The 71,550-nt window shown below is 45.8% G+C and overlaps 4 protein-coding genes and 1 pseudogene across 4 annotated transcripts; 4 read left to right on the top strand and 1 right to left on the bottom strand.

The window, feature by feature from the left end:
- The first annotated feature begins 18,120 nt into the window (after positions 1-18,120).
- On the top strand, positions 18,121-25,228 carry LOC125526845 (probable phosphoribosylformylglycinamidine synthase, chloroplastic/mitochondrial). Its single transcript, XM_048691462.1, has 4 exons — positions 18,121-18,251; positions 19,179-19,273; positions 19,364-23,568; positions 24,790-25,228. Exons 2-3 carry the CDS (start codon positions 19,208-19,210, stop codon positions 23,561-23,563), a joined length of 4,266 nt encoding a protein of 1,421 aa, XP_048547419.1. The 5' UTR covers positions 18,121-18,251; positions 19,179-19,207; the 3' UTR covers positions 23,564-23,568; positions 24,790-25,228.
- A 2,663-nt stretch (positions 25,229-27,891) lies between these two features.
- Positions 27,892-28,511, top strand: LOC125526846 (histone H3.2-like). The gene has a single exon (XM_048691463.1). It carries the CDS (start codon positions 27,915-27,917, stop codon positions 28,323-28,325), a length of 411 nt encoding a protein of 136 aa, XP_048547420.1. The 5' UTR covers positions 27,892-27,914; the 3' UTR covers positions 28,326-28,511.
- Positions 28,512-30,309: 1,798 nt separating this feature from the next.
- Positions 30,310-30,832, top strand: LOC125526844 (histone H4). Its single transcript, XM_048691461.1, has one exon. It carries the CDS (start codon positions 30,387-30,389, stop codon positions 30,696-30,698), a length of 312 nt encoding a protein of 103 aa, XP_048547418.1. The 5' UTR covers positions 30,310-30,386; the 3' UTR covers positions 30,699-30,832.
- A 3,211-nt stretch (positions 30,833-34,043) lies between these two features.
- LOC125526843 lies at positions 34,044-37,980 on the bottom strand (annotated as a pseudogene).
- Positions 37,981-57,896: 19,916 nt separating this feature from the next.
- On the top strand, positions 57,897-58,917 carry LOC125526842 (protein SOSEKI 3-like). The gene is made up of 5 exons (XM_048691460.1): positions 57,897-57,905; positions 57,952-58,180; positions 58,265-58,334; positions 58,424-58,554; positions 58,625-58,917. The coding sequence occupies exons 1-5, from the start codon at positions 57,897-57,899 to the stop codon at positions 58,915-58,917; spliced, it is 732 nt and encodes a 243-aa protein (XP_048547417.1).
- Positions 58,918-71,550: the final 12,633 nt, after the last annotated feature.

The raw sequence follows: 71,550 nt of genomic DNA, 5'->3' as shown, positions 1-71,550 counted from the left end.
CTCAAACTTCACTTCCACGTATCACCATGGAGAACGCAAACCGATGCACCAAATGCAATGGCAAGGGCACACGGAGTGCCCAAGTCCTTCTCCCAAATCCCACCAAAGCAACTAATGCTAGGGAGGAAAATGAGAGGAAGAACGAAAGAAGAACATGAAGAACTCCAAGATCTAGATCCAAGGGGTTCCCCTCACCTAGAGGAGAAAGTGATTGGTGGAAACGTGGGTCTAGATCTCCTCTCTCTTTTCCCTCAAGAACTAGCAAGAATCATTGGAGGGATTGAGAGTTAGCAAGCTCGAAGAAGGTCAACAATGGGGGAAGAACATGAGCTAAAAAGGATAAGGTTCAATGGGGAAGAAGACCCCCTTTTATAGGTGGGGAAAAATCCAACTGTTATGCTCACAGCTCGCACTGAGCGGTACTACCGCTCCAAGGAGCGGTACTACCGCTAGGGCGGTAGTAGCCCTTTGAAACGCAACAACGAGGAGGCAAAAAAGCCAGAAGAACCATCGGAGCGGTAGTACCGCTTGACATCACGGTACTACCACTAGGGGTAGCGGTACTACCGCTAAGGGTAGCAGTACTACTGCTTGCGAGCGGTACTAAAAAATTACATCCGTGCCTACCACCGCTGGACTTGTGACGAGTTTTTGGTCCCGAGCGGAAGTAGCCACAGAAGTAGCCGAGGTAGTACCGCTCCCAATGGTGGTAGTAAAAAATTACTTCCGCTCCTACCCGCGGTAGTACCGCTGCAGCCTTTTCAGAACACCAAAACTACCACAACTTCTGCAAACGGACTCCGAATTTGATGAAACCAAGTTTGTTGGAAAGTTAGTTTCAAGGTCTAACACAATCTTGATAGAAATACCAATAATAAGCAAATTAGAAAAGGCCCAAAAGAAAATGGTGAGAATCCTTCCTCGGATAAGACCGGTAAAACCTCCAACATCGAAAACATCATAGAAGACGCATGCAAACTCCGTTTTCGATGAACTCAAGCTTGTCATCAAGATGACCATAAGCTCTAAGAATCACAAAGAGAACCAAACAAGAACCAAGAAACATGATGCAAGGATGCAATGGTTTGAGCTCTCTACGAACGATACGATCAAGCTACTCACTTGAGAGCCCCCCTTGATAGTACGGCTATCGATCCTATAACCCGGTCTCCCAACTACCACCATGAGACCGGTAAAATAGAAAACCTATCAAGGGAAAACCTTTGCCTTGCACATGATCCACTTGAGCTAGATGATGACGATCTTGTCCTCCTCAAGATGGACCACCTTTCTTGATTGCGTTGGGTCGATGGAGACTAGATGATTGCTCACCCATACTCCACTATGGGTGAGCCACTCTTCGGCACATCTTCACAAGTCCATTGACACCACAATGGATGGCAAGCTTCAAGCACTTGATCTCTTCATGATGCTCCACTTGAACTTGCACACGGAAATCTTGATGACAATCACCACTTGATGTCATCCTTTCCATGGGTTGTATGATATCTTCCTCTTGACACAAGCCCATGGACATGTACCTGACCCCACATAGACTCTCACATAGACCATGGGTTAGTACACAAAGTGCAATGGACAATGCTTACAATACCATGGGATCACTTGATCCCTCTCGGTACATCTTCTATGCTTTCTAAGTTGATCAACTTGATTCACTCTTGACTTAGTCTTGATCAACCTTGAATCTTTCCAACTCTGTTCATTTGGATGATGTCTTGAAGGTAAACATGAATGATCACACAATCTTCTTCTTCAAGACATGCTTGCAATAAGCTCAACACTCACATGACCAATCTTTGGATAATTCCTTAATAGCAAGGTCAACCCATAAACTCCTTGAAACCAACACATGGACTTTAAGAAATGCCTATGGAAAAATCCTTCAAATATAACTCAATGCAACCATTAGTCCATAGAGAATGTCATCAATTACCAAAACCACACATGGGGGCACCGCGTGTCCTTTCAACTGTGATGTAGGATGCATCTTGCATTGTCTTCTAGCTTGTACTGCTTCTAATTTCTTGAAATAGCTCTTACGACGAGACACTTTTTACCCGATAGAGTGATATTGGTTGCATGTTCATATGGTGCCTAGCTTTCATTTCTTCTAATTTTTTTGAAATGCCTTCCGCTTACTATTTTTTTCATACATATTCCATCCTCCTATCATACGTGTGAATATGAAACGTTGTCTTTTTTGTATATATTCCATCCTTCTATCATGCACTTGCCTTACATCAAAGTAGTGTTCGTCTGTATCATGCATCAACCAGTTATGCAGAGCTAATTTTATTCATCTTCTTGTGGTTTTGACTTCATAAGGCAATATCAGAAAATAGGAAGGAAAAGAGTAAGTTAGGGGATGTTGGTGGTCCTCCTCACCGACGCAAACAGAGACTCTCTAGATTTGCCACTGCTACTGCTAATGAAGTTGAAGTCCCAAGTCTACATGATGAGTTCATCTCCCGTACTCCACCATCGCAGGTGCTTGCTCTAAGTTGATAGTGTGATGATTGGTTTCATGTTGCATATGTTGTCTAGCCTGTATTTCTTCTATTTTGATTAAATTGCACCTGCTGAGTTTATATGTTATACATGTGCATATGACATGGCTTTCTGTGTCTAGAATACACTGCATCTATCTATCATACCATGTTCTTACATCAAAGTACTGCTGTTGTGTATCCTGCATCAGTCACTCATGATTGGACGCTTCTAACATGGCAGTTTGATAGTGGTTGCATCTTGCATTGATTGCTACGTTGTACTGCTTCTAATTTTTTGAATTGCCACTTATGACAAGACACTTTTAACTTGGCAGAGTAATATTGGTTGCATCTTTCATATGGTGTCTAGCTTGCATTACTTCTATTTTCTTGAAAATCCTTCTGCTTAGTTTGCACATTGTAGCTGTGAATATGTCTTGTCGTCCTGTTTTTCTTACATATTCCATCCTCATACGGTTGTCTTACATCAAAGTATTGCTTGTCTGTATCATGCATCAATGAGTTCTGAAGAGTGATTTTATTCTTTTGTGTTGTGGGTACAGCTTGACATGGCAAAGTCAAAAAAGAGTAAGGAAAATAATATAGTAGGGAGTGCTGTTACTCGTCGGGTGAATCGGAAAAGGTTCTGCCGTCGAGATTCTGCTGATACTTATAGTGCAGTAGAAGGTCCAAGTACACCGGCTAAATCTACAAACACAGTATCACCTGCTCCACCAGCTGCAGCATCCGCTTCAACTGTACCAGCATATCAACCAGTTACTCGTTCGTTTGCTCCGGAACTGGCCGATTCCCAAGCTGCCTTCACACCTAACACTACTTCCGAAGCACTGCTGACACAACAGGACTTGGCAAGATCAGATGAACCTCATGAGCATCAACACCAAGACGGTACCTGACCGAGTCAAGTTGCAGTTGCATGCTCCTTTATATGTACTCTCACAGTTTGATGTACACTAACACTTTCCATATTCATTGTTGAACTAGCACCATGGCGCAAGCGGAAACAGACATCAGGGATAATGCTTGACAGATTAACAAAATCTAAAGGAGGAAGAATGGAGATCCATTTTGAGGCAGGTTTAAAAAGGCCACATGATGCTACAGAGTCAGCCAAGTTAGTATCAGAGGCAGCCGTTGCCGTTAGGTGTCATGCACGTATCCTCCCAACGTGGATCCAGTACAGGAATGAGAAAGACAATACCCAGTTTAACACCTTCCTTGACCATTTATCCGTAAGTAATGTTATTCATCGCAATTAGTAATATTGTCTTGCTCTGTCCCATACTTTCTAGCTTCCTCCTAATAAGACTTACATTCTTTTTTCAATAGATGAGGTTCAAGTTGGATCCGAAAGATGATGCAACTAGACAAGCATGCACTCATGTTTTTCAGTCTGCTCTGCGACAGTATCGGTACCACCTTAGAAAATCTCACTTTGAAGGCAAGGCTAACAATGAAATCGCCCAAACATCTCCAGTGGAATATATTACAGATGAAGACTGGACAGCCCTCGTTAAACACTGGTCTGATCCAAAGTATCAGGTAGGCTGTATGTATTTGATCATACCACATATTGAACTCGTATTTATGTATGTGCCTTACAAGTGTATCTTCTTCTAGGCTAACTGTTTGAAGAACAAAACCAACCGTTCTAAAGTGAAATTCCAACATACCACAGGATCTCGTAGCTATATTGCACACTGCGAGGCTCTTGTAAATAGCTGCTACTTCCTTCTTTTTTTGTGCCATATTATCGTATCTATATTGACTTGTTCCAAATACAGAGGAAATCCTGTGCGGACCAAAAAGAACCTGAACCGAATGTAGTGCAAATCTTCAAGGATTGCCACACCAGCAAGATGAAGGGCATGAGCACACCAGTTCAAGCCGCTATTGTAAGTCCTTACTCCTCCTGCCTTGAATTGATTGGTACTGTGATGTGTTCATTTAACTACTTGGTTTGCAACCAATGTTAGTTACTATGTTCACTTTGTTGGGGAACGTAGCAGAAATTCAAAATTTTCCTACGTGTCACCAAGATCTATCTATGGAGAGACTAGCAACGAGGGGAAGGAGAGTGCATCTACATACCCTTGTAGATCGCTAAGCGGAAGCGTTCAAGTGAACGGGGTTGATGGAGTCGTACTCGTCGTGATCCAAATCACCGATGATCAAGTGCCGAACGCACGGCACCTCCGCATTCAACACACGTGCAGCCCGGTGACGTCTCCCACGCCTTGATCCAGCAAGGAGAGAGGGAGAGGTTGAGGAAGACTCCATCCAGCAGCAGCACAACGGCGTGGTGGTGATGGAGGAGCGTGGCAATCCTGCAGGGCTTCGCCAAGCACCACAGAAGAGGAGGGAGAGAGAGATGCAGGGCTGCACCAACGAGAGATCGAATCACGTGTGTTATGGGCAGCCCTAGGCCTCATATATATAGGGGAAGGGGAGGGGCTGCGCCCCCTCTAGGGTTCCCACCCCTGGGGGGGGCGGCAGCCCTAGATGGGGAGCAAGGGGGGCGGCCAAGAGGGGATGGGAGAGGGAGGCGCACCAATATGGGCCCTAAGGCCCATATCCCATTAGGGTTTGCCCCCTTCTCCATCTCTTAGGCGCATGGGCCTTAGTGGGGCTGGTGCCCTTGGCCCATGTAGACCAAGGAGCATTCCCTACAGCCCATGTGGCCCCCCGGGGCAGGTGGCCCCACTTGGTGGACCCCCGGGACCCTCCCGGTGGTCCCGGTACATTACCGATAAACCCCGAAACTCTTCCGGTAACCAAAACAGGACTTCCCATATATAAATCTTTACCTCCGGATCATTCCGGAACTCCTCATGACGTCCGGGATCTCATCCGGGACTCCGAACAACATTCAGTAACCACATACAAACTTCCTTTACGACCCTAGCGTCATCGAACCTTAAGTGTGTAGACCCTACGGGTTCGGGAGACATGCAGACATGACCGAGACGTTCTCCGGTCAATAACCAACAGCGGGATCTGGATACCCATGTTGGCTCCCACATGTTCCACGATGATCTCATCGGATGAACCACGATGTCAAGGACTTAATCAATCCCGTATTCAATTCCCTTTGTCTAGCGGTACGATACTTGCCCGAGATTCGATCGTCGGTATCCTGATACCTTGTTCAATCTCGTTACCGGCAAGTCTCTTTACTCGTTCCGTAATACATCATCCCGTGATCAACTCCTTGATCACATTGTGCACATTATGATGATGTCCTACCGAGTGGGCCCAGAGATACCTCTCCGTTTACACGGAGTGACAAATCTCAGTCTCGATTCGTGCCAACCCAACAGACACTTTCGGAGATACCTGTAGTGCACCTTTATAGTCACCCAGTTACGTTGTGACGTTTGATACACCCAAAGCACTCCTACGGTATCCGGGAGTTGCACAATCTCATGGTCTAAGGAAATGATACTTGACATTAGAAAAGCTTTAGCATACGAACTACACGATCTTTGTGCTATGCTTAGGATTGGGTCTTGTCCATCACATCATTCTCCTAATGATGTGATCCCGTTATCAACGACATCCAATGTCCATGGTTAGGAAACCATAACCATCTATTGATCAACGAGCTAGTCAACTAGAGGCTCACTAGGGACATGGTGTTGTCTATGTATCCACACATGTATCTGAGTTTCCTATCAATACAATTATAGCATGGATAATAAACGATTATCATGAACAAGGAAATATAATAATAATCAATTTATTATTGCCTCTAGGGCATATTTCCAACACACTTTTATTCACATTTGTCTTAACGTATCATTTCACCTTACATGGTTTAAAAGAGATGAAGGATATTCTTTTGGTCTTGACCTGTAATCTAGTTGTTATGTTCACGTGCGCACACAATGATAAAATAGCCTGTTTGTTTTATATCTGTTTGCCCATGATATGAATGATGTCATACTATGTTCATCCTACTTTAAACCATGTCTCTTTATCCTTAGATGTCAACGAATGTGAGGAAATAGACAATACAGTAGACATGCTACATGGACATATGTTCCGAAAGTGATTTTATTATGTAGTTGACACTACAATACATGCTAATGTATTACAGTAGTTCACCAAAATAAGTTATGCATAAACGTTTAACCTACTTTGTTTGTTTTTGTCTCATTAGTAACTTATCTGGTACACTAATCTACAAGTTCAAATTTTCAGGAAGCTATGGAACAAATGATTGAACAGCCACAACCACCTGAAGGTGACGAGGCTACTACAGGCACAATGTCACCTCTTGCTGCAGTGCGTCAGTATCTCTCCACTAACAATGCAAAAAGCACCTTCCTGCGTAATTCTGGGTTGGTTGTCAAGGTAACCTCGTCCAAATCACCTACTGAGCAAAATCTTCCTGCTAGACAGAGTGATATATCTGTGCTCCAGACACAAGTCCAATCCCTAGTGGACGTTGTTTTGGAAACAAGAATAGTGGTTGAGAAATGTCGTCAAGATATGAATGGTTTTGAAACTAGACTATCAGACATTCGCTTCGTTGTTCAAGAGCAATGGCGGAAAAAAAAGTGGAGATCGTGCTGCTCCATCAGATTCTACAGCCTGAAACATTAGCACTCAGGTCAAATGATATGTGCTTCTATACATCTGATGGTGCTTTTATCTGGAAGGACTGTAAACTTTATGCCAACAGGCCTTTTGTTGTATGGTTGGAATTTATTTTGTTGTGATACAACATTTATGATGTTGCCTCAGGCTGCAGTAATTACGACGCTATTTTTGTATAGTGTAGGTTTATCTTAGTAATGTATTCAACCTAAAGCTTCGTAGGAGCCCAACATGCCAACATTCGTCGGGCCCATTCCAATTGGGCTAAAAACGATTATGGGATGAAATTGGCATGTAGCCCACTAAAAATATCTGGGCCTAAATCAGCATAAGCTTTCATATTTTTCTGGTAGGCCTGTGTCCATGGTGGGCCTTTAATAGGCCTAAACATAATTTGGGCCCTTGGTAAAAATAGGCCGTTTACAGGTGTAAATATCTCGAGCCCATAAAATACATGGGCCTTTAATAGACCGAAAGTGAGATTGGGCCCTGATTGTGCCAAATAACCCACTGGACTTTAACAGGCCGAAATTCGGACGGGCCGTAAATGCGCTGACCTAATACACGGGCCTTTAACAGGCCGGAACTTCGGTCGGGCTAGATTATCGTCATTTTTATATGGGCCGTTAATGGGCCCGATATGACGTTGGGCCAGATACGGCCCATGGTTTACGTCCGGCATTAACAGGCCGAAAATGACAACAGGTCGAAAGTGGCCCAAAGCTATAGTGGGCCTCTAACAGGCCGAATGTCGGACATGGCCGAATATGACCCAAATCCTTCATGGTCGTTTATGGGCCGAAAGTTTTGATGGCCTGTAAATGGGCCCAAATGAAGCCGAACCTTTAACAGGCCGGAAATACACGGGCCGTAATTCGTCCCAATTACTTAGCGGACTGTTAACGGGCCAGAAGTGACCATGGGCCGCGTTGATGACAAGTTTAGGACACGCCGTTGACAGGCCGATTTGACAGAGAATGTTGGGCCTTTAGCTGGGCCGGCCCATTATGGTCGGCAGAATCTAGTGGGCCTTTAGCTGGGCCGGCCCATTGTGGTCCGCAAAATCTTGTGGGCCTTTAGCTGGGACGGCCCATTATGGTCTGCAAAATCGTGTGGGCCTTTAGCTGGGCCCGCCCATTATGGTCCGCTAAATTTTGTGGGCCTTTAGCTGGATCGGCCCATTATGGTCCGCTAAATCTTATGGGCCTTTAGTTGGTCTGGCCCATTTACTCTTTGTGGGCCACTTTTGGGCCGGTCCACGTGTCAACATATCATAGGCCCATCTCGACCGTTGGAGGAGTGACACCTGTGCCAACGCGGAGCTGACGCGTGGATCTGTCAGCCAATGAGAATTTTACACGTGGAAAATCGGCATTGGTTGTGGCTGTTAACATGTTATCGGATCCAAAATCCGACCCAATAGCTTAATGGCGTTCCGTTACGGTGGATGCGACGTGTCGGTCACCCTTGACGAAAGCACTTCTGTGACGCGCAATTTATCGTCATGGAAGTGGACACTTCCGTGATGATAATTTTGGCAATGTCATGGAACACTTCTACGACCGCACAGGTATGACTATCTTGATTCTGTCATAAATTTGTCATGGATGTACATGCATGACAGAAAATGCGACCTACTGTGACAAACACGTATCATCACGGAAGTGTATTTTTTTGTAGTGATCCCATCTCAGATTTCATGGCCTCAAGCCATTTCGCGGAATCTGGGCTCATCATCGCTTCTTCATAGTTCGTAGGTTCGTCATGGTCTAGTAACATGACTTCCAGAAAGGATTACCGTACCACTCTGGTGTGGACCATACTCTGGTTGACCTACGAGGTTCGGTAGTAACTTGATCTAAAGTTTCATGATCATCATCATTAGCTTCCTCACTAAGGCGTAGGAATCACTAGAACTGATTTATGTGATGAACTACTTTCCAATTCGGGAGAAGGTACAATTACCTCATCAAGTTCTACATTCCTCCCACTCACTTCTTTCGAGAGAAACTTTTTGTCTAGAAAGGATCCATTCTTAGCAACGAATATCTTGCCTTCGGATCTGTGATAGAAGGTGTACCCAACAGTTTCCTTTGGGTATCCTATGAAGACGCATTTCTCCGATCTGGGTTCGAGCTTATCAGGTTGAAACTTTTTCACATAAGCATCATAGCCCCAAACTTTAAGAAACGACAACTTAGGTTTCTTGCTAAACCATAGTTCATATGGTGTCGTCTCAACGGATTTAGATTGTGCCCTATTTAACGTGAATGCAGTTGTCTTTAATGCATAACCCCAAAACGATGGTGATAAATCGGTAAGAGACATCATAGATCGCACCATATCTAATAAAGTACGATTATGACGTTCGGACACACCATTACGCTGTGGTGTTCCAGGTGGCGTGAGTTGCGAAACTATTCCACGTCGTTTCAAATGAAGACCAAACTCATAACTCAAATATTCGTCTCCGTGATCAGATCGTAGAAACTTTATTTTCTTATTATGATGATTTTCCATTTCACTCTGAAATTCTTTGAACTTTTTAAATGTTTCAGACTTATGTTTCATCAAGTAGATATACCCATATATGCTCAAATCATCTGTGAAGGTCAGAAAATAACGATACCCACCGCGAGCCTCAACAATCATCGGATCGCATACATCAATATGTATTATTTCCAATAAGTCTGTTGCTCGCTCCATTGTTCGGGAGAACGGAGTCTTAGTCATCTTGCCCATGAGGCATGGTTCGCAAGCATCAAGTGATTCATAATCAAGTGATTCCAAAAGCCCATCAGCATGGAGTTTCTTCATGTGCTTTATACCAATATGACCTAAACGGCAGTGCCACAAGTATGTTGCACTATCATTATCAACTTTGCATCTTTTGGCATCAATATTATGTGTATCACTACGGTCAAGATTCAGTAAACCATTCACTTTGGGTGTATGACCTCAGAAGGTATTATTCATGTAAACAGAATAACAATTATTCTTTGACTTAAATGAATAACCTATTGCAAAAAAACATGATCCAATCATATTATGCTCAACGCAAACATCAAATAACATTTATTTTAGGTTCAAAACTAATCCTGAAGGTAAAGGGAGTGTGCGATGGTGATCTTATCAACCTTGGAATCACTTCCAACACACATCGTCACCTTGCCCTCAACTAGTCTTTGCTCATTTTGTAACTCCTGTTTCGAGTTACTAATCATAGCAACTGAACGAGTATCAAATACCCAGGGGATACTATGAACACTAGTAAAGTACACATCAATAACATGTATATCATATATACTTTTGTTCACTTTGCCATCCTTCTTATCCGCCAAGTATCTAGGGCAGTTCCACTTCCAGTGACAATTTCCTTTGGAGTAGAAGCACTCAGTTTCAGGCTTGGATCTAGCTTTAGGCTTCTTTAGGGGAGTGGCAATTTGCTTGCCATTATTCTTGAAGTTTCCTTTCTTTCCCTTGCCCTTTTACTTGAAACTAGTGGTATTGTCAACCATCAACACTTGATGCTTTTCTTGATTTCTACCTTCGCCAATTTCAACATCGCGAAGAGCTCGGGAATTACTTTCATCATCCCTTGCGCATTATAGTTCATCATGAAGTTCTAGTAACTTGGTGATAGTGACTAGAGAACTTTGTCAATTACTATCTTATCTGGAAGATTAACTCCCACTTGATTCAAGCAATTGTAGTACCCAGACAATCTGAGCACATGCTCACTGGTTGAGCCATTCTCCTCCATTTTGCAGGCAAAGTACTGTCAAAGGTCTCATACCTCTCGACACGGGCATGAGTATGAAATACCAATTTCAACTCTTGGAACATCTTATATGCTTCGTGGCGTTCAAAACATTTTTGAAGTCCCGGTTCTAAGCCGTAAAGAATGGTGCACTAAACTATCAAGTAGTCATCATACTGAGCTTTTGTCAAAACGTTCATAACGTCTGCATCTGCTCCTGCAATAGGTCTGTCACCTAGCAGTGCATCAAGGACATAATTCTTCTGTGCAGCAATGAGGAAAATCCTCAAATCACGGATCCAATCCGCATCATTGCCACTATCATCTTTCAACATAGTTTTCTCTAGAAACATATCATAAATAAAACATGGAAGCTATACGCGAGCAATTGATCTACAGCATAGATATGCAAATACTATCAGGACTAAGTTCATGATAAATTTAAGTTCAATTAATCATATTACTTAAGAAGTCACACTTAGATAGACATCCCTCTAGTCATCTAAATGATCACGTGATCCATATCAACTAAACCATGTCCGATCATCACGTGAGATGGAGAAGTTTTCAATGGTGAACATCACTATGTTGATCATATCTACTATATGATTCACGCTCGACCTTTTGGTCTCAGTGTTCCGAGGCCACATCTGCATATGCTAGGCTTGTCAAGTTTAACCAGAGTATTTTGCTTGTGCAAAACTGGCTTGCACCCGTTGTATGTGAACGTAGAGCTTATCACACCCGATCATCATGTGGTGTCTCAGCACGAAGAACTGTAGCAACGGTGCATACTCAGGGAGAACACTTGTACCTTGAAATTTAGTGAGAGATCATCTTATAATGCTACCGTCGAACTAAGAAAAATAAGATGCATAAAGATAAACATCACATGCAATCAAAATATGTGACATGATATGGCCATCATCATCTTGTGCCTTTGATCTCCATCTCCAAAGTACCGTCATGATCTTCATCATCACCGGCATGACACCATGATCTCCATCATCTTGATCTCTATCAACGTGTCGTCACATGGTCGTCTCGCCAACTATTGCTTTTGCAACTATTGCTATTGCATAGCGATAAAGTAAAGCAATTGTATGGCGCTTGCATATTATGCAATAAAGAGACAACCATAAGGCTTCTGCCAGTTGCCGATAACTTCGTTAAAAACATGATCATCTCATACAATAAAATTTAGCATCATGTCTTGACCATATCACATCACAACATGCTCTGCAAAAACAAGTTAGACACCCTCTACTTTGTTGTCGCAAGTTTTACGTGGCTGCTACGGGCTGAGCAAGAACCGTTCTTACCTATGCATCAAAAACCACAACGCGGTATAGTGATTGCTTTTTGATCTTCAGAAAGAACCCTTTTCATTGAATCCGATTCAACTAAAGTTGGAGAAATTGACACCCACCAGCCACCTGTGTGCGAAGCACGTCGGTAGAACCAGTCTCATGTAACCGTACGCGTAATGTCGGTCTGAGCCGCTTCATCCAACAATACCACCGAATCAAGAAACAACTAGTGACGGCAAGCAATATGTATATGCCCACACCCACAACTCCTTTCTGTTCTACTCGTGCATATAACATCTACGCATAGACCTGGCTCGGGTGCCACTGTTGGGAAACGTAGTAATTTCAAAAATTTCCTACGCACACGCAAGATCATGGTGATGCATAGCAACGAGACAGGAGAGTGTTGTCCACTTACCCTCGTAGACCGAAAGCGGAAGCGTTATGACAACTTGGTTGATGTAGTCGTACGTCTTCACGATCGACCGATCCTAGTACCGAACGTACGGCATCTCCGCGATCTGCACACGTTCAACTCGGTGATGTCCCACGAACTCATGATCCAGTAGAGTATCGAGGGAGAGCTTCGTCAGCACGACAACGTGATGACGGTGATGATGAAGCTACCGGCACAGGGCTTCGCCTAAGCACTACGATGATATGATCGAGGTGAATTATGGCGGAGGGGGCACCGCACACGGCTAAGAGGTCAATAATCAACTTGTGTGTCTATGGGGTGCCCCCTGGCCACTTATATAAAGGATGGAGGAAGGAGGAGGCCGGCCCTCATAGGGCGCTGCCAAGGTGTGGAGTCCTACTAGGACTCCTTAGTCCTAGTAGGATTCCACCTCCCATATGGAATAGGAAAAAGGGAAGGGAGAAGGAGAAGGAAGGAAGGGGGCGCCCCCTTTCCCTAGTCCAATTCGGACCAGTCCATGGGAAAGGGGTGCGGACACCCTTGAGGCCTTTCTCTCCTTTCTCGTATGGCCCATTAAGGCCCAATACGAATTCCCGTAACTCTCCGGTACTCCGGAAAATACCCGAATCACTCGGAACTTTTCCGATGCCCGAATATAGCCTTCCAATATATCGATCTTTACGTCTCGACCATTTCGAGACTCCTAGTCATGTCCCCGATCTCATCCGGGACTCCGAACAAACTTAGGTCATCAAATCACATAACTCATAATACAAATCATCACAAAACATTAAGCGTGCGAACCCTACGGGTTCGAGAACTATGTAGACATGACCAAGACTCATCTCCGGTCAATAACCAATAGCGGAACCTGGATACTCATATTGGTTCCTATATATTCTATGAAGATCTTTATCGATCAAACCGCATAACAACATACATTGTTCCCTTTGTCATTGATATGTTACTTGCCCGAGATTCGATCGTCGGTATCTCAATACCTAGTTCAATCTCGTTATCGGCAAGTATCTTTACTCGTTTCTTAATGCATCATCCCGCAACTAACTCATTAGTCACATTGCTTGGAAGGCTTACAGTGATGTGCATTACCGAGAGGGCCCAGAGATACCTCTCCGACAATCGGAGTGATAAATCATAATCTCGATCTATGCCAACTCAACAAGTACCATTGGAGACACTTGTAGAGCACCTTTATAATCATCCAGTTATGTTGTGATGTTTGGTAGCACATAAAGTGTTCCTCCGGTATCCGGGAGTTGCATAATCTCATAGTCATAGGAACATGTATAAGTCATGAAGAAAGCAATAACAATATACTAAACGATCAAGTGCTAAGCTAACGGATTGGGTCAAGTCAATCGCATCATTCTCTAATGATGTGATCCCGTTAATCAAATGACAACTCATGTCTATGGCTAGGAAACTTAACCATCTTTGATTCAACGAGCTAGTCAAGTAGAGCCGTACTAGTGACACTATGTTTGTCTATGTATCCACACATGTACTAAGTTTCCGGTTAATACAATTCTAGCATGAATAATAAACATTTATCATGAAATAAGGAAATAAATAATAACTTTATTATTGCCTCTAGGGCATATTTCCTTCAGGGGCGCCCTGGTGGGTTGTGCCCACCCAGGTGCCCCCCTCCAGTGGGTCTTGGCTCCAGAAATTTTCTTTATTTGTATAAATATTCCTCGCAAAGTTTCGTTCCATTCTTAGAACTTTTATTTCTGCACAAAAACAACACCATGGTAGTTTTGCTGAAAACATCGTCAGTCCGGGTTTAGTTTCATTCAAATCATGCAAATTAGAGTCCAAAACAAGAGGAAAATCGTTAGGAAAAGTAGATACGTTGGAGACATATCAAGGGGGCGCGCGCCACCCTCGTGGGCCGGCTTGCCTCCCTCCTATGGCCCATGTGGCCCATATCTTCCCCCCGGGGGGTTCCGGTAACCCCTCGGTACTCCGATACGTACCCGATACATTCCGAAACACTTCTGGTGTACGAATACTATTGTCCAATATATCAATATTTACCTCTCGACTATTTCGAGACTCCTCGTCATGTCCATGATCTCATCTGGGACTGCAGACAATCTTCGGTCACCAAAACACATAACTCATAATACAAAACATCACCAAACGTTAAATGTGCGGACCCGGGTTCGAGAACTATGTAGACATGACCGAGACACCTCTCCGGTCAATAACCAATAGCGGAACCTGGATGCTCATATTGGTTCCTACATATTATATGAAGATCTTTATCGGTCAAACCGTAATGACAACATACGTCATTCCCTTTGTCATTGGTATATTACTTGCCTGAGATTCGATCGTCGGCATCTTCATACGTAGTTCAATCTCGTTACCGGCAAGTCTCTTTACTCGTTCCGTAATGCATCATCCCGTAACTAACTCATTAGTCGCATTGATTGCAAGGCTTATCATGATGTGCATTGCCAAGAGGGCCTAGAGATACCTCTCCGATACTCGGAGTGACAAATCCTAATCTCGATCTATGCCAACTCAACAAACACCTTCGGAGACACCTGTAGAGCATCTTTATAATCACCCAGTTACATTGTGACGTTTGATAGCACACAAGGTATTCCTCCGGTATCCGGGAGTTGCATAATCTCATAGTCAGAGGAATATGTATAAGTCATGAAGAAAGCAATAGCAATAAAACTTAACGATCATTATGCTAAGCTAACGGATGGGTCTTGTCCATCACATCATTCTTCTAATGATGTGATCCCGTTCATCAAATGACAACACATGTCCATGGTTAGGGAACTTAACCATCTTTGATTAACGAGCTAGTCTAGTAGAGGCATACTAGGGACACTATGTTTTGTCTATGTATTCACACATGTATCAAGTTTCTGGTTAATACAATTCTAGCATGAATAATAAACATTTATCATGATATAAAGAAATATAAATAACAACTTTATTATTGCCTCTAGGGCATATTTCCTTCACCATGTTCCTTAAAAATATGTCCACATACCGCACACCAGTCAGGTAATCATTCATACTTAACCCTATAAATCTGCCTCTTATTATCCTTGATCATTGAGATATCATTCTTTAAAGGTTTACGAACATTGATCTTGGCCTTATCTCTGTAAAAGTTGCCAGTGAAGCCGTGAGAGATAGGCTCAGCACACACCAGCTCCCCCACTTTGGTCGCCAAGGGCTTCAACAGATGAGCAAATAGATCAGGGATATCGTGGATTTGTATCCATGTCCATAGGGTATCGAGGTTGACTGTTGATGGTTTTGAGATGCCATTGTAGGGGGCAATGACCACAACATCGCCACGGAAGTTCCACGGCCCGAAATCCATGACTCTCTCCCAAACTCCCAAGCAACCAAATTGCAGAGTATACAAATTCTCCTCGAGAGGTCGTGCCTTCACCACTTTGGCCAAGTTCCAAGCTGATCTCATATTTTTATAAAACCAAAACTGGCTATAGGTCTTAGCTGCGTGGACTCTTGCAATGGCCAACCATCGGGTGATCTCTTCCGGCGGCGCCTCCTCTTGCTCGAAGATAACATCATTGAGATCATCCTCCTGAAGATCGAGTTCTTCCATCATCTTCTCCACATCATCCGAGATCGCTTCCGGTCCAGATGCGTTTTAAGACACTGCGATCTGGCCCGCGTGAAGATCTTCAGGCTGGGGGGACCCTAGCTCTGCGGGTTACCACGAGCAGCGAGGCTCGAGGGCCGACGGTGGAGAAACAAGGGGCTCTACGTCGACGCCAGTGCCACCGAGAGAAGAAAAACCCTAGCTAAAGGGGATTTTACTTTTACCATCATAAATGGTATTGTATCGGGGGAATAAAAAAGGGTTCATTTTCTAAATTTTTTTGTCCCGCGCCTCCAAAATCTCAGGACCGCCTGCACACGTGCATCAGCGCTCGCGTGTGAGGAAACCCTTTTTTAGACAAGTGTGAGGAAATAGATGGGTCTTGAGGGAGGAGAGGGTGGGGAAAAGAAAACAGGTGGGTTGGGACGTGTGTCCGATTACAATGGTATAAGCCAGCAAATCAATTTTTTCCAGGCATACTCTATTTTACAGAGCAGAAATGACCAGCCAAGTTTTTTTTGAGGGGGAGAAACGACCAGCCAAGTTTTTTTAGGGGTAAATGACCAGCCAAGTGAGTATTCAGAATCCGAGAGCAACTAGTTAACGAGTGCTCCTTCGGGAGCCTCGCAACGATCAGCGCCACTTGGCACGCTCTCAGCCATTCGCCACGTGTCGCGCTCCCTTTGGATTTTTTTAAGTTTTTCGCACGCGTTTTCGGCTTTTTAAACAGTTTTTTTCGACGTTTTGGTTTATCACTGGTCTTCCTTAGCTTTTCGATCAATTTTTTGTTTTTTTTCATGAAAAAACTTGTTTTTTTCCTTCACGAGAGTCGTGGCCGTGCCTCTCGGAAACGAAAAAAAGACGCGTTTTTTGTTTTTTTTCTCTTTCACGAGAGTCACGGTTTTGCTTCCGCGAGAGGCACGGGTGTGCTTTCACGAGAGTCACGGTCATGCCTCTCGAAAACGAAAAAAAACATGTTTTTTTCCTTTCGCGAGAGTCACGGTTTTGCTTCCGCGAGAGGCACGGTTGTGCTTTAGCGAGAGTCACGGCTGTGCTTCTCGGAAACGGGAAAAAACGCGTTTTCTATTTTTTTCTTTCGCGAGAGTCACACTTTTGCTTCAGCGAGAGGCACGGTTGTGCTTCGCGAGAGTCACGGCCGTGCCTCTCGCAAACGGAAAAAAACACGTTTTCTGTTTTTCTTTCTTTCGCGAGAGTCACGGTTTTGCTTCTGCGAGAGGCACGGTTGTGCTTTCGCGCGAGTCACGGTCATGCCTCCTAGGAAACAAAAAAATGTTTTCTCTTCTTTTTTTTCTTCCGCGAGAGTTACGGTTTTGCTTCCGTGAGAGGCATGGTTGTGATTTCGTAAGAGGCGCTGGCGTGCCTTTTTTGGAAAGGGAAAAAACCCGTGCTTCCGGTTCGGTTATTTCGTCCGGTATTTTTCGTGAGAAAAAAGTTCGTCAAAACCTATCAACATGGGATCTAATTTTGAAGATCTTGACGCGAGGAATCAAACTGTGAAAGCGTTTTTTGGACGCATGGTTTGAGAGATAAAATGTTTTGAATAGACGGATCTACGAAAAAAGAGAAAACTCTCAGATTGTGACAAATGGCACGCTGCATGTGAGTCATTTGTTGCAGCATGAGAAGTTGGAGTGATCTTTGCAACGAGTACTCCTCCTCAACTAGTGATTTCGTGGGAATCCATCAATCCGGATTTTATTACCCGTGTGGTGTACAATGATACAGTGTTTTTTACAGGCGATTTGGGCTGCAAAACGATACAACCAACCAAGCGGCCGTAGGGACACGGGAAGCCCAGTTCAAGCCCATTCGTAAACCCTAAACAGCCAACGCACTCAATTCGTTCGGGCAAGCCCTAAAAAGAAAAGAAAAAACGTTCGGGCAGCAAACTGGACAGAGTATTCGCGGGCGACCGCACGAGCGCGCCGCCGCCGCCGCCGCGAGTCTTCTCTGCCGCCGCCGCCCGTCAGCCGTCGCCAGCGAGGTAAATCCTTCCCTTCCTAATCCCTGCTCTTCTCCGGTGGTCCTCCCGCACTTGCTTGCTTGCTTCTGGTGCCGTAATGCGTGCGTGCTGGTCGTGTGCTTGTCGCCGCTTGCGTGCGTGCTTGCTGTGTCTGTGTGCGTGCTCCTTGTGTACTTGTGTGCGTGCTTGTTGGCTGCTGCTGGGCGTTGGCCAGTGCCTTGTGCAAGTACCACGAGGATTGAGTAGATTGATGACCATTCAGTCATCGAGGATTGAGTAAATTGACGATCATCCAGTCACCGAGGAGATGGGGACTTGATGAAAAGAGGCATGGATGCAACAAATAGGGTAGTATTTTGATATAGTCTCACACATATAATTCATTGTCTTCATAACATGGCATTTTATTAATTATTTATATATACTCGCCGAATTGTAGTTTTTAGAAATCACTGTATCCCATGTCCCCATATCCGCATCGGTGTTTCGTAGCAAAAAACAGTTGAAGTATCTTGCATTTGATAGACCATCTTATGGTTTTATCCCAGTTTGTTCATTTCATACAAGAGAGCTCTCTGATTCAGTGAACGAACCGTGTGTATGTGAGTATGTGAATGCTGGAACTACCAAAAATTCATGAAAATTTGGATGAAATAAGCTAGTTTTTTGTCTGTGGGTGCACAATCTAAGGGGTTTAGTGTCCACTCTGTATTTTCATTCAACGTAATCTGCAATCCGGAACAATGAACAAACACATTGACCTTTGTCTTGAAGTGTGTCTGTGTGCACATTTATCTTTTTGCTTACATCGTAAAAATATAATGAAATAAACTCTGAATTCAACATTTGCTAATGACAAGAACCGATTTTGTAGTTTTTAATATTGTAGATTAAACTTTAGTTATGCTCAGTCGTTCAGTGCCTGATTTCCTATTCTGTGGTTCACAGGTTCTTGGAGTATCTTAGGTGTCGTCAATATGGCATCTCATGCTGAAATGACAGCAAGCAATATGCTACGTCTTCAAGGCTTTCCTAGTAATATGGTATGCACCTAGTTCTAGTTGAACTATCAACTAAATATGCTTCTCTTTTCGGCATGTAACCATTATCATGCGCTTCTCTTTTTGTACCAGGGAAAACAAAGGAGTAGTTTTATATCCACAAGACACCCACCTTCGAGAAGGTCACGAGTGGTTCGACATTGCCTGAACCTACGTCATCTTTGCCGTTTACCTAATCAAAGGGCTATTGTTCCAAATATCCGACCAATGCCTGCTCTCACTGCTGCAGTATCCAGCGGAGTTAATAGTCCATTGATAGAGGCATCTGGTGATGACATGGGATTAGTTTCAAGGATTATTCACTTTTATCGCAAACCATTTCTTCAAGAGAGTGAGGCCAAGGAGTTACTCAGGAAAGTGCAGGCAAAGGTTTCTTCTAATATTATTGATATAAAGACTGAGCAATGCTTCAATGTTGAGTTGGAGGATGCACTAGGTTCTACAAAGCTCGCAACACTTCAGTGGCTCCTAGCAGAAACTTATGAACCTGACAACCTACAAACAGGGAGCTTTCTGGAGGAGGAAGTTTCTAGGAGCTCTTATTGCTTCCTTGTTGAGGTTGGTCCCCGGATGACATTTTCGACAGCTTTCTCAACCAATGCTGTCTCGATTTGTAAAGCTCTATCATTAATGGAAGTAACTCGCCTGGAGAGGTCTAGAAGATATCTTTTGTGCCTTCAGCCTGGTAGTGACCCACTTGATGAAAGCCAACTCAACAGCTTTGCTGCTTTGATTCATGACAGGATGACAGAATGTGTTTATCCTAGCAAGCTCACATCATTTCGGTCGGATGTAGTTCCAGAACCTGTCAGTGTTATACCAGTCATGGAAAGGGGAAGGGAAGCACTGGAGGAAATAAATCTTAAAATGGGTCTGGCTTTTGATGAACAAGATATCAAGTACTACACTCACCTATTCAGAGATGACATCAAACGCAATCCAACTACCGTGGAACTTTTTGACATAGCGCAATCAAACAGTGAGCACAGCAGACATTGGTTTTTTAATGGAAAGCTTGAGATAGATGGAGAGACCATGCCAAGTACTCTGTTTCAGTTAGTAAAGAGCCCCTTGAAGGCTAACCCTAATAACTCTATTATTGGGTTCAAGGATAACTCGAGTGCAATAAAAGGGACTCTTGTAAATCACCTACGCCCAGCACTACCAGGTTCCACTTCACCGCTAACCCTGATGATGCGTGAACTAGGCATTCTGTTCACAGCAGAAACCCATAATTTTCCATGTGCCGTGGCACCCTACCCAGGAGCTGAAACAGGTGCAGGTGGCCGCATAAGGGACACACATGCCACTGGAAAGGGCTCATTTGTTGTTGCTTCAACTGCTGGTTATTGTGTTGGAAACCTTCAAATTGAAGAATCATATGCACCTTGGGAGGATTCATCTTTTGCATACCCATCAAACTTAGCTCCTCCATTGCAGATTCTTATTGATGCTAGCGACGGTGCTTCTGACTATGGGAACAAGTTTGGCGAGCCTTTAATTCAGGGATTTACAAGAAATTTTGGTTCTAGGTTGCCAAACGGGGAGCGTCGTGAATGGCTGAAGCCTATAATGTTCAGTGGGGCAATTGGGCAGATTGACCATGCACACATATCGAAAGGGGATCCAGAAATCGGCATGCTAGTTGTGAAGATTGGTGGTCCAGCATACAGAATTGGTATGGGTGGTGGTGCTGCCTCAAGTATGGTTAGTGGACAGAATGATGCAGAGCTCGATTTTAACGCAGTGCAGCGGGGAGATGCTGAGATGGCACAAAAGTTATATCGCGTGATCAGGGCATGTGTGGAAATGGGAGAGAAGAATCCAATCATCAGCATTCATGATCAGGGAGCTGGAGGAAACTGCAATGTCGTGAAAGAAATAATCTATCCTAAGGGTGCTGAAATTGATATCCGCTCAATTGTTGTTGGTGATCACACATTGTCTGTGTTGGAGATCTGGGGTGCTGAATACCAGGAACAAGATGCATTATTGGTGAAGCCTGAGAGCAGAAACCTGTTGCAATCACTTTGTGATAGAGAGAGAGTTTCAATGGCTGTCCTTGGTGAAATTGATGGTAGTGGAAAGATTGTTTTAATTGACAGTGCTGCTGTGGAGCATGCAATGTTGAGTGGCCTTCCTCCTCCACCGCCTGCTGTTGATCTTGAGCTTGAAAAGGTTTTAGGAGATATGCCTCAGAAGACCTTTGATTTCAAGCGAGTTCCTCGATCGAGTGAACCCTTAGACATAGCACCCGAGATTACACTGATGGATGTTCTTAAGCGAGTATTGAAGCTTCCCTCAGTATGTTCAAAGCGTTTCTTGACCACTAAGGTTGACAGATGTGTGACAGGTCTTGTGGCACAACAGCAGACGGTTGGCCCACTGCAACTACCACTTGCTGATGTTGCTGTAGTCGCACAGACATACACAGATCTTACTGGCGGTGCTTGTGCCATTGGAGAACAACCAATAAAGGGTTTACTTAATCCTGAGGCTATGGCAAGGCTTGCTGTTGGGGAGGCATTGACCAATCTGGTTTGGGCTAAAGTTACATCTCTTGCTGACGTCAAAGCAAGTGGCAATTGGATGTACGCTGCAAAGATTGATGGAGAGGGAGCAGATATGTATGATGCTGCTGTCGCAATGGCTGACTGCATGATTCAACTTGGTATTGCAATTGATGGAGGAAAGGATAGTCTTTCTATGGCAGCTCAATGTGATGGCGAGCTAGTCAAAGCTCCAGGAAATCTTGTTATCAGTGCTTATGTGACATGTCCTGATATAACCTTAACGGTTACTCCAGATCTAAAGCTTGTGAAGGACGGGGTTCTGTTGCATGTTGACCTGGCTAAAGGAAAGCGACGACTTGGTTGTTCTGCTCTCGCACAAGCGTTTGATCAAATTGGAAATGACTGCCCAGACATAGAAGATGTCCCTTACTTGAAAAAGGTCTTTGAGGTTGTTCAAGAATTGCTCAGCGAACGCCTGATTTCTGCTGGTCATGACATTAGTGATGGTGGGCTTATTGTCACCATTCTTGAGATGGCATTTGCTGGGAACTGTGGTGTTAACCTCAACATGGAATTAAAAGATAATGACCTTCTTCAAACACTTTTTGCGGAGGAGCTTGGTCTTGTAGTTGAAGTGCATTTGGATGACCTTGATGTAGTGAAGCAAAAACTTCATGCAGCAGGGGTTTCTGCTAATGTGATAGGAAAAGTAACTGCAGCACCAGAAATAGAGCTGTGTGTTGATGGTGAGGTGCGTTTGAAAGAAAGAACTTCAGATCTCAGAGATTTGTGGGAGGAAACAAGCTTTCAGCTTGAGGAGCTACAGCGGCTGAAATCTTGTGTCAAGCTTGAGAAAGAAGGCCTAAAAAGCCGAACATCGCCCTCATGGCATTTGTCTTTTACGCCCAAATTCACGGACAAGAAACTACTGTCTGCATCCTCGAAACCGAAGGTTGCCATCATTCGGGAAGAAGGGAGCAACAGTGATAGGGAAATGTCTGCTGCATTCCATGCTGCTGGTTTTGAACCGTGGGATATCACAATGTCGGATCTCTTGAACCAAAAGGCTTCTCTAACGGAATTCCGTGGGATTGCATTTGTTGGTGGATTTAGCTATGCAGATGTTCTTGACTCAGCAAAAGGTTGGGCTGCATCTATCAGGTTCAACCAGCCCCTCATACAGCAGTTCCAGGAGTTCTACAATAGGCCAGACACATTCAGCCTTGGGGTGTGCAATGGGTGTCAGCTCATGGCTCTTCTTGGTTGGGTACCAGGACCTGATATTGGAGGCTCGCTTGGTGCAGGTGGAGACATGTCCCAGCCAAGGTTCACTCACAATGAATCTGGCCGTTTTGAATGTCGGTTTATCAGTGTGGCCATAGGGGATTCTCCTTCTATAATGTTCAAAGGTATGGAAGGCTCTACTTTGGGCATTTGGAGTGCTCATGGTGAAGGGAGAGCCTTCTTCCCAGATGAAAATGTCTTGTCTGATGTTGTCAATTCAAATCTGGCCCCTCTGAGGTACTGCGATGATGCTAATAATGTCACAGAGGTTTATCCTTTCAACCCTAATGGCTCTCCGCTTGGTATTGCGGCCCTTTGCTCCCCTAATGGAAGACACCTTGCTCTGATGCCACACCCGGAGCGTTCCTTTATGATGTGGCAGTACCCATGGTATCCCAAGGAGTGGCAGGTTGAGAAGGGTGGTCCCAGTCCTTGGTTGCGCATGTTCCAGAATGCAAGAGAGTGGTGTTCATAGAGAAGGTAAATCAGACTCCTGAAACATTTTCACCTTTTTTTTGGCTCCCTGTAGTTTTTTTTTTACTTTTGGTTCCCTATATAGTTAAGATCTCTGACTAGCCCGTTAACTGAACACAGTTTGTTGCTCTCGTCTACATCTGAACCGCTCATTCTGTAAAGAGAGAAGTGCATTTTTCAACCCCGAACTCTTGCCCTAGTCTAATTTACAACCCCGAACTTCAATACCATCTAAATTACAACCCTCAACTCTCAAAACCGGTCAGAATTCAACCCTCCCCTCCTTGTTCACCGGTTTTGACTAGGGGTGACCAGTTTTGACCAGTCAACAGGTCCAATCAGCATGCCACGTCGGAAAAAAATTCAAAATTTCAAGAAAAATATAAATAAAAATCTGTAAGATCGAGAAAAAATCAGGAAAAAAACCAAATTTCCGAAAAAAAGTTTGCGAAAAAAATTCGGAAACTTTTTCCGTGATTTTCGGGGAAAAAAATTTCAAAAATTGAACTTTTTTGGAAATTACTTTTTCTAGATTTTTTTTCTATTTTACAGTTTTTATATAATTTTCTTGGGAATTTGAATTTTTTTTCCCTTGGATTTTTTTATTTTAAGTATTTTTTGGTTTTTCATGGAAATATCGATATTTTTGTTTTTCAGAAATTCGATTTTATTTATTTTCCCTGATTTTTTCCTGGAAATTTGATTTTTTTATTTCTTTTCCTGGATTTTTTTATTTTACAGCTTTTTAAAAATAATGCTGATGTGCCATGCTGATGGGACCCATTGACCGGTCAAAACCGGTCAACAAAGAGGGGAGGGTTGAATCCTAGCCGGTTTTGAGAGTTAGGGGTTGTAATTTAGACGGTATTGGAGTTCGGGGTTGTAAATTAGACCAGGACAAGAGTTCGGGGTTGAAATATGCACTTCTCTGTTATGTAAATAGCATTCTTGTTGTTTTATGTTTCTGCTAACTCTCCTCTTAGCTTGATCTTTATTGTAGTACTGTGTTAGCTTGAACACCGCTTTGTGCTTGAATTTTGTTATTTAATGCAGTGATAATTATTAGGCATCCAGTGTCTCTCATGTTCTATCCCAGTGCTTCACTGCAATAGAAAGAATCAAAAACATAGTGCTAGGGATTGTATTTTGTTGTTCTGTTCATGAGGTCTCGTACAATACTGCCATGAAACAACTACTTGCTTACCCTTCCTTTCCTGGAACTTACAGGGACTAAATTGGTGGCTCGTATGTCTGCTTAGAGCTTGGGCATTCTGCTGTCGAACTGAACATGATGTGGCCATGGATCAACTCAATACCATGTCTGAAATTATCGCGTTGGAAGAACTCAAGCGACTGACAGCAGCTCTCAGTTCTTGAATATTTCTGCTACTTATTCTCAATGGACAGTGCCTGTATAGGTGCTGCGTGCGAGCATAGTTATGTCTCGCTAGCTGAATTGAGCTATATGCTTCTTCTGCAATTATTCACCTATATCCAGTGATACTATGCTCTAGCTGTCCGGCAACATAAATAATATCCTGTCAGCTTTCTTTCTGCTAAGCATATTATCCATTTTGTAGTTACACAGGAATGTACCATGTCGCCCGTTACATATTCGGGATTGTATTTTCAGTTTGGCGTAACCTCAAGAGGGTAATAACACTTAGACAGGGTGGACAGCAGATTTTTTTTTTTACAGCAGATAGAACTCCTGGATTCATGGAATTGAGGAAGAAGGTCTTAAACAAGCTACAATATGGCTGGTTCCAGACTCGTATCATTTGATTTTATGAACACCCATCAAGACAGACATTGACAACCTAGCTGCTATCTTACAAGGCTTTGGTGACGTGACGAGCCTCTGCAACAACTTCCAAAAAAGCTTGGTCGTGCCAATCCGTTGCAACCATCTTGACCTCGAGCACATCCTCCGGAATATGCCGATGATCCGCCCTTCCTTCTTGGTGAAATACCTAGACTTACCTCTTTAGGTTTGGCAGCTAAAGACGATGGATTTCCAATATCTGGTCGGCAAGGCGGCCGGATAATTAATCACTTGGGATGGGCAAAACATCATTGCTATCGGACGCACAACTCTCGTCAAGTCGGTCATCTCCTCTCAAGCGGTCTTCTCTATCACGCCTCTCATAGTGCCGCCGGGCATTCTAGATACACTTAATAAGATTGAGAGGGCCTTCTTTTGGTCGGGTGCGGAAAAGACCACGGGAGCCAAATGCAAGGTCAATTGGAATTTGGTGTGCAGACCAAAAGATTACGGTGGTCTTGGGGTGCTCAATACCGACAAGTTTGCACGGGCGTTGCGGCTTCGTTGGCTATGGTAGGAAGGGAGGGAGCCCCGTAGACTATGGGTGGGCTCTGGCAACCCCTGCACTGAAGAGGACCTCCAGTTCTTCTATGCATCTACGACTATCACTGTCGGTGACGGCGTCAAACACCTTTCTGGGACTCCCTTTGGCTCCTGGGGCGCAAGCCCAAGGACATTGCATCGCTAATCTATGAGGGCTTGGCGAGGAAGAATTGGAAGGCGCGTGAGGCTTTGAATGGGAACGATTGGATCCTCAAAATCAAGCATGACACCGCCATCTCCGTCAACCACATTTCCGAGTTCTTTAACCTTTGGATGCTTGTGCATGACTTCCACCTTGATGAGCAAACCGAAGACGATATCATTTGGAAGCATGCGAACGATGGGGTATACACGGCGAGCACTGCCTACAAAGCTCAATTTCTCGGCCTGACCTTGTCCCCCTGAAGCGCATGGACGCATGGTCTGGAAGGCTTGGGCACCTTCAAAGGTCAAATTCTTTACTTGGTTGGCTCCACAAGATAGGGTTTGGACCGCCGATCGCTTGGAGAAGCGTGGTTGGCCAAACTGTGGCCCTTGCCCGCTTTGCAAAAGGGAACAAGAACACAAGGATACACCTCTTCGTCAAGTGTCGCTGCACGCTTAGACTCTGGAGATCAATCATTGAGAAGCTTGGGCTCGCGCACATGGACACCTCCGAATGGCAGTTAGATGAAACCGTCATTGAGTGGTGGCAGAAAGGAACCGACGACAGCAACCCTCACCGCCATGCAATGGCTTCCCTTACCATGTTCGTTTCTTGGACCATTTGGAATGAGAGAAACATCCGAGTACTCCGTCGGAAAAGTGCGCCACCGCCGGTCCTCCTAACCAACATTTTAGAAGACGCTAAACTTTGGGTTACTGTCGGCGCAAGGAAACTAGGGAACATCATATTATATGAGTAATTGTCATGCCGTGATTTGTGAGTGCGTTGTAAAACTCTACTCTCCCTTATTTAATTGAAGAGGCAAATCTTTTACATTCGTTTCAACTTTCAAGATAAAAAATCTAGCGAGCGCTCACGAGTGATTACGAGCTTCAAATGAACATAATCGAGCATAGTTTTTTTGCCTCGTTGAGTTTACCGAGTTTAGTGGTCACAAGCTTAACGAGCCAAGCAACTCATTAATTCATCTGTAAGAATGCTTCTTGAAATGGAAGAAAACAATTGAACATCAGAATTTTAGAATATGGCCCTGTTTGGTTGGGATTTTTTTTCATGGCTTCCACTGCTGAAAAGCCGACCAAATGAGCAGATTCCCAAACATGCTTGTCACGAATCCATTGAAAATAACTTGAACTAGGGACTTACAGAAACATCAGTAGTTCGGCGTGTGTGCTACAGCAGTCAAAACTGAAAAGAAATTATTGTTCTAAAATGGCCATTTTTCTAAAACAGTTTACAGATCAGTGTTTATGATGAATTAGCACATAATAATTTACCAGGGCTTTAGGGCATTACAGATAGCACATAAATAATTTACCAGGGCTTCAGGGCATTACAGATAATTCTTATACTAGTAAGTAAACAAATTGTTCTAGCACTCACTGAAACTCTTCTAAAAAAAGAAGCAGTATTTTTGTCAATTATCGTTTGGGCTGAGATTTTCGTCTGGGACGTTGGCGGCAAAGAGCAAAATACGGTCGCGCCTCGTCGGAGTCCATTTTCGTTTCATCTGCTTCTCCACGATCCGGCTGACTCCTCTTCGACCAATCAGAGCACGCGAAACCACCTCCCACGGATCACCCCCTCGACACCAGATCGCAACCGTCCACGCACGACGCATCCAACGGTCCACGCCCCACCATCCCTCCCGAAAAACTAAAACCAACGCGCGGCTCCCCGCTCCAATCCCCCGCCCGCTCGGCGCTCCCCTCCTTCCCTATTTAACGCCGCCCATTCCCCTTCTTCCTCCTCACTCCAATCCCCCAACCCTCCCAGCGCTCCCCCCTCCTCAACAACCTCCCGGCGCATCTCCGCTCCATGGCCCGCACCAAGCAGACGGCGAGGAAGTCCACCGGCGGCAAGGCGCCGAGGAAGCAGCTGGCCACCAAGGCGGCCCGCAAGTCCGCCCCGGCCACCGGCGGCGTCAAGAAGCCCCACCGCTTCCGCCCCGGCACCGTCGCGCTCCGGGAGATCCGCAAGTACCAGAAGAGCACCGAGCTGCTCATCCGCAAGCTCCCCTTCCAGCGCCTGGTGAGGGAGATCGCCCAGGACTTCAAGACCGACCTCCGCTTCCAGTCCTCCGCCGTCTCCGCCCTGCAGGAGGCCGCCGAGTCCTACCTGGTGGGGCTCTTCGAGGACACCAACCTCTGCGCCATCCACGCCAAGCGCGTCACCATCATGCCCAAGGACATCCAGCTCGCCCGCCGCATCCGTGGAGAGAGGGCCTAGGCTGCAGTCTGCAATCCATGCGTCGTCTGTTAGATCCCTGTTAGCCTGAGTTCGTCGGTGGAAGTGTGTGTGTGCTAGCAGTAGGGTTTCAGACTGTGCCCGTGTTGTTCTTGTCATGGTAGATGTGGTATGCCTAATGTGATGGTACCATCTTGTTGCCATTAGCAATGGAAATGAAAAATGTTTCTCATTCATCTGTGTTTGAATGCCTGTTCCCAACTTGCCAAATTTCTTGCCTGTTTTGCTCTGAATCTGAGCTTGAATTATCGTTCGACTGTCATCTGGCTAGCTGTCTCTGAACCCGAACGAACGAGCAGTTGAGATTGCTTGTCTGATAGTGTGCTCGTCTTCAGTTCCGTCCAGTGCCGGTATGTTTGATGTTCAGTGCACATATTCTGTTGAAACCATCCCTACTTTGCCTAGTTATGTTGCAATCACGCAACAAGTTACTTGGTGTCTTGTCTTCAGATTTTACAGGTTCAGAAAATGCTGCAGGCTTCCACACTGTTCCCGCAATATTATTGGTTGCATCACCCACAATTCCTAAATAACACACCAAAACATCGAGCAAGCGCTGGCCACTATTGGTCAGAATCTCATGCCGTTCCTGGTTCTTGGACATTGCTTGGATAGTATCCTGAATATGTGAAATGACCTGCCAGTTTTAGCTACTGTGTTCTTAATTGCTTCGATTTTGTACCTTATAATAGTACTAGTACTGTGTCAAAATTCTTCGAAATAACCATTCCGGTTGGTTGCCTCTGAACCTGAATGAACAGATGTAATACGCTCGTTCAGTTCAGTTCTGTGTAGTACACATAAACATCGCTTTCCTGATGATAACATCGGTGCTGAAAGTGTCTCAACCCTGCTTCTGTGCTGTATAGTCTCAAAACTACAAACACAGTTACAATACAGGTTACAAGGATGCCTCCAACTACAGTTTTTCTTGATTAAATGTTTATCATGAGGCACACCGCTACTTCTTAAGAGAATAACTGCTCCCACAGTAATACCAACGCCAATTTCTTGGTACCTATTCTCCAATCGCACACACTTAACGCGAAACACGGTTCATTCTGGGCAGTTTACAACAGTGCTGCTGTGGGGTCCGAATGTTTTCTGGTGGTAGGCTGATGTTAGAACAGTCAAGCATCTCGGAATTTAATTTTGTAGGAAGAGAGGCAGTATTATGTTTATGAACTGTACAGTTCATTTTAAATTATGAAATTTATTACTGATGCACGATGCAAGTCTCTATGACGGGAGAAGATTTGTAATGGCACTCTGTCGTGTGGCTCAAAATGAATGCAGAGCTTCTAGGACCAATTACCTGATCGCTAAGTTATTATATGTAATATTGTAAAGTGTTATTTGAATCCTTGAATTTGAAAAAAGTGAACTCCAGTAAGTGATGAAAAATGAGAATAGCAGTGATGCATTGCGTTCGAGCCAGTTTCTTGTAGATTATCTTCAGATCTCCAAAATAGTTCGGATGAAGGAATAAGAATCTGTCATTGGATGGGGACATGCTACAGCAACGCAGCAAGTATATCAAGTTGAATTGATATTCACAGTGAATTAGTGACTTATCTTGTTTTTGGGTTTGGTATACACCCATAAAAAAGTCAGTTCCTTGCAGACTAACCGAAGACAACCATTCTCATTTCGATAGAGAAAATCCCACAGACCCATAAAAATATTTTCAATACATTCTGCCTTTGATACCTACGGGTTTAATCTGAACACGACACGGCAGTTCTGGACCCGGCCCCGCCCACAGCCCAAAAATTTCGGGCTGCCGCCACAGCTCTGACCCAGCCCGCCAATCCACCGGTCCAAGCTTTCGGCCACGTCACCAGTCCGCGGCATCCCTCACCCGGATCGCCATCTCGACCGTCCACTCCATCCGCATCCAACGGCAGGCAGACGCCTCCTCCACCCTCTCGTCCCCGTTAAAACGCCCCTCGCCCCTCCACGCAAATCACATCACCAGGCACCAGCAGCCACCACCGTTCCTCCGATTCCACCACATCCGCTCGCAGCTCGAGATCGTGAGCCATGTCCGGGCGCGGCAAGGGAGGCAAGGGGCTGGGCAAGGGCGGCGCCAAGCGCCACCGGAAGGTGCTGCGCGACAACATCCAGGGCATCACCAAGCCGGCGATCCGGCGGCTGGCGCGGAGGGGCGGCGTGAAGCGCATCTCGGGGCTCATCTACGAGGAGACCCGCGGCGTGCTCAAGATCTTCCTCGAGAACGTCATCCGCGACGCCGTCACCTACACCGAGCATGCCCGCCGCAAGACCGTCACCGCCATGGACGTCGTCTACGCGCTCAAGCGCCAGGGCCGCACCCTCTACGGATTCGGCGGCTAGGTTCTTTGCCGCCGCCTGCAGATTCCAAAATCTTGATGGAACCCCGACTTGTTTAGCTCGCTGTTTACTCTGGCTCTGTAGTTCGAACTGAATCGTGGAACAAAGTTATTTCATATCTGTTGTTGGAAATGAAACCTGTCTTTGTGCAAATGCCGTCTTTCTGATTTTTATCTCTCTGTTGGGTACGATATTGAGGTGGCGATGAGTTGATTTGCCATAATTTTACCGGTATGAATCGTACCGTATTTGTTTGCAGGCTAATGTGTAATCTGAAAAAAACGCCACAGGGACTGAACACTTGTGTATCTCAATTCAGGAACATCATTTGCTTTGTTTCTGCTATTTGATCTGATGCATTTATACTGGACACCACTGATGTTACTTCTGTGGTGCAATGTGTTTAATGGACTGGGATTAGTCTGCATTTCATACTTTGAGTTCTAGATTCAGTCGCTATCCTTGACCAGAGGTCTGGGTGTACACATTTGCTCTGACTTGTAATGTGAAACTAGCCCACAGTGACCAATTCATGATGTAGCTCGTGCTAACTGCTAGTATAAGTTAATCAGGATCATCATTTGTGCCACAATAACCTTTTAATTGCTTGAATTGTGCTTCCAACTGCGGATTTGCAAATACAGATACACGATGCCCTCTTGGCAGTGACAGCAACTTCATCCTTCAGTTGAATTGATCAAGAGGTGCAATGATGTATTGGATCTGCTATGAATTATATTCAGATATCCAAAGCAGCTCCGATAAATGAATACTAATCTCTCCTGGGAAGACATGCTACGGGATACAACCATCATTCCGTCAGAACGACAATGGAACAAGCATACCAAGTTAGATGGATACTGGTATTCACGGCATATTAGCGGTCATTCTTGTCGTTTGGCTTTGAAGTATACTTATATAGTATGAAAGATGTCTGCTCATTAGAAAATAAACCAATATTTTTTTATAGATTATGCTCAATAGGCAGATTACAGTCTTCTCTATTTGATGCCAACAGCTTTGTCACAACCCCACCTGACAAACTTCAGGAACGCCTTTATGAAACTGAACGCCTGATACAAGGATTAGACTAACACACACTCCGAAGACACAAACACACAGGAACTTTAAACAACAAAAGACTTACATTTTGTACTATTAACACAAGCAAAATTTGGCACTCCCGTTAAAAATATACATGTACACCGATGTATAGAACAGAAATGAAAAATCGCTATCAAGTATGGGCAGCGAGGTGACTAAAGCAGCACAGAGATGGCAAGTTCCCCTGAAAAGCTCCGAGCAGCATCAAGCTGTTGGTGCTGCATTTACCGACTCACAGCATCCCAGTCCGGCACAGATTAGAGCAACCATGCTTTTCAAGGCACATGATACAGCAGTTCAGGTTGCTGTCATGGAGCGAAGGGAATACCAGAGTCGTCGGATGAGAACACGATTGCTCTGCCGCAAGTGCAGTGGCTGTAATTCCCAACAGTGGCAATATCGGTAACGCTTATGAGGGCTCTATCGGATTATTCTTGATACAATGGGGAAGCACGACCCGCGTGCTACAGGCGCGTGCATCGGGTCGGCTGGCTTGCGCTTGAGGGAGTCAGTTTTAGAGCTGCCAGTTATAGAAAATATGACAAGTTGTTTTCAGCTATGACATCAGAGTGCCTTTTTTCTGATTTTCATACTTATGGCAATGAGTTGTGCAGATTGATAATGGTCAAAATATAATAGGCTAAATCTGTTATCACTAAATAAGTAGATTTATGTGTTCCATTGTGCACAACATAATATTTAGAGTAATATGCATGGAACAACGTCTATACGTACTCGGTCAACCAGTAGTCTGCACTAGAAGCTCTGAAAAAAGTATGTGAGCAAACTTAAGTAGTAACCTTATATTTGTATCCATATCACGAAGCAGGCTTTCACCCCTTTATAGATAAGGGCATAAACAACCAAACCGATACAGTGTCACATGATACAAGGCATTGAGGAAATCCTCAAAAGCTGATCTAAAAGATATATGATCTTTTTCTCGAACTTGTAAATGATCTTAGCTACCTCCAGTTTCAGAATGGTCACATATTGCTATTACTGGGAATGCTTTTGCTCTTGCAGGTTCAACTTACTCTCCACTTCTGTTTTGCATGGAATTGACTCGCCTCTTGATAAATTTCTAGTATTCTGAATTTCTCTTCCTGTTGCCACAGAAATATTTTTTTTCTTTGGCAAATCAGTGTAGAAATCCATGGTTTCTATGTAGCAATAGGCATGCATTGGTCTCTGTTTTCGAGCTGATTCTTCCATTTCTTTCTTGCTGGGCTTGGATAACTGAGTATTCTAATATGAAATTCTTCTGACTTTGTATGTAGCTCACTTGCATGGGAGGTTTATTCCAGCACGCGTTGAACATGAAGTATATCACATACGGTGGGTGATGATGTCTCATAACAAAAAGTAAGCCACATGAACTTAGTAACTCAGAATTTACCATTCCGTGATGAATAAATTCTGATTGGTATATGCTAGACTTCTAATTTTGTTAATAATAAGCTTCATTTTTATCTGGAGCAAAAACATCGATTCACGTTGCTACCTACATGGCTACATGTCATGTTGAATGCTTAAAAGAATTCTGAAAAGAGCAACATGTATCGATTGGTTTCAGAAAAATTGACGATGAATTGTGTTTTCTAAAAAGGCATCCATGTATATGGATAGGGAATTGGTAATCTTGGATTGACATGCCATGTAAGACTTAATTTTCCTGGCACATACATGAAACTTTATCAGCTAATAAAGAAAATTTGTTTGTTGTCATTTGGTAAGCATAAGAGTTCATTATTTTGGTGTGCAAATAAAATTAACCTAGATATATCACCTCTACTGGGTATCTTATTTTAACCTTATTGTTTTACTACAGAACGGCCCGTGCGTTGCAACGGGAGAAAAAAAAACCATAATCTCCAATGGCCATGACCATATTTTCCTGCATCACCGAGATACACTACCACTCTCATTTTCGTGAATTCGTGAACAATTTTTGAAAATCATAAACATTTTTTTAAACTCCTGAACATATCTGAAAACATGAACATTTTCTACATTCAGGGAAAAATTGAATTCATGAACATTGTGTACTATTCACAAATATTTTAATTTTTTTTGAACATTTTCCAAAACATTGTCCTTGAATAGGCGAACATTTCTAGAATCGGCGACCATTTTTGGAAATTGGTGGAACAATTTTTTAAATAATTCACGAACATTTTTTTTATCTAATGAACATTTTTTGAAATGCATGGTCATTGTTTGAACCAGTGAACATTTTATGAATCAATAAACCATTTTGTAAGTCACGAACAACTTTTGAATTTTTAGGATATTCTCAGTTTTTAGGATATTTTCAGACGAGGCAACACATCCGTCATGGCAAGAACAAACACTAGCACGCATACATTTCCAACGCTGGACAAAGGCTAAGATGTCCTTGGGAATGATGGTGACGCGCTTGGCATGGATGGCGCAGAGGTTGGTGTCCTCGAACAGCCCCAACAGATATGCCTCGGCGGCCTCCTGCAGCGCGGAGACGGCGGAGCTCTGGAAGTGGAGGTCGGCCTTGAAGTCCTGGGCGATCTCCCGGACGAGACGCTGGAAGGGGGGGTTGGGTATGAGCAACTCGGTGATCTGCCAAAGTCGACGGTGCTAGGGTGGAAGCGGCAGGGCTTCTTGACGTTGCCGGTGGCCGGGGCGCACCGCCTTAGCCTGCGATGAAAATGGATCACTGATCGAATTAATGGTTTTTAAAAATAAAATAGTTTAGAAATTGAATTTAGTAATTAATGAGATGATGTCACCATGTTGTGGGAGATTTGGCTTCATGCATGCACGTGCTCTCTTCACAAGAGGTAGATGGCATTAAAAGTTGGTACTACCCAAGGACATATCCATGGACTTTTTTCATCCATCAATCAATGATCGACAAGTCTTTTCGGTCAGTCAATGCATACATGTGCTCTTTTCATAAGGGAAAAATCATACGAGAAGGCATACTATGCTTCATAGATTTTTCTCATCACGTCAATGCATGAAGACTAAGCAATCTATTTTGACTTTTTATTGGTTTGCCAATTATTGTACTATAGAGGCATTAATGACGAATGGCCTCGTCTGTCAACGGATAAAATTTAAACAACCACTCTTTACTTACTCTTTTTTTAAAAGAGAAGTTGTTGCTAAAGCTACACTATTTACTTATCCTTGGTATGTAAGTTTGACACCGGTGATAGACTACTTTTGAAACTGGATCATTTCATGTTAAACTCGTAATCGTGATTACAGGAGGAGATGATTTATGTGAGCCATATTCGGCAGTTAACGTGTACATAATAACATAGGGGAGTCATGCACCACACGACTTCGTCGCTGCAGGACCCGTTGCAGGCATGAGACACAAGGCACTGCATAATGCAAATGGTGCCTTGCATGGTGAGGGCCCTTGTGCTAGTTATATATTAGTGATACTAATATCCAGCATTAACCCCTCGCAAAAAAATCCAACATTAACCACTAATCTTGCTTAGTCTTTGGTGACTTGGTCTATTCTTCTTCTAGTTGTGTGCTGCAGGAAGAAAGGGAAAAGGGTGGATGAAAAAAGCAGCTAGTGCAAATGCAACAAAGATAAAAGGGTGGATGTGGGATCTGTTATTCGAGGCGAAACTTAGTACGCGTACCCTAACCGTTTTCCTCCTCCTCACAACGTCTCCCATGCGGCCAGGGTTTCTCCGCCTCTCACTGGCGCCAATGCTGGTCTGTCTTGTTTATTATTGAAAGGATCGATATGGTTGACTAGAGGGGGGGGGGGGTGAATAGGCAACTACCAATTTTTAGCTTTTCTTTACCAAATTAAAGTTTGCATCAAAGTAGGTTGTCTAGATGTGCAACTAGGTGAGCAACCTATATGATGCAATAACAACAAGCATACAAGCAAGCAAGGGGAGAAACATTAAAGAGCTTGCACAAGTAAAGGTAAGAGATAACCAAGAGTGGATCCGGTGAAGACGAGGATGTGTTACCGAAGTTCCTTCCTTTTGAGGGGAAGTACGTCTCCGTTGGAGCGATGTGGAGGCACAATGCTCCCCAAAAAGCCACTAGGGCCACCGTATTCTCCTCACGCCCTCACACAATGCGAGATGCCGTGATTCCACTATTGGTGCCCTTAAAGGCGGCGACCGAACCTTTGCAAACAAGGTTGGGGCAATCTCCACAACTTAATAGGAGGCTCCCAACAAGACCACGAAGCTTCACCACAATGGAATATGGCTCCGAGGTGACCTCAACCGTCTAGGGTGCTCAAACACCCAAGAGTAACAAGATCTGCTAGGGATGAGTGGGGGAATCGAAAATCCCTTGGTGGAAGTGTAGATCGGAGCCTTCTTAACCACTCCCGAGCAAATCAACAAATTTGATTGGCTAGAGAGATAGATCGGGCGGAAATGAAGCTTGGAGTATTTAATGGAGCTTGAGCAATAAATGGAGCTTGGGGGAGGAAGAGGTAGGTGAGAAGGAAGAAGGGGACTCCTTTTTATAGTGGGGGCAACAATCCCGTTGCCCCCCACCAACCAGCCCCGCACAGGGCGGTACTACCGCTGAGAGGGGGCGGTACTACCGCCAGGACAGCGGTACTGCCGTGCTGAGGAGACTAGTAGGGAACAGATCCAACTGCGATACTACCGCGGTGGTAGGGCGGTACTACCGCTCCAGGAACGGTACTACCGCCACTACAACCGTGACTAGTGCCGCAAAACCTGACACGAGAAAAAGACCTCTCGAATCGAGGCGGTAGGAGCCAGACTGCCCAACGGTACTACGGCAGTGGGGTCAAGGGCGGTAGTACCGCTGTGGAGCGGTACTGCCGCTTGTGACCCTTCGGCCGTAGTACCGCAGGCAGTGCGGTACTACCGCTAGGGAGAGAGAGAGAGGGAGAAGGGATCTCTCAAAGAAGCTGAGGACCAGGCGGAGGTGCCAGGCCCCCAGCGGTACTACTGCTGTGGAGCCACGGCGGTACTACCGCTGCGGAGCGGTACTGCCGCTTGTGGCTTCTCAGCGGTACTATCGCTGGGTGCGCGGTACTGTCGCTTAGACCTAGACAGAACAAGGAAGAGAGGAGAGATCTCTTCAATGGACAGGAAAAGCTCGGAGGGTGAGAAGCTGATGTGTACGTGATGATTCCACCCATGCAAAACCCCAGCGGACCCCCTCTTGATAGTACGGTGCCCTCTATGCAACTAGTCCACCGAGAAAAAAATGAAAGAGCTACACCGTCTTGAAATACACTCCGAGGGGAAGAAGGCGTCTCGTGCCAGGGGAGAATCTGTGAATTATTCAAAGCACAAGATTAGTCCGCAAACATATTGTCATCAATCACCAAAACTACCTTGAGAGAGATATGCCGTAACAATCTCCCCCTTTTTGGTGGATTGATGACAACTAGGGATTTGCGCAAGGAAAAGAAATGAAACGAAGAAAACTAAGAACTACAAAATATAGACGGGCTCCCCCAGAATGTGTGCACCTAGAGATGGCACGACACACACATTCGGATCAACACTCCCCCTATATTTTATAATCTAACAATACTAAGCACAATATATATGAGAGAAGTGAGTAAACAGGACAAGCATGCATCTCACAATAAACTATAGTACTCTGAAATGACATAAGTAATAAGGTAGCGATAGGGAGCATATGTCTTACACCATATGACTAGAACTTAGGTCTCACACCAAACCAAACCAAAGAAGGAACACACAAGAAAACACAAGACGACTCAAAGCACGACACAAGAAGCAGATCCCTACACTCTCTCCCCCTTTGGCAGCGAGACACCAAAAAAGGGCATAGAGTGACACTACGACTCCAGGTGATGGGAGGAGGAAGATCTCGAACATCACATCTCTGCATCTTCATCATGGGTCGAAAACTGCTCGGCATCGGAGTCGGTCCAGTGGCAATTCTGATGAATCCAGTCCTCCTCTTCAGTGATCTGACCCTCAGACCCACTGGCAACTGTTGCTCCCATCTGATGCATGAGCTCCTTGTGGCGCGTCCTGGCATGCTTCTCCGCCACATGAGTCATGTACTGACCATGGGACTCCATGCAGAAAAGCTTCTTTATCTTGCGCTTAAGCTTCTGTGCCCACGACGGTTCTGCAGTAGAGGGTCCAAAGTCCTCCTCATGAGCATCAGTAGTAGCCTCACCCTCGGTCCCCATGGCAGCAGCAGCAGCAGACGGGCCCCCTGTGGCAGCAGTAGCAGATGGACCCCCTGTGTGAGGCGCTGTCCAGTTGTCCTTCTTCCTCAGACGCTTGATCTCATGAGAAACCAAGTCTCCAGTCTCTAGCAGCACTCTGGGATAAGTCTATGCCCAGGCCCTCTCAATGAGCCTCATGATGAATGGACCATAGATAGGACACTTGCGCTCAGACACGGCAGATAGAAGTTCAGACCACATGACATGAGAGATATCCAGGCTCTCTCCAGTGCTTGCTTCCTTCTCATGCTGACAGAAAAGGAGCATGTCCACGAGGTAAGAGTGTACCATATCCAGATTCCCGATCCGAGGGAAGAGAGTCTCACGGAATATGCGATGAAGAATGTCCAGATACGGAGACAACTCATAGGTTTTCTTCTCAGTTACTGGGTGAACCTTCGCAGTGCAGTAGGGCCAAAGGGCTTGCTTGTGGGTGGATGTAGCATTGCAGTGAGGACGGAAACCGACAGGAGTCTCAAGCCCGGTATCCACCACATCAAGTAACTTCATGAAAGCCTTCCACTTGACAGAAAGCAGCTTGCCATTGGTCATTCATGTCAGAGTCCTGTCGACATCCGTCCCAAGATGGACGGTGGCATAGAATTGAGCCACCAAATCCGCATCGAAATCCTTGTTGAATTGCATGATCCTGAGAATGTTCAGCTGAGTGCACATCTGAAGAGCTTTGCCAAAGTACTCCGGGTCCTTCTCCATAGCATCAGTGTCAATGGAGCGAACATCAACAAAAAGATTCTTCTTGGCCTTGATCACATCAAAGTAGATGGCAAACTGAAAACTATTCCAGAACGGGCGGTTGACCAAAGTGGGTTCTTGGTCCACCGCATAGGGGTTGCGGCGACACTTCTCTCAAAACTCCTTGTTGGTCATCTCAGTCACAGTCTTCCCTTTTGGCTTGTTGGAGGCTCGCTTCGATTGCTGAGGAGGTGGAGGAACACTTGCAGATGCACTTGTTGGAGGCGGTTGGGTGCTCGAGGAACCACCGGCTGGCTCTGAGGTGCGGTAGCGTTTTGATGTGGCACGCCGGGGTTGATACGGCGACCTTGCTGCTCGGAAGGATCATCACCTGGAGCCAAACACAAGAACACGCAAAACAACTAGAAAGAACGAGCATAAGCCAACAAACTCAACAAAAGATCAAGGTAAGGCAGGAAAATGATGAAATTGGCATTCAGCGGTAGTACCGTGACCTGTCCGCGGTAGTACCGCCCCAAGCGGTAGTACCGCCCCAAAGGGAGTGGTAGTACCGCTCTAGGTCAAGCGGTAGTACCGCTCCAAGAGGAGCGGTAGTACTGCTTGAGGCAGAGAAACATCAGTTTCATATAGCACGAGGCGGTGAAACAGCGGGTTCTTACTACCGCAGTCAGATCCGGCACTACCGGCCTACCAAATTCAAAAATAATCCTACCAAACTCTAATCGAGATAGTCTAGTTGCCTTCTCCAACCAACTCAAGCCTATATGTAGCCAAAAATCTAGATATGCAACCACCATTGCCCCTAAGAAACAAGAACTGAAAAAGAGACAAAATGAAAGAAGGAACGGGGGCAATACCGGCATCCATGGCAAGAGGACGAGGTGGGGATCGACTCCACCAAAGGAAATGGAGAGGGACGCCCCGGAGACGGAGATCCGCCGGAGCCCTCCCGCGGCGAGAGGAGGCTGGAGAGAGGAAGAGAAAAGAGGGGCGAAGTGAATGGGTATGGGGGAGAAGAAACCTCCCCTGCCCCCGACTTAACCCCCTGTTCTCGTCCCCCAGCGGTAGTACCATGCTGGGGGGCGGTAGTACCGCTTACGAGCGGTAGTACCGCGCACCACCAGCGGTAGTACCGCCCAGCACGCCACAGCAACTAAACAGACACGGCTTTAGCTCGACGAAACGACAAAAACGGCAAACACACCAGCAAACGACCAAGACACACCTCTTCACAAGAGGGCGGTGGCCGGGGCCACCTATGTTTGAGTCAAAAAGTATGGCACCGCGAAGATTTTAACCTTGGGCCCATGACCAAAACTCGTCTTTTAAGCATAAGTGCCATCAACAATGGCTAAAGTGAAAGACTTGATCAATTTATGCATAATGGGGGGAGGGAGAGTTCATTGAGAGAACAACACTCCCCCTATGTCCATGCCTACACCTAAACTAGACAACAAATTGAGCGAGGTAGGGTGTGCACGGGTTCAAGCCACATTGCTCGAATCAATGATATTTAGCTCATGCCTTAACTCGCGAAATCTTGCTTCATCCAAGGGCTTCGTGAAAATATCTGCAAGGTTGTCATGAGTGTTGACATAGTTGAGCTCAATCTCTCCTCGCCTAATGTGATCCCGGATGAAGTGATACCGAATCTCAATATGCTTTGTCTTGAAGTGTTGCACTGGGTTGAGAGAAATCTTGATGGCACTTTCATTGTCACACCAAAGAGGCACTTTGTCACAAGTGACACCGTAATCCTTTAAAGTTTGCCTCATCCATAGAAGTTGTGCACAACAACTACCGACGGCAACATACTCCGCCTCAGTGGACGAGAGAGACACACAACTTTGCTTTTTGGAAGACCAACTTACCAAAGAGCAACCAAGGAATTGGCACCCTTCAGAAGTGGACTTCCTATCCACTTTGTCTCCCGCCCAATCAGAATCCGAGTACCCTACAAGCTTGAAGTTTGATCCTCTTGGGTACCATAAGCCAAAGTTTGGGGTATGAGCCAAATATCGAAAGATTCATTTGACTGCCACAAAGTGACTTTCCTTAGGTGCGGCTTGAAACCGTGCACAAATTCCCACACTCAACATGATGTCCGGTCTAGATGCACAAAGGTAAAGCAAGGATCCAATCATGGAACGATATACCTTTTGATCCACCACTTTACCATTGGGATCTAAGTCGAGTTGGCACTTGGTGGGCATTGGAGTAGAGGCCGGCTTGACACTTAGCTTGAATCTCTTGAGCATGTCTTGAGTGTATTTGGATTGATTGATGAAGGTTCCTTCTCTTCTTTGCTTCACTTCGACCCTAGAAAGAACTTCAACTCTCCCATGGAGGACATCTCGAACTTTGAGGTCATGAGAGCGGCAAATTCCTCATTGAAAGCTTTGTTAGGAGAACCAAAGATAATATCATCAACATATAATTGGCACACAAACAACTTGAAGGAAATATGCCCTTAGAGGCAATAAATGAAGTTATTATTTTATTTCCTTATTTCATGATAAATGTTTATTATTCATTGCTAGAATTGTATTAAACCGAAACATAATACATGTGTACACAGACAAACAGAGTGTCACTAGTATGCCTCTACTAGACTAGCTCGTTAATCAAAGATGGTTATGTTTCCTAACCATAGACAAAGGAGTTGTTATTTGATTAACGAGGTCACATCATTAGTTGAATGATCTGATTGACATGACCCATTCCATTAGCTTAGCACCCGATCGTTTAGTATGTTGCTATTGCTTTTCTTCATGACTTATACATGTTCCTATAACTATGAGATTATGCAACTCCCGTTTGCCGGAGGAACACTTTGGGTGCTACCAAACGTCACAACGTAACTGGGTGATTATAAAGGAGCATTACAGGTCTCCAAAGGTAGATGTTGGGTTGGCGTATTTCAAGATTAGGATTTGTCACTCCGATTGTCGGAGAGGTATCTCTGGGCCCTCTCGGTAATACACATCACATAAGCCTTGCAAGCATTACAACTAATATGTTAGTTGTGAGATGATGTATTACGGAACGAGTAAAGAGACTTGCCGGTAACGAGATTGAACTAGGTATTGGATACCGACGATCGAATCTCGGGCAAGTAACATACCGATGACAAAGGGAACAACGTATGTTGTTATGCGGTCTGACCGATAAAGATCTTCGTAGAATATGTAGGAGCCAATATAGGCATCCAGGTCCCTCTATTGGTTATTGACCGGAGACGTGTCTCAGTCATGTCTACATTGTTCTCGAACCTGTAGGGTCCGCACGCTTAAGGTTACGATGACAGTTATATTATGAGTTTATGCATTTTGATGTACCGAAGGTTGTTCGGAGTCCCGGATGTGATCACGGACATGACGAGGAGTCTCGAAATGGTCGAGACATAAAGATTGATATATTGGAAGCCTATGTTTGGATATCGGAAGTGTTCCCGGTGAAATCGGGATTTTACCGGAATACTGGGAGGGTTACCGGAACCCCCCGGGAGCTATATGGGCCATAGTGGGCCTTAATGGAAAAGAGAAGGGGCTGCCCTAGATGGGCTGCGCGCCTCCCCCTTCCCCTAGTCCTATTAGGACTAGGAGAGGTGGCCGGCCCCCCCCTCCTCTTTTCCCCCCCCGCGAATCCTATTCCAACTAGGATTTGGGGGGGGGGGGAAATCCTACTCCCAGAGGGAGTAGGACTCTCCTGGCGCGCCTAGCTTGGCCGGCCAGCCTCCCCCTCTACTCCTTTATATACTGAGGTAGAGGCACCCCGAAAACACACAAGTTGATCCACGTGATCTATTCCTTAGCCGTGTGCGGTGCCCCCTGCCACCATATTCCTCGATAATACTGTAGCGGAGTTTAGGCGAAGCCCTGCTGCTGTAGTTCATCAAGATCGTCACCACGCCGTCGTGCTGACGGAACTCTTCCCCGACACTTTGCTGGATCGGAGTCCGGGGATCATCATCGAGCTGAACGTGTGCTCGAACTCGGAGGTGCTGTAGTTTCGGTGCTTGATCGGTTGGATCGTGAAGACGTACGACTACTTCCTCTACGTCGTGTCAGCGCTTTCGCAGTCGGTCTGCATTGGGTACGTAGACAACACTCTCCCCTCTCGTTGCTATGCATCACATGATCTTGCGTGTGCGTAGGACTTTTTTTGAAATTACTACGAAACCCAACAGTGGCATCCGAGCCTAGGTTATTTATGTTGATGTTATATGCACGAGTAGAACACAAGTGAGTTGTGGACGATACAAGTCATACTGCCTACCAGCATGTCATACTTTGGTTCGGCGGTATTGTTGGACGAGACGACCCGGACCAACCTTACGCGTACGCTTACGCGAGACCAGTTCCCTCGACGTGCTTTGCACATAGATGGCTTGCGGGCGACTGTCTCTCCAACTTTAGTTGAACCAAGTATGGCTACGCCCGGTCCTTGCGAAGGTTAAAACGGAGTCTATTTGACAAACTATCGTTGTGGTTTTGATGCGTAGGTGAGATTGGTTCTTGCTTAAAGCCCGTAGCAGCCACGTAAAACTTGCAACAACAAAGTAGAGGACGTCTAACTTGTTTTTGCAGGGCATGTTGTGATGTGATATGGTCAAGGCATGATTTTTATTGTATGAGACGATCATGTTTTGTAACCGAGTTATCGGCAACTGGCAGGAGCCATATGGTTGTCGCTTTATTGTATGCAATGCAATCGCGATGTAATGCTTTACTTTATTACTAAACGGTAGTGATAGTCGTGGAAGCATAAGATTGGCGAGATGACAACGATGCTACGATGGAGATTAAGGTGTCACGCTGGTGACGATGGTGATCATGACGGTGCTTCGGAGATGGAGATCACAAGCACAAGATGATGATGGCCATATCATATCACTTATATTGATTGCATGTGATGTTTATCTTTTTATACATCTTATCTTGCTTTGATTGACGGTAGCATTATAAGATGATCTCTCACTAAATTATCAAGAAGTGTTCTCCCTGAGTATGCACCGTTGCCAAAGTTCGTCGTGCCCAGACACCACGTGATGATCGGGTGTGATAAGCTCTACGTCCATCTACAACGGGTGCAAGCCAGTTTTGCACACGCAGAATACTCAGGTTAAACTTGACGAGCCTAGCATATGCAGATATGGCCTCGGAACACGGAGACCGAAAGGTCGAGCGTGAATCATATAGTAGATATGATCAACATAACGATGTTCACCATTGAAAACTAATCCATCTCACGTGATGATCGGTTATGGTTTAGTTGATTTGGATCATGTAATCACTTAGAAGATTAGAGGGATGTCTATCTAAGTGGGAGTTCTTAAGTAATATGATTAAATTGAACTTAAATTTATCATGAACTTAGTCCTGGTAGTATTTTGCAAATTATGTTGTAGATCAATAGCTCGCGTTGTTGCTTCCCTGTGTTTATTTTGATATGTTCCTAGAGAAAATTGTGTTGAAAGATGTTAGTAGCAATGATGCGGATTGGATCCTGATCTGAGGTTTATCCTCATTGCTGCACAGAAGAATTATGTCCTTGATGCACCGCTAAGTGACAGACCTATTGCAGGAGCAGATGCAGACGTTATGAACGTTTGGCTAGCTCAATATGATGACTACTTGATAGTTTAGTGCACCATGCTTAACGGCTTAGAATCGGGACTTCAAAGACGTTTTGAATGTCATGGACCATATGAGATGTTCCAGGAATTGAAGTTAATATTTCAAGAAAATACCCGAGTTGAGAGATATGAAGTCTCCAACAAGTTCTATAGCTAAAAGATGGAGGAGAATTGCTCAACTAGTGAGCATGTGCCCAGATTGTCTGAGTACAACAATCGCTTGAATCAAATGGGAGTTAATCTTCCAGATAAGATAGTGATTGACAGAATTCTCTAGTCACCATCATCAAGTTAGTAGAACTTCGTGATGAACTATGATATGCAAGGGATAACGGAAACGATTCCCAAGCTCTTCGCAATGCGGAAATTGACGAAGGTAGAAATCAAGAAAAACATCAAGTGTTGATGGTAGACAAAGACCACCAGTTTCAAGAAAAGGGCAGAGGGAAGAAGGGGAACTTCAAGAAGAACAGCAAGCAAGTTGCTGCTCAAGTGAAGAAGCCCAAGTCTGGTCCTAAGCCTGAGACTAAGTGTTTCTACTGCAAAGGGACTGATCACTGGAAGCGGCACTACCCCAAGTGATTGGCAGATAAGAAGGATGGCAAAGTAAACATAAGTATATTTGATATACATGTTATTGATGTGTACTTTACTAGTGTTTATAGCAACCCCTCAGTATTTGATACTAGTTCAGTTGCTAAAGATTAGTAACTCGAAACGGGAGTTGCAGAATAAACAGAGACTAGTTAAGGGTGAAGTGACGATGTGTGTTGGAAATAGTTCCAAGATTGATATGATCATCATCGCGCACTCCCTATACTTTCGAGATTAGTGTTGAACCTGAATAAGTGTTATTTGGTGTTTGCGTTGAACATGAATATGATTTGATCATGTTTATTGTAATACGGTTATTCATTTAAGTAAAAGAATAAATTGTTGTTCTGTTTACATGAATAAAACCTTACATGGTTACACACCCAATGAAAATAGTTCGTTGGATCTCGATCATAGTAATACACATAATCATAATATTGAAACCAAAAGATGCAAAGTTAATAATGATAGTGCAACTTATTTGTGGCACTGATGTTTAGGTCATATTGGTGTAAAGCGCATGAAGAAACTCCATGCTGATGGGCTTTTGGAATCACTTGATCATGAATCAGTTGATGCTTGCGAACCATGCCTCATGGGCAAGATGACTAAGACTCTGTTCTTCGGAACAATGGAGCGAGCAACAGATTTGTTGGAAATCATACATACTGATGTATGTGGTCCGATGAATATTGAGGCTCGCGACAAGTATCATTATTTTCTGATCTTCACAGATGATTTGAGCAGATATGAGTATATCTACTTGATGAAACATAAATCTGAAACATTTGAAAAGTTCAAAGAATTTCAGAGTGAAGCGAAAAATCATCATAACAAGAAAATAAAGTTTCTACGATCTGATCATAGAGAAGAGTATTTGAGTTACGAGTTTGGCCTTCAGTTAAAAACAATGTGAAATAGTTTCACTACTCATGCCACCTGGAACACCACAATATAATGGTGTGTCCGAACGTCATAACCGTACTTCATTGGATATAGTGCAATCTATGATGTATCTTACCGATCTACCACTATCGTTTTGGGGTTATGCATTAGAGACAGCTGCATTCACGTTAAATAGGGCACCATCAAAATCCGTTGAGACGACGCCTTATGAGCTATGGTTTGGCAGGAAACCAAAGTTGTCGTTTCTTAAAGTTTGGGGCTGCGATGCTTATGTGAAAAAGCTTCAACCTGATAAGCTCGAACCCAAATCGGAGAAATGTGTCTTCATAGGATACCCAAAGGAGACTGTTGGGTACACCTTCTATCACAAATCCGAAGGCCAGACTTTTGTTGCTAAATTCGGAGTTTTTCTAGAGAAGGACTTTCTCTCAAAAGAAGTGAGTGGGAGGAAAGTAAAAACTTGATAAGGTAATTGTACCTTCTCCCTTATTGGAAAGTAGTTCATCACAGAAATCTGTTCCTGTGACTACTACACCAATTAGTGAGGAAGCTAATGATGATGATCATGTAACTTCAGATCAAGTTACTACCGAATCTCGCAGGTAAACCAGAGTGAGATCCGCACCAGAGTGGTACGGTAATCCTGCTCTGGAAGTCATGTTACTAGACCATGACGAACTTGCGAACTATGAGGAAGCGATGATGAGCCCAGATTCCGCAAAATGGCTTGAGGCCATGAAATCTGAGATGGGATCCATGTATGAGAACAAAGTATGGACTTTGGTTGACTTGCCCAATGATCGACAAGCAATTGAGAATAAATGGATCTTCAAGAGGAAGACGGACGCTGATAGTAGTGTTACTATCTACAAAGCTAGAATTGTCGCAAAAGGTTTTCGACAAGTTCAAGGTGTTGAATACGATGAGAGTTTCTCACTCGTATCTATGCTTAAGTCTGTCCGAATCATGTTAGCAATTGCCGCATTTTATGAAATCTGGCAAATGGATAAACAAAACTGCATTCCTTAATAGATTTATTAAAGAAGAGTTGTATATGATACAACCAGAAGGTTTTGTCAATCCTAAAGGTGCTAACAAAATATGCAAGCTCCAGCGATCCATCTATGGACTGGTGCAAGCATCTTGGAGTTGGAATATACGCTTTGATAAGTTGATCAAAACATATAGTTTTATACAGACCTGGTGAAGCCTGTATTTACAAGAAAGTGAGTGGGAGCACTACAGCATTTCTGATAAGTATATGTGTATGACATATTGTTGATCGGAAATAATGTAGAATTATTCTGTAAAGCATAAAGGAGTGTTTGAAAGGAGTTTTTCAAAGAAAGACTTCGGTGAAGCTGCTTACATATTGAGCATCAAGATCTATAGAGATAGATCAAGACGCTTGATAAGTTTTTTCAATAAGTACATACCTTGACAAGATTTTGAAGTAGTTCAAAATGGAGCAGTCAGAGAAAGAGTTCTTGCCTGTATTACAAGGTGTGAAGTTGAGTAAGACTCAAAGCCCGACCACGACAGAAGATAGAAAGAGAATGAAAGTCATTCCCTATGCCTTGGCCATAGGTTCTATAAAGTATGTCATGCTGTATACCAGATCTATTGTGTACCCTGCACTGATTTGGCAAGGGAGTACAATAGTGATCTAGGAGTAGATCACTGGACAGCGGTCAGAATTATCCTTAGTGAAATAAGGATATGTTTCTCGATTATGGACGTGATAAAAAGGTTCGCCGTAAAGGGTTACGTCGATGCAAGTTTTGACACTGATCTAGATGACTCTAAGTCTCGATCTAGATACATATTGAAAGTGGGAGCAATAAGCTAGAGTAGCTCCGTGCAGAGCATTGTTGACATAGAAATTCGCAAAATACTTACGGATCTGAATGTGACAGACCCGTTGACTAAAATTATCTCACAAGCAAAACATGATCACACCTTAGTACTCTTTGGGTGTTAATCACATAGCGATGTGAACTAGATTACTGACTCTAGTAAACCCTTTGGGTGTTGATCACATATCGATGTGAACTATGGGTGTTAATCACATGGTGATGTGAACTATTGCTGTTAAATCACATGGCGATGTGAACTAGATTATTGACTCTAGTGCAAGTGGGAGACTGAAGGAAATATGGCCTAGAGGCAATAATGAAGTTATTATTTATTTCCTTATTTCATGATAAATGTTTATTATTCATGCTAGAATTGTATTAACCGGAAACATAATACATGGTGTGAATACATAGACAAACAGAGTGTCACTAGTATGCCTCTACTTGACTAGCTCGTTAATCAAAGATGGTTATGTTTCCTAACCATGGACAAAGAGTTGTTATTTGATTAACGGGATCACATCATTAGTTGAATGATCTGATTGACATGACCCATTCCATTAGCTTAGCACCCGATCGTTTAGTATGTTGCTATGCTTTCTTCATGACTTATACATGTTCCTATGACTATGAGATTATGCAACTCCCGTTTGCCGGAGGAACACTTTTTGTGCTACCAAACGTCACAACGTAACTGGGTGATTATAAAGGAGCACTACAGGTGTCTCCAAAGGTAGATGTTGGGTTGGCGTATTTCGAGAATATGATTTGTCACTCCGATTGTCGGAGAGGTATCTCTGGGCCCTCTCGGTAATGCACATCACATAAGCCTTGCAAGCATTGTAACTAATGAGTTAGTTGCGAGATAATGTATTACAGAACGACTAAAGAGACTTGCCGGTAACGAGATTGAACTAGGTATTGGATACCGACGATCGAATCTCGGGCAAGTAACATACCGATGACAAAGGGAACAACGTATGTTGTTATGCGGTCTGACCGATAAAGATCTTCGTAGAATATGTAGGAGCCAATATGGGCATCCAGGTCCCGCTATTGGTTATTGACCGGAGATATGTCTCAGTCATGTCTACATTGTTCTCGAACCGTAGGGTCCGCACGCTTAACGTTACGATTACAGTTATTATGAGTTTATGCATTTTGATGTACCGAAGTTAGTTCGGAGTCCCGGATGTGATCACGGACATGACGAGGAGTCTCGAAATGGTCAAGACATAAAGATTTATATATTGGATGACTATATTCGGACACCGGAAGGGTTCCGGAGATGTATCGGATAAAACCGGAGCACCGGGGGGTTACCGGAACCCCCCGGGGGGTTAATGGGCCTTATGGGCCTAATGTGGAGAAGAGGAAGGGGCTGCCAGGGCAGGCCGCGCGCCCCCTCTCCCCCTAGTCCGAATTGGACAAGGAGGGAGGGGCGGCGCCCCCCCTTTCCTATTCTCCCTCCACCTCTCCTAGTTGGACAAGGAACGAGAGGGGAGTCCTACTCCCGGTAGGAGTAGGACTCCTCCTACGTGCCTCCATAGGGCCGGCCACTCCCACCCTTGGATCCTTTATATACAGGGGCAGGGGGCACCTCTAGACACACAAGTTGATCTTCGTGATCGTTCCTTACCCGTGTGCGGTGCCCCCTTCCACGATATTACACCTCGGTCATATTGTAGCGGTGCTTAGGCGAAGCCCTGCAACGGTTGAACATCAAGATCGTCACCACGCCGTCGTGCTGACGGAACTCCTCCCCGAAGGTTTGCTGGATCGGAGCCCGGGGAGCGTCATCGAGCTGAACGTGTGCCAAGAACTCGGAGGTGCCGGAGTAACGGTGCTTGGATCGGTTGGACCGGGAAGACGTACGACTACTTCCTCTACGTTGTGTCAACGCTTTCGCTGTTGATCTACAAGGGGACGTAGATCACACTCTCCCCTCTCGTTGCTATGCATCACCATGATCTTGCGTGTGCGTAGGAAAGTTTTTGAAATTACTACGAAACCCAACAAATGCATGCGTCACCTTGCTGCAAATTTCATGAAGAAATTCAAAGGAAAGGTGTATACCGACAATTTATGGCCAGCATCTTTGACATGCAGTGTGAAGAAGCACAACTACCACTTGAGGCAGTTATACATGATCCCAAAGTGAAAGAATACTTGGAAACACACCACTCCAAGTTATGGGCCAGAAGCCAATTCAGTGAAGTGAGCAAAGTTGACTATGTGCACAATAATCTAGCAGAGTCTTTCAACTCAACGATCCGGAAACTAAAGGGTCATTATGTGGTGGATTTGCTTGACAGGATAAGGATAGAATACATGCAGAAATTTCATTATCGTGCAGGAATAGCCGAGGCAAAATTCATGGGCCACATTATCATCCCTGCCGTGATGAATGAACTGAAACAGAAGACAACAGGCTTGGAAATGAACATGACTCTTTGCTCGGGTACCACAGCAGAGATATCATATTTGGATAAAGAGAAGAGGAATGGAGATATCCAGTGGATTTAGAAGCTAGAACTTGCAGTTGTAGGCAATGGCAGATAACTGGGTTGCCATGCATTCATGCCTTGTTTTTCATCACTTCTCTCCCAGGTCCAGCAGGGAACATACAACAGTATGTGCATGATTACTACTCTGTTGCAAGGTTCAAAGCCACATATGCTTATGCGTTGCCTGCTATGGAGGGAAAACAACAATGGGACATGGTGGACCCTGGATTCAAGCTTTGCGCTCCAATTCTGAAGAGAGCAGCAGGTAGACCAAGGAAGAGTCGAATCAGACCTCGCAGCGAAGGAGCTGGACTTGGAGCGAGGAAGCGTAAGTGCACAAGGTGTGGTGGGTCTGGTCATTTTGGTAAGTATTGTGATAACACAGTAGATCCAGCGTTCGGAGAGAGTTTCGATGAAGGCTTCGATGAAAATGTTGGTCAGCAGCCGGTTGCCTCAACAGATGATGAAAATGATGGTCAACAGCCGGTTGCATCAGATGAGGATTTTGACGAGGTTCCAAATGATGATGGTCAACAACCGCATGATTTTGATGATGATCCAAAATATCCTCCAAATAATGATTCAAGTGAGGCTCCAAATGGTGATCCATGTGAGGCTCTAAATGGTGATCATGGTGATCCAAGTGAGGCTCCAAATGATGATCCAAGTGAGGCTCCAAATGGTGACCAACCTTCTGTTGTTGTGAGTTCTGCTAGGTATGTAAATCTTGCAAGGGTCAAATACTACTGTACATCTATCACTTGACATGATCTCATTACCGTTTATGTTTTGCACAGCTCTATGGTAGGTTTGAAGAAGACGCACAATGTACCGACAACCAAGAGAAGAAGAGAAGAAACAATGAGCACAAGGTGCACGAGGAGCAAAGTGATGGCAAGAAGCTCAAGGAACAGACAGAAGCCCCAACGCTATCTATGAATAATTATGAAACATTATGAATAAGGGATGATGTTGTATTATGAAACATTTATCACTTGACATGTTGTATTTCTGTTGGATGATGTTGGACCTATGTTAGAAGTATGTTTGACATGATGTTTGAATGAGCACATGGTTTTTCCTTTTTTGATTTTTTTGAATTTTGTTTTGCTCATTTAAATTCTGGTCAAACCTAACTTTGATCAAGATTTAAACAAGTCTAAAACATCAAAATGAAAAACTAAGCCTGGATACTTCTTAGTCAATCCAAAATGAAGTTGTGGTGAGCTTTTTGAAATTTTCATGAAAAATGTGCTAAAAAGAGGGGTCCAAAGGTAGGGTAAACGGCCTCATTTCTAAGCAAAAAAAAATCGACCTTGTCTAAATCAGCCAAATAACATTCCTACACATATATTCTATATGTACAGACTATGTGCGCTGGTTTTTCCATTTTTTGATTTTTTTTAAATTTGTTTTGCTCATTTGAATTCTGGTCAAACTTAACTTTGACCAAGATTTAAACAAGTGTAAAACATCAAAATGAAAAACTAAGCCTGGATCCTTCTTAGTCACTCCAAAATGAAGCTGTGGTTAGTTTTTTGAAATTTTCATGTTCATTTTCCCAAAACACTTCTCTTCACTTCATACAAGAGAGTTTGAGATACTCGAGATATCATACAATACACATGAATATATCATTTAAATGTATGTAAAGCTTGTTTATCAACTTAAATCGTTAGTATATGACATAAGAAGACTATGTGCGCAGGTTTTTTATTTTTTTGATTTTTATTTAATTTATTATGCTCATTTGAAATCTGGTCAAACATAGCTTTGACTGCTCCAAACCCCTCCCAAACCCCGCTAACCCTAGCGCTGAACAAGGACCGTTCATCTAACCCTAGCGGCGATCAAGGGCCGTCGATCTAACCCTTCTAGTAGGAATCTGCGGGGAGGAGGGGGGCGATCCGCGAGATGCAATCTGATTGGCTGGGAGACCCATTGTTTTTTTAACAAATACCGGCCGCGCTGGATGGACCGTTGGGCCGTCTCGTGCTCTGGGCCTGAGACCGCAGTAAATAGCCCGTCTCAGCCTTTCCAGGCCTTGCATGCATGGAGGCGGCGACGTGGGTTTGCATGCACGGGAGGCGGCGACGTGCATGCATGCGAGCGAGGCGAGCGAGGCGCGCTAGGCTAGCGAGGCAAGCTAGGTGGTTCAGTGCAGTGGTTCAGGGCAGCGATTCACATGCACCGCCCAGTCAAAGAGCTATGCAGTGATTCAGATGCACGCACGTGTCCCATGCATCGTTTTGTGCAAAAATTTAAGTGTGCAAAACGTAACGGATACACACACGCGTCTGGATTCACATACGCACCGTTCTCATCCTTTCTCTCTTCCTCTCCCACGCACAGGCCTATAAATGGGGTGCCTCTCTTCCTCTCCCACCCACAAGCCAGATCCGATCCTCTCCAACTTCAAACACCCAAGCGACCGAGCCCTCCCCAAGCGAGACCAAGTGAAGATGCAGTTCAACGGGCCGACCTTCAACCGTCCGCCTGTCGTGCCGGAACTGCGCTACCCACCGGGCGTGCTCGTGGAGAGGAAGCTCCGTGTGTGGGCTATTTCAAGGTGGAGGGGTTCCGTCGAACTCACCCGCGCCTTCCTCAGAGCCGGCTATGCCCACCTCCCACGGGGCTCGCCGAGGATGTTCACCCTCAACGAGGTTCGTGACCGCGGCGGCATCCTCCTACTGCTCACGGTCACCTTCACCAACCCGTTTAACGCGCGCGAGCTCCTCGGCCAAGTCTTTTGGTGCGGCTGCGAGGCCATCTTCTTCACCGTCTACAACATCTACACCAACTACGAACGCATCTTCCCCGCTCCAGGCCAGATGCACTCCCTTCCCTACGACGAGGAGGAGGAGGTGTGAAGATGAAGACGGTGTTCAAGGGGCGCTCGCGGCCAAGGTGGAAGAAGAAGGTCAAGATGAAGATGTTCAAGCCCGGAGTCAAGCTCGTCATGTTTCATTTTTTATTTTGTTGCTTTTCTATGTCGTGTCGTGTCGTGTCATGTTTCGTCATGTGTCTGTGAACTGTGAACTTATCTAAGTTATTGCAATGGTACGGTGTGTTCCATCTTATCTAAGTTATTAGGGTTTATTATGTGTGTTAAAAAATGTTCGTGCCCAAACATATCATTTCTTCCCTAAACAAGTCATGAAGTTCGAGAACTTGTGGTTTTCATTAATGAAAATCGGAGGGGGTGAGAAGCCCTCTGTTTCATTCAAACAAAAAGTCATGAACTAACATGCAAATTTATTCCCTTTAAATCCTAAACCAAGTGCCACTCTATCCCTAGACCAAGTGCCACTTTGACCAAAATCATGTGGTAGTGCAACATACATTTTCAACCTTCCAACCCTCCAAAATTTAAGTGCAAAACAATGGAAAAACACTCTCACACGTGTCCAAACATTCACGGTCTCACTATTTTTTTTAAAAAAAATTCAAAATCTCACTATGTATACCTTCCTTCCCTATCCATGTCAAAGTCTTGCCATCTGTCCTAGTGGTTACCAGCGCAGCCCTAAACACCACAAATCCACGTGGTCCTGGGTTCGAGTCCCCAGCCGCACCAATTTTTTGTGCATTTTCCACCCTTCATTTTTTAGACAAATTATGTTTTTCTCAATGTAATGCCTTAAAAATTGTTCATTTATTTTGGCACCTGGCGTAAACCTCTACCAGAGCTGAGGCACATTTTCCATGACATTTTGGTCTTTGATTTAAATCACGGTGTATTTGAATTGGATTAATTAACAGCTCCAAAAAATTTCTAACCTTAATTGTTTGGCTCCGGAATAATTCAATTAGCTTCCACGAAAAGTTCCAGCATTATGATTTACTGCCTAAATTAAATCAGAATAGAAAACAGAAAAATACGCAAGAGAACCCCCGAATGGGCCTAATTGGATGCAGTTGGCCCATTAGTCTAGCCTGCACTTGACTCTACGCTCTGAATTTGGCCCAAGAGCAACCCTTTTTTTTGGACAGAAAGGCAGAGCAGAGAGCTGCATTTCATTGATCAAAAGTTTCTGAATTCCTAATTTCTTCTCTTTTTTCCAACATATTTAAATGTTGGTCACTTCTTCTCTTTTTGTTTCAACATTTAAACAACCTTTAAACAACTTTAACCAACATTTAAACTAGGTGGATTTCTCAAACAATTTCAAGATTACAAATTCCTCCATAATTCATGCCTTTCCATACATTTTCAACATTACAACCAGTGCGATTACCATACCTACAAATGCCCAAAAGTATTTGCAAATGGGTATTGGTAGTGCTTGATCTTCAAGCTTCCTAACCTTCTTCTTCAACATCCTAAGCTCAACAGCTAGCTCTCTGTCAGTGCGTGCTTCGCCCTCCATCCCTTCTTCCGGAGCTCGTGGTGCGGCCACTGCCGTTCGTGGCAGCATGCGCAACCATTCTTCATGCTCTTCTTGCAGTTCATTCATCAGAGTCTTGGCCAGAGCATCGACCCAAAGAAAGAAGCATGTCACCTGCATGAACACCAAACAGATCAACCCATTGCTCAAAGATCCCGACCACAAAAATGGTGCAATTGCCCCGATTCTTACCCCATTCTCGCTGCACACGTAGAACGGACGATTCTGGTTCCTCGGTATCTGAAAAACCCTCCGATCAACGCCCGCCCGGCACCATGGACAGACGAAGACAGGCATGTCCACACGCGCCCGGCTCTGCATCCGCGAGGTGGCGCGGGAGCTTGAGGAAGACATGGAGCTCAGAGCCGAAGGGATCTTAACACCGCCGCGCCCTCCACTGCTAGCTTCCCACCGCCGCGCCCTCCACGGCTAGCTTCCCGTCGCCGTGCTCTCTCTCTCTCGCCGTGGTCACTGCCGTGCTCTCTGTCGCCGTGGTCACTGCCGCTGTCACCCGCTTATATAGCACACCCGCCAACGGCTCTCTGCTCAACGGCTCTCTGCTGGGTCCCACAAGCCACGCGTGCAACGGTCTGAATAAAATTGGCCGTTTCTGTTGCCTGGTCCCACCTGTAAGGGCCGAGTCAAAAGGTTGACCTGACGGAGACGGCAGAGTTCACGGAACGAGTCGGTGCGCACGGACTAGGGGCAAAACTGAGCATAATTCGCATCTAGGGGCAAAACTGAGCACATGGACACCACTGAGGGCAAAAGGATAATTAACCCTATCCGTTCAGCGGGGTGCTCCAACTTTTGATGTTGGCGAAGCTTTTGCAATGATGGCTGCATCCTCCATCATTTGTTAGTCTCCGTTGGAGGTTTAATTAAACTGAAGTAAATATGCTAGATTCTTTTGTCAAATAAAAACATGACTGTCTATTTTGCTTGTCAGGACCAAGATCTCTAGCTATCAATGAAATTTTCAGAGTAGTTTTTGTTGCCTTTGTGTAACCCTGATAGCAGCTTCTTGAAAGGTTCAGATGTGTGGCAAAGGATTTCAATTTTCCTATTTACACAAAGGAAACTCAAGGAAGGTTCAGATTTCTCATGCTTGGTTCTGTGCTCTCAGGGTTACATAGACAAAAATGCCTCCTATTTACACAATGGCAACTCGAGGAAGGTCCAGATTTCTCATGACTGCTTCTTCGGCATTTCATGCCTGTACCATCTTATTAGAAAATGTAGTTTGTTTTATAGCTGATGATGCTTGATGCTTTTATCGATTACTAAATGCTCAGTTCTAGCTCATAAACTACATGGCAAAAGCTAATTCCGATGGGTCTGATGCAAATAATTTTCATCTTTGGACATGCCTTTAGTTGATTATTTAATCCTTTTATAAGAATCTATTTAGCTTTGTATTGTTGCAGTTTCATTATATATCCACTTACCAATGCATCTAAAGATTCAACAATGTAGAATCCAGCACCAGTCTTGGGACTACAAATTGTTTCTTCATTCCTCCGTGTTGCACTGTAGGTGATAAGGGGTCGAGGTCGTATGTTCGTCGTGTCATCAATACACATCACTTTCCTTTTCCTTTTCCCTTTTTCTGTTCTTGCATTTATTTCTTCTTTGCACACCTCTCTGTCTACTGCTTTAATATGGTTCTGATTGGTGCCCTGCATATTCCAAGATATATGGATTTTGGTCGAGGCAGTCATCACATAAGTAAAATGCTATCAACCTCTCAATTTCTGAATGGATTTGTTAAATTGCCTTTCTCTTGTTGGATCACATACCTGATTTGTTTGTTGTCCTTGAAGCAAATACCATGACATGAGCTTGAAGAATTCAAAGATACAGAAGGTTGACAGAAAGAGGATACACTGATTTCAGCTGCGGACACTGAGCTGAGTCTCTCCCTAGCAGGTAACTCACCTTTCAACATATTCATTGCAGAAGCAGAAACAACGGGATACATGACCTGAATACTTGCATTCTGACATGTTTTTGCCCGTGCCTCAAATAGGAATGATGTCCATGCTGTTAACCTCTACAAGTTACCCACACTTCAGATAACCCAAGGTCTGGAACCCCAACAATTTTAGTACGTAGCAAATGTAACTTGTTCTCTAACAAAAATAATAATGAGAGGCATGTTACAGTTAGTTTTACCCTGAGAATTGATCATCATTCATGCAGATGTGTGCTTTGCAAATCGACTGACGTTTTTTGTCTTCTGTGAATAGATGTTGAATGCTAATATAAATCTGCTATATGTCTCAGCAAAAATGTGGACTTCATAATTTGTCTTTCATTGGTGCATAGTTCAATTTTGTCTTCCTAATTTATACAGTATCAGCTCACATGCCGATTTATCTCATAAATAAGTATTCACTCTTACAGCACCACCATGCATGTTTTCTACACTTCTGCAGCAGTCCATCTTTCAATTTTGATTTGCATAACCATGCATATATAGTGTATTGAAGCAGCAAATGGCATTTACCATGCTGCTAAAATAAGCATCAAAATTGAAGAGTGTATTGTACCAGTGGGAGAAGTTAATGTTCCACGGAATTGCTAATCCCGTCTCGAAGGTTTAATGTTTGTTATTGACCTAAGAGAAAATGGGTTCTGCATCTCTGATGTGATGTATTTCTAACAAACAGTGGCAAAATGCACGGGTAATTACTCTTATATAGTTTGATGCTTGAAAAGTTGTAGAGTCGGCGCCTCTCTTTGAAGTGTACATGATGTAATAAGAACAAAAAATAAAGAAGCATCTTGAGTACCATGCCCAGATACAGTTTTAATGCCCACAGCTCTATTTTGTTCCATTAGAAAATACAATTATATTTTGTTACATTCAGGTAATGTTATATCATGCACGTGTGTTACATGTGTATCTCTCTACTTTGTGCTCCAGATTTGTTTCCCTACAATATGGCAGATTAATGTATATTCTTCTGAAGTCATAGTACATTCATGGTATGTATATATGTTTGTATGCTGCCAAACTGAGTCCGGTAGGCAGTGGCTGATTTTTTCATTTGCTATCTTTATATTTTTCAAAGCAATTTGATCTCTTATCTTGCACCTGTGATGAACCTACAATCTAGAGCACAAGGAAACTATAGATAATTTGTTCTATTGCCTCTGTGAACTTGATATATATACATGTATTGTTCGTGGCAACGCACGGGCACTCTACTATAGATAAGAGAGACAGAGGAGGATCAGACTGATTGGTCACTGACTGCTATTTCTGATAATGTCTGCAGTGTAGGTTGATCAGACTGTACATACACACACATACACCCTTATAGTCGGAGGATCCACGGAGAGCGATGGAGGTGAGGGCGAGGCGGCGCGCCAGCCCGTTCGGGATGCGCACCAAGGCAGTCAGGGTGGAGCCGGAGCCGCCACCGACGACCAAGAGGCATGAGCCAGGGACGAGGGCGGCGGTGGTGTACTACCTCTGCCGCAACCACCACCTAGAGCACCCACACTTCATGGAGGTGACCGTCGCCTCCCCACAAGGCCTCTACCTGCGAGGTTAGTTAGTAAGCTGCAACTGGTGCCTGATCAGTAGTTTATTGTAGGATGATGACTTAGCATGAATGATTGCAATTTTTTCAGATGTGATTGGCCGGCTGGACGCCCTGAGAGGGAAGGGCATGGTGGCCAAGTATTCCTGGTCCTGCAAGAGGTACGTACATACATATACCCATCAATCTCGAGACCTGTCTGTTATCCGACAAATATTGTGTTTATTCATAAGGCAACGATGCAATGCAGGAGCTACAAGACTGGATTCGTGTGGCACGATCTGTCTGTGGATGATCTGCTGCTGCTCACGCAAGGAACAGAGTACGTTCTCAAGGGCTCCGAGCTCCCATTCGACCAGTCAAAGCCTCTGCCAATGCCAGGTATGAATCATGAGCAACTGTAATTTGTTCCTTTTTCGAACTGCTACTTAATCATATCCTACTGTTTCAGATCATCAGCAGAATAATGCAGTATGTGCAAAGGTTCAGCCCTGCAAGCCGGCTCGACAACAAGAGTCGCCTCGTTCTCCTGGATCATCAAACCAAGGGTGGACTTCCAAGTCTCCTACTCCTACTCCTACAACTTACCCTACAGTTCCAGTCATCAAAGAGGAAGTACCGCCACCACCAACAACAACAGCTCGTGCTGCTGTTGTTCCAGCCATCAAAGAGCACGCGGTGCCACCGCGACTTCCCCAGCTGATCTCGCCGTCAACACCATCTGCCTCCACCATTGGAGAATGAAGGACACAAACTTTTGAATTAGACCAATTGTTTGATCGATCATTTTTGTTCTCATGGAAACGATGTATGGTCAATTTTAGTATTCTGATGTGATTGAAGAATATAGGAGGGACAAAGAGATGTGCTATTGCCAGGACAGTTATGACTCTCCATTCAGGTATTCAGGTATGATTCTCCATGGTCGTGCTTCTCCTGTTCACCTGGAAGTTTATTGATGGGAGGGAAGCCACTTCTGCTTTGATGATTTCTTGGAAGTTCAGGTTAAAACACTTTTGCTCTTAAAGTCTGTTTATCAATTCTTTGGATAACCTATATTGGTTTTGATTTTCATACAGCTAGGTGAATTTACAATCAGTATATACAAGTCAGGTTGTGTTGCGAGAGAATTTCATTCCCTAGAATCATTGTCATTGTTGTTGCCTACAAGGTACTTGAAGAAAATGCCCGAGACATATTTTAAGGAGTTTAATTCAGCACTAAGGCTATTATTACAATGATGGAATCTTTGTTGTGGTAGTTATGTCTCCAAATGTGTCGATCCCTATCGGCTTACTGAAGTAAACTTATTTATTTTTTCTGTGTCGATTTCTATTGGCTTACTGACAGCTTATTTATTCTTTTCGAATTTTAATTCCTTGATCTTTGCCTCTGCCCATATCCATATCACACAGAAGGTGCTCAGTGCAATGCATCATGCAGTGATTCCATGATAGCTAGGAATTAGGAAGTGCCCATCATCTATATGTTTCTACAATTTTCCTGCTTGTTGGAACATGCTTGATGTACTTACACATTAACAAAAATGATCTGTAACATTCATGAAAATATTTCGGTTTGGTCCTCTACTTTTTTACTGTTTATTTACTCATGAAGATAGCAGATGTCCCTTTTTTTAAATATAGTTATATGTGCTTCCAGTTGGTAGAGATCAAAGTATTAACTCGCCGATGTAGGGAAAAAGATCTCTTTTATACAGTGGATACATGGTGAGCCTTTTGAAATTGTTTTGTAGAATAATGCCCATATAAGGTCTGGTCTTTTGGGTATATAATCCTATCTTGAGATGAGCATTGGCAGCTCACATAAGTATACAGTAGTATATTTGACAGATGATGATGATCATTGGCAGCTCACATAAGTATACAGTAGCATATTTGACAGATGGGCATTGGCAACTCTTCTAAATCTGTGTTTACCATTTAACAATAAACTATGTAATTTAATCAATAGACTCACTTCAGTTGCCATGCTAACTGAAAATCTATATGTCAAATGATGCGACTGTCAAGTGGAAGTTACTTATATTTTCTTCCGTCACCTGAGAAGTTTCTTTTTAGCAAGCTTGTTTAAGTGCAGCCGAAGTGTACTCTATTTTTTAGACGATCTTCATGTTTTCTATTGAGATCAGAGAGCAGCTGAAGTAGTGATGGGACTCTACCATTTTTAGGTTCTGAAGGCAGAGCTTCTTACAGAGTTAGTCACATTTGTCAGTTCTGTGAGTAGAAGAAATCTTGATAGCTTGTTGCTTCTGCTCAGTGTGCTTGGTGCATAAATTGATTGCTTGTGGCAAATGTTGTTTAGTGTCCTATTTCATGGTACCTGCGGCTGCTATATATTTGGAGATTTTTTTGCCGGTATTTCGAGTGCTAGGAGAGTTTCTAAACTACTGTCACGGCATCATAGATAGGATAGTGAACCAATGTGACATATGTATAACATTTCTTGTGAGATTCTTTGCAGCAAACTGCATGAGCGAGCGGTCCATTAGTATCGCGTGAAAGAGAGAGGGCGCCATGGCGAAGATGAGGTGAGCGTTATCCGGTTTTAAAGGAGAAGGCCCCAGCGAGAAATGTCCTGCTAAGACGGGAACTGAGCGATAAGGCAGGAAAGGGAAGTGTGTCGTGGGATGGGGTTTTCGTGTTGGGACCGCATGTTGGGATAACATATGGGTTGGATTTGGGGGCATCCGGAGTATCTAGACGGTTAAATTTTGGGGAGCTCACTTAATGTCCTAACATGCTGAGACGTATGAGAAAGAAATACGATTTGACCTTGGATATGACCATTTGTGTGATTTATTTGTATGGATTGTAGCCCGTAGTAGCGCACGTGTGTTCTACTGCCGGGAGCGACAACAACCGCCGGTCTTTTCTTGGCCCTCTTAGTTGGCATCTCCTCCATCCGGATGCCCTGCGGCACGAGCCACTCCGCCACCGCCTGGGACCCGACCTCCGGGAAGTTTAGGTCCGTCTTGGCCGTCCGGCACGCCACACCGCCACGTCGTTGGCACGCGCGGCCTCATTGGCGGTGGGATACGTGCCGAGCCACCAACGCTGCCCGGCGTCGGAGAACTCTAGTCCGAAGTTCCCGGAGGACTTCGCCCTCATGCCGAAGAAACCGGACTTGCCCTTCGGCGTCTTCTTCGGCGCCATCGGGGAGCGGGCGGCGGCCGAGCGGAGAGCGAGGCGGCGACATGCGGCGTTGGGTGGAGCCGGTCGGAGCGGGGCGGCAGCATGCGGCGCGGGGCGGAGGCGGACGGAGCGGGGTGGCGGACCGACCAGAGAGGAGGCGGACGGAACGGGCCCAGGCGGAGGATGGACCGGAGGCGGAGGCGGCCGAAGAGGAGGCGGGCAGGGTCGGAGCGGGGCAGAGGCGGCCAGAGCGGAGGCGAACGCGATGGGGCAGCGCGGCGGCAGGCGGCAGCCTAGGCGGGTTGGAATCAGTGGCGGGGGTCTGGATCTACGGCGGGGCAAGGCCTTAAAAAGTTAACATGTAACTCTTGCAAACTATTTCAAAAACCCGTGGCAACGCAGGGCACTCTACTAGTTTTTTTAATGGCCAAGTCTACCGAGCGGCCGGCTGCTGGCTTAGCCTACGTGAGCGGCCGGTCTAAACTGAAAATTTTGTGTCCCTTTCCTAATTAACCATCCTAATTAAGAAAGTTTTTCACCTGGTCCTTAAATGTCTGCACAACCATTCCTTTGCTGCATGTGTTTTATTCTTTGGTGTATTTAATTCTTAGTTTGAAAAACTAAAAAAAGCATAACTTTTAATCCGCATGTCGGAATTAAGATCCGTTTTCACCGCTGGAATCCTCGTGACGTGCTCTTCGAAATTAGATCCCGCATAGGGATGTTTCGACGAACTAGTCTTCCTGCCAACTAAACATCAATGTGTGTGCAACTAGATTAGACTGCCGCACCAACTGAGCATATGTGTGTGCCAAAAAAGTCCTGCCAACTAAACATCAATGTGTGTGCAACTAGACTAGATTGCCGTGCCAACTGAGCATATGTGTGTGCAACTAGTGTCCTGCCAACTAAACATCAATGTGTGCAACTAGACTACATTACAAGCCAACTAAATATCAATATGTGCAACTAGACTACATTACAAGCCAACTAAACATCAATGTATGTGTAATTAGACTACATTACAAGAGGAGGTTGCACATCGACTTTCATCGAGGCAATAGACTAGTTGCACATCAAAATTGTCGTGGTTGCTAGGTTGCAACCTCATACAAAGGTGCAGCTCCAAACATTAGTTTTGGAAAAAAGTTGCACGATTTAGTAATAAAGTTGCACAATACAATAATAGAATTGCACAATATAGCATCAAAGTTGGCATAAAAAATTCGTCAAAACATACCCTTGTGGGTCTAGTTTCAAATATCTCGTCGCGAGGATTCCAATAGTGAAAACGGATCTAAATTCCGAAGCACGGTTTAAAAGATATGGTTTTTAAAAAATTTGAAAACCCGAATAAATGGACATACGCATCCATGGAATAATGATGTGTCTTGTCCATGTGACCATCCTAGTAGTATATGCCACGTCACGAATAAAGATAAAATTTATACCACAAAACTACATGCATGCGTGTGTAAGACCGGCCGCTCGTTTTTTCTAATTAGTGTGTATGCACTTTTTAGAATTTAGGTTTTTTATAGATGTATTGTGTGGACTCGCTCACTACAAACGACATAGGAACAGAGGAATTTGATAGTGAGCAGGCCCAAAAAGAAGATACTCGTGGGCTGGCCCAAAAAGATCGGCCGACTATCTTGTTCGGTGCCACTTGTTGGCGGGCTGGTTCCTATTAGGCGCCTGTGGGGCCTGTTACAGGCATAAATGTTACGGGGGTCCCCAGATTTGCCTGCCTGCGGCTTGCGGCGTGGCTCAAGTGGGAGCCCAGCGCGGCCCATCTTCATCAGCACAAGCTCAAGACCCTCGCGAGGGGCCGAGATCCGAGCTCACCCTCGCGGCGGTCGGGTCAAGATGTTCTCAGGAGGTAGGCCATCTACCGGGGAGGTGCCCCATGGCCTGCCCCCGGTGGAGGACCCGTGGTCGTCGGGGGAACCGCTGGCGACCGCTCTACCCCATTGGCGTCGTCCTTGGTTTCCGGTCGCCGTCAATGGCGGCAGAGTGAGGCGCAAGGCGGGGCCCTCGTCTGGCGATATGAAGGAAGGCCAGTACCTGTGAAGAAGGCCTAGTGTCTGTGAAGCTCGTAGCCTCGTGACACTCTCACATAATAATGAGTGGGGCTGTACACGCCCCGGAGTCTCAGGAGCGCCGGCCTCAGGCCCTGGGGGCTCCCGCCCATGCCCAGTGGTAGCACTTAGCTCCGCGCTGGTGAGAAGACGTCGAAGACTAGACTAGGTGCCGGACGCGGCTTTTTTGCTTTTCTTCTGCCTTTTTGCCTTTTTGCTTCTTCCTTGTCGGCAAGTTTCTTCAGTTTGGATTTAAGTTGGATTTGAGTTCGAAGCTTGCGTGCATTCGGGGAGGGGGTGTTTAGTCTTGTTTGAGCAATCTCTCGCGTTCCGGTTTCAGATTTATGCCCCAAGCTAGCGCCAGCTGCCCCCCTCATGAGCCCCTCGTGAGCCGGGCCGGGCCAGGCACGCCTACAGCCGGGACTACTGTCTCCGCACCCTCTCCGTAGGTCCTCGTCACAGGATCAGCGGGTTAATCGAGGGACGCCGGAGGCGTAGCATCCCCCGCAGGCCCGCTCAGGGCACGCCAGGGCCGGAAGGTAAACGAATCAACCGAACCATCACCGGGCAAACGACTAAACTCACGCATAACGTTGTGCTCACCAGAGTACGGATTACAAATCTTTACATGAGGGGCCTCCCCTCCCAAAATGCTCTTACATTCTTCAGGGCCAAGCCCGAGTCTTCTTCATGCAGGATAAACTGCGGGGACATGCGGTCAGTTGGACATATCACTCACCGCGTCTTCTGGGGCATCCTCGGGAGCGTCACTGGCATCACTGGCGCCGTCACCCCCACCACCTGCATTTCCGTCAATGCCAGGCTCATCTATAACGCCGCCTTCGTCAGCGCCCACGACCACACCATCGTCATCAGATGCGAAGGCCCTGACGAGGGCGTCCACGTTGTTCTCCACCCACTGCGCCAGGTCGCCCCGGACAGCTATGGGCACAGGCATGATGGCAGCGTCAAAGTCGAAGTGGGGTCCATCTCCTGCAAATGGCTGAAGACACGGGACAAGACACGCCTGAGCAGGGCTAGGCTCCTCTCCTCAATGAGCCCGTGGGTTCTCTCGGAACGATCCTCCAGAAGCGTCGAACCGAAGATTTCCTGCATAGCTGGCCTCGTGCAGCTCCTTAGCGGCAGCCTCGCAAATCTCGCCTAAGGATGAGTTGGCCCTCTCCCTAAGCGTCTAAAGCATGGGAGCATGCTCGTGCTCTAGAACCCTCCGCTGGCGGATCTCGTTCTCATTCTGCCGCGCGATGGCCTCGGTGTCATCGACCCTCCGGTGAAGAAGAAGCAGCTCCGCCTGTGCCGCACCAAGGGCGGCTGCGAAGGAATCCGCACGCCGCGTCTCTTCAACCAACTTGGCCTTGATGGCCGCTGTCCTGCCCTCAGCCTCGGCCCCGATCAGCATCAACCTCGCCTCGTATTCGCGCTCGAGGACCGAGCAAGCTCCCGCCACACGGAGGTCGACCTCTTCCTGGACCCGGGCTTCGCGCGCCGCAACATCGTCCTCCGCCTGGGCCGCCAGGCGCTCCCTCGTCTCCAACCGCTCCAGGTCAAGGCTGGGCTCGGCAGCCTCGAGCGTCAGTGCCTCCTCGCGCCTCTCGAGCTCCGCCCGGTCGACGGCGGCCTCCTGCATCGACCCAAGGGCCGCGTGGCGCAGCTCTATTTGCTGCTCCAGGGAGTTGCTCCGGGCTTGGAGCTCCCATACGCGCTCCTCCGCATCCTTGCGTCGTCGATCTGCCTCCCGAGCCTCCTCGACGGACCGGGAGCAGGCCTCCCGCGAAGCCGCTAGCGACGCTTCGGCCTCCGCGTTGTCGAGGTCATGTTGATGACACGCGAGGGCAATGGTAACCTTCAGCTTGCGCCTCTCCTCAGCAAGGCGCGGGCCTTCAGCCTCGAGGCACGCATCCTCGGCAGCAAGCTCTGCTCCGACCCGATTCACCGCGTCCGCCGCCCCCTGGAGGAACTCTTCACGAAGGGCACGACGCTCCCGAGCACGCCTGAGCACATCTTCCACATCACCCTCTTCCGATGGAGCATGCAGAGGGCCCCGGGGCGGTAAGCCCCCTCCAGGCATGGGGCAGGGGCTGCCGCCCCAGCCGTCGCCGGATGGACCGCCCTAAGAGTCCGGCCCGGCGTCGATCCACCCACGAAGGAGGAGCCAAGGACAGACCTCAGCCATTCGCCTTCTATGACCAGAGAAGGGGCACGGGGCAAGCCTGACGCGCCCCAAGAAGACTCGCGAAGAAAGGGCATCGGGCGAGCAAGCTTGAGGCGCCCTATGGAGCAGATCACTCCACCAACCGGTCCAGCGGCGAGGGCGCCACCCGAGCTCGGCGGACCCGGAGCCAGCAAAGGGGGCAAGGATGCGGGGGCTGGCTCCTGGGTCGACTCGACGGACTCAGCAAGGCGGGACCTAAAAGGCCACAATCAGCCACAAGGATAACAAAGCAAATGAGCAGGGAAAGAAGGCTTACTCGTCCATGGAAAAGTACTTCCTGCGCTTCAACAAGCGGCAAGGGCGGTCGCTGCCGCCTGAGGCCTCCTTCCTCTTGCGAAGGGCCTCGAAGTCTACACGAAACCGACCCAAGCGCCTGGGGCGGGGGTCGGCCTGGGGCGCAGAAGAAGCCTCAGGATTGTCGGCGTTGGAGGAGTCAGCTTTGAGGGTACCGTCGGGCGTCACCTCGCGAAGAACGGCTGGGGGATCGGGAGCCCCGGCCTCAGGAGCCGAAGGCCAAAACCCTGCATCAACCGCTGCCCCAGGGCGGGCCTCGGGAGACGTCGCCTTCAAGGCTTCACGCGGCGTCACCACCTCGACATCAGCCACCTCAGCTCCCGTCGGCTCTCTCCCCGCTTTGTCGCCTGAGAAGGGACCGCTGTGGGCGGCGGGGGGAACAACCACGACAACTGGGTTCTCGCTTGGCCCCGTGAGGCCAGCCGGGCGCAGCCCCCACTCGTCAAAGCTGGGCATCTGCTTCACGAAATCAGCCTTGTCGGAACAAAGGTACAAAAGGACGCCACCGCTCCGTAGGCTGCCTGGGGAAGGATCACCAGTCAAGACCCGAAGCACCGTCCGCAGCACTTCGGGCGCCAAATCCTCCTCCTGAAGCCGCATGCGGTCTCCGCGCCCCGCAAAGTTCCACATCCGGCGAGAGTGGCGCTGGAGAGGAGCAACGCGACACGAAAGGAACTCCCTCACCACCTTGGGCGCTGTCACATTGTGCGCCCTCAAACTTTCGAATCGGCGCCAGACGAAAGCGAGCCGGGGGCTCGTGAGCGGTTCATGACCCCAGCCTGGGTTGGGAACAGCAGGCAAGGTCGGGTGCGAGAGCAAGGGGCTGGGCCCTCCGACGTCCACGTACATCCACCGCTCTCTGAACCTGGCCTGAGAAGGCGGAAGGCCGAAATCAATCCCTGAAGCAGCCGTCTCAGGCACGGCGAAGAAGCTTACACACCCCGAGCACTGAGTGGGATCGCTCAGGCGCAGAGAAAAGAAGTGGCGCAGCAGGGCAACAGAAGGAGGGATGCCTATCATCGCCTCGCACACGAAAGCAAAGACAGCCAAAAGGGTAATGAACTCCGGCCCGAGGTGCATCATGTGGATCTGATAATGGGAGAGCACATCATTGAAGAAAGCAGAAAAGGGGGAACCAGACCCGCCCATAAGGCATCGGCGAAGAATCGGACCTCCGTGACGGTCCTGGCAAGAAAGGCGCGGGATGCGGGCCAAACTGTGGTCCGGCCGCACTCGTTGAAGATGGAAGCAAGGGCGGAGTGGACATTGTCCAAGGCTTCCGGGTAGAGTATAATTGACCGATCAACGGCGGGGGCCGTTGCTGGAGGTGCGCAGGACGAGGGCGCGGGCTTCTTCCCCCTTCCCTTCTTCGTTGGCGCCATGGCGTTAGGGAAGGGGAAGAGCTCGAGCCGGATTGGCAGCGGAGGTTGGAGCTCGGATAAGAAGGAAAGGTAGAAGGTGAGCGGGCAGCCAAAGGAGGAACAACTGTGTGCAACTACGGGTCCGCTTAGCCGGGCGCAGAGCAAGGCGTCATGGGAAGTGCAGACGCCCACGTCCAATCAACCGCCATGCGGCGCCCAAGGCCGCAGGCTGTTAGGGCCCGCGGTGCTTCGTGCTTACCCCTTCGCTTCTCTGCTAAGCCAAGCCCGCGCGTGCCTAGGGCCCGGGGGCTACTGTCGACGTTCTGGGAACGGGAGTCCCTAGACTTGCCTGCCTGCGGCCTGCGGCGTGACTCAAGTGGGAGCCCCGCGCGGCCCATCTTCATCAGCACAAGCTCAAGACCCTCGCAAGGGCCAAGCCTCGCTGGGCGGATGACAGGAAGCTTCCTCAGAGGCAGCCTCATCAGGCAGACTCGCGAGGAGGCGGAGAGATCAATGCAAGGGTACCTCGCGAGGATCCCATGACACAAGCCATGACGATCAAGGCTAGGCGGGCGCCAGGTGGGCGCCGGCCTACGCAGGGTCCTTGTTTCCCCTTTGGTGCAAAGGGGGCAAGCACATGCCAAGGTATCAGGCAAAGGTTGCCATTTCAGTGCAACGAGACCAAGACCAGCCGGACGGCCGGACGAAGGTCACCGTGGAGCCCAAGACAGCGTCATCACCAGTGCTTTTGGCAGTCGAAGACCACCTTTAGTCAGGATAACTTGTACTAGATGTTCTCCTTCAAAATGGCCAATTGTTGACGCCCTTCCCGCTCAATTATTCGGGGAGAGGCTCAGGGCCTCTATAAATAGAGCTAGCCACCACAGAGTAGAGACATCTAGAAAACCTAGAGACATCGAGAAGGGAGGCTAGAGATCTGGTAGAACCCTAGCAGAGGGAGAGAAAACCCAGTAAAGACTAAGTAGAACACACCGCATCAGCTCAAGAACACCCCTCGCGAGGCTGTTCTCCCCTTGTACTGTCCATCATCAGCCCCAGAGGCAATCCACCACACCACACACTGGAGTAGGGTATTACACCACAACGGTGGCCCGAACCAGTATAAACCTCGTGTCTCTTGTGTTGTTCATCATTTTTCATCTTAGTTCGCACGAGTGGATTGGACGTGGATCGGTAGGGGAGAGATCTCCGCGCGCACCCCAGTGTTCGAACCTCAAGGGTTTGCCGGAACCCGAAATCCGACAATTTCCTTTTTCTTATTCTTTTACTTTACTTTTTTCCTTTCTTCCTTTTCTTAAATGCGCAAACTTTTTCCAAATTGTTGAACTTTTCAGTTTGAGGATTTTCTTCGAATTTGGTGAACTTTTTTCAAATTCGATGCACTTTCTCAAATCGATGATTTTTTTTCAATTTTGATGAACTTTTTTAATTTATTGAACTTTTTTCAAACATGGTGAACTTTTCTTCTAATTCGGTGAACTTCTAGAAAATCGATGATTTTTTTTCGAATTCAATTTAAATTTATTGTTTTTTTTCAAACTCGGTGAACTCGTTTTCTAATTCGGTGGACTTTTTTCAAAACTGAAGAACTTTTTTTGAATTCGATGAACTTTTTTTTAAATTCAATCAGTTTTTTCTCAAAATTGATGAACTTTTTCCAAATTCATGAACTTGTTTGAAAAATTGATGTACTTCTTTTAATAAAGAAAAATCAAATTTTCCAAAATAATTCAAAAATGTAGGTGCTAGTGTGTAGTACGTAATAGATAAATAGTGCGCTTACAGTGTGTCTTAAAAAGTACGCGTTGCTACTTTTTTTTTGAGACTACGCGTTGCTACTAACCACTTGCATTACGAAGGCGTGGTGGTTAGCTACATCAATCTTGCAACGGAAACGTTTCCAGCCGGGGCACCGCCCGAAACGTCGCGCCGGTCGCGCCACATGCGTACGATTGAAAGGGTATCGTGTGTCTCTAATGCGTCATTTCCTAGATTTTTTTCTCTCTCTCCTGTATCTTCTTTCTCCACCAATCAATCTCATTTTCTTCTCTCTCACTATCTTCTCTCTCCTTCACGAACCACCACCGCCCGGTGAGCTCGCGCGGCCGTGCGTTCTCGTCCTCGCCGCTGACCATCAGCCTCTTCCCGCCTCCCTCCTGCGCCGCAAACCACCCGTACTGCTTTTTTGGGCTCTTCGCATGCTCCGTGTAGAGGACTCCATGGCCGTGAGGCGAGCACCGATGCTGCGACCAGCAAGCCAGGCGGTGCGCCCAGGAATGGCCGGAGATGTGAACTGGCAGGCCGAGGTTGGAGGTGTGGTCACCACGCGCTAGAACTGACCGATGTAGGGGCATAACCCTGGTGGAAATTTGCTGGAACCGGTCGACGTCGGAGTTACAACCACGATGGAAAATTGCTACAACCATGGCGGACATTTTTTTGCTAAAAACTACGGCGAGGGTTGCAACCGGCACAGTTTGGTGCTACAACCCTTTTGACAGATGTTACATCCAGGACGACAAATGTTACAACCATGGCGGCCGGTGGCGACAAAATGCTACAACCATGGAAGGACGAAGAATGCAACCGGCGCCAACAGATGCTACAACCCTTCGACAAGGTGCTACAACCATGGGCGATAAAATGCTTCAATCGAAGGCAAACAAATTTTTGGGGTGCTGGCACTGCCCAAACACGGAAGCTAAAACCGACGACGATAAAAGCTTCAACCGGCGACTAGAAAAGCTTCAACCGGCGACGAAAAAAGTTTCAACAATAAAGGACGGAAGTTATGGATGACGACGAAAGCTACAACTGTTAATGAAAAATGCTACATCCGACAATGGAAAAAGCTTCGATCATTCATGTCTCGGCTTAACCCGCAACGGTGACGATGACATTTTTGCTGCATCCGTCGTCGAGTTTTGCTACAACCAGCGTTGACATAAGCTGCAACCATTCATGACGATGACCCTGACCTGTGATGGCACACGACGATGTTTTGTTGCATCTGCTGTCGTTTTTTGCTTATGACCATCGTTGATGATTGCTTCGACGGGGTTCGTAATGGGAGGTGGAGCTGCAAAAAAGTTTGGAGCTGCAGCTGCAAGGCTACAAGACAAGTTCTTCCTACGGAGACAGATCAAGTACAACGACGGCCTCCAACGACAACCCTGGGTGTGGGCGCGGCGATCCGCGGTGCTGCTAGCGGCCGGTGACGGGTCGTGCGCCGTGGTTTGCTACGATAGGCGAGCACCTGAGGTGTTACAAGCTGCAGGAGACGAGGTACTTTTCAGGCGGCATCTGCCATGTGCGTGGGAAGGAAGCTTCGCTGGGAAGGTGGGGAATCGTTTAGACGGGGAAGAAGATAAGATCTAAACGGTTCAGATGGTGCCAATTCGACGGCTGCTAGGCGACCGGCCGAACGTTGGGCCGGTGCGCCGGCGCCTAGTGTTGCCCATCTTGCAATATTGCGGCGCGAGTTCGAATCCCTGTACTAGCAGTTTTTTGCTGGGTTTTTTCGCTTGACTGTTTGCTGCCTATTCCTTTCGTGGGCCGGCCCACTAGAGACTGTAGCGGGCGCCGGTTTGCCCGAGCGGCGCTTAAAGCGCCCAATAGGAGCTCTCCGTTGGCGGGTCCAAAAAGAAGGCGAGCGCTCGATCGTGCGTTCTTCGGGAAAAGTTGAGTAGTCTTGTTCGTTTGCGTTTGACCAGTCAACCGACGACTTTAAAAAAGGTAAAAGAGCAAAAAAATGCAAAGAATAAATAATTCATAAATTACAAATGTTCACAGATTTTTAACGAGTATCAAGAATTTTTAAAAATGTTCATTGTTTTTAAAAAAAGTTCATCAAATCTGAAAAAGAAAGTTCAGCGATTTGGAAAAATATCATAAATATGAAAAGAAAAACATCGATTTTGAAAAATATTTGATTTAAAAATAGAAATGAAAAATGAAAGGAAACATAAAAAAGGAAATAAGGAAAACAGAAACAAAAACAAAAAAGAAAAGGCAAACAGAAAGAAAATAATTGACAACTGAAAAAAAGGAAGAATAGCAGGTGAAAAAAACCCACCGAAACCTAGCCAGGAAACCAGGTGGGAACATATCCCAGAAAACGGGGCGGGAGGAATGGGACGACAGCCCCTGGGACTAGCAATGTGGGGTGGGGGGGGGGGGGGGGGCCTTTCCTATTTGGGGTTTAAAACACCACACCAAAAGGGAAAGGGAACCGC

Source organism: Triticum urartu, unplaced genomic scaffold, assembly GCF_003073215.2.
Source record: "Triticum urartu cultivar G1812 unplaced genomic scaffold, Tu2.1 TuUngrouped_contig_2035, whole genome shotgun sequence".
Lineage (NCBI taxonomy): Eukaryota > Viridiplantae > Streptophyta > Magnoliopsida > Poales > Poaceae > Triticum > Triticum urartu.
Note: the sequence above shows the minus strand (reverse complement) of the source record. Positions and strands in the feature narration are given on the sequence as shown.

Excerpts from the sequence above, each read along its gene's own strand:
- LOC125526844 (XM_048691461.1), top strand. The coding sequence starts at position 30,387 with ATGTCCGGGCGCGGCAAGGGAGGCAAGGGGCTGGGCAAGGGCGGCGCC.
- LOC125526846 (XM_048691463.1), top strand. The coding sequence starts at position 27,915 with ATGGCCCGCACCAAGCAGACGGCGAGGAAGTCCACCGGCGGCAAGGCG.
- LOC125526842 (XM_048691460.1), top strand. Across the intron at positions 58,181-58,264 it reads ACAAGGCCTCTACCTGCGAG|ATGTGATTGGCCGGCTGGAC; the intron begins GTTAGTTAGTAA and ends CAATTTTTTCAG. Across the intron at positions 58,555-58,624 it reads AAAGCCTCTGCCAATGCCAG|ATCATCAGCAGAATAATGCA; the intron begins GTATGAATCATG and ends CTACTGTTTCAG.
- LOC125526845 (XM_048691462.1), top strand. The coding sequence starts at position 19,208 with ATGGCATCTCATGCTGAAATGACAGCAAGCAATATGCTACGTCTTCAA. Across the intron at positions 19,274-19,363 it reads AAGGCTTTCCTAGTAATATG|GGAAAACAAAGGAGTAGTTT; the intron begins GTATGCACCTAG and ends TTTTTGTACCAG.